At 32.1% G+C, this 72,089-nt stretch overlaps 4 protein-coding genes and 2 long non-coding RNA genes across 6 annotated transcripts; 5 read left to right on the top strand and 1 right to left on the bottom strand.

The window, feature by feature from the left end:
* Positions 1 to 20,633: 20,633 nt before the first annotated feature.
* Positions 20,634 to 21,641, top strand: LOC123208496 (disease resistance protein RPS5-like). The gene is made up of 2 exons (XM_044626034.1): positions 20,634 to 21,215; positions 21,363 to 21,641. The coding sequence occupies exons 1-2, from the start codon at positions 21,066 to 21,068 to the stop codon at positions 21,639 to 21,641; spliced, it is 429 nt and encodes a 142-aa protein (XP_044481969.1). The 5' UTR covers positions 20,634 to 21,065.
* Positions 21,642 to 22,989: 1,348 nt separating this feature from the next.
* On the top strand, positions 22,990 to 24,196 carry LOC123209698. The gene is made up of 2 exons (XR_006501109.1): positions 22,990 to 23,270; positions 23,553 to 24,196. It is a non-coding gene; the product is annotated as an uncharacterized LOC123209698 (long non-coding RNA).
* Positions 24,197 to 28,622: 4,426 nt separating this feature from the next.
* LOC123198445 lies at positions 28,623 to 29,922 on the top strand. The gene is made up of 3 exons (XR_006498031.1): positions 28,623 to 28,688; positions 29,321 to 29,371; positions 29,852 to 29,922. It is a non-coding gene; the product is annotated as an uncharacterized LOC123198445 (long non-coding RNA).
* An 11,318-nt stretch (positions 29,923 to 41,240) lies between these two features.
* LOC123208495 (putative pentatricopeptide repeat-containing protein At3g16710, mitochondrial) lies at positions 41,241 to 45,386 on the bottom strand. Its single transcript, XM_044626033.1, has 6 exons — positions 45,013 to 45,386; positions 44,695 to 44,909; positions 44,455 to 44,540; positions 43,366 to 43,416; positions 41,533 to 41,651; positions 41,241 to 41,427 (listed from the first exon to the last, which is right to left on the bottom strand). Exons 1-6 carry the CDS (start codon positions 45,384 to 45,386, stop codon positions 41,241 to 41,243), a joined length of 1,032 nt encoding a protein of 343 aa, XP_044481968.1.
* Positions 45,387 to 60,102: 14,716 nt separating this feature from the next.
* LOC123208494 (probable disease resistance protein At4g27220) lies at positions 60,103 to 62,048 on the top strand. Its single transcript, XM_044626031.1, has 2 exons — positions 60,103 to 60,362; positions 60,664 to 62,048. The coding sequence occupies exons 1-2, from the start codon at positions 60,227 to 60,229 to the stop codon at positions 62,046 to 62,048; spliced, it is 1,521 nt and encodes a 506-aa protein (XP_044481966.1). The 5' UTR covers positions 60,103 to 60,226.
* Positions 62,049 to 63,834: 1,786 nt separating this feature from the next.
* On the top strand, positions 63,835 to 65,573 carry LOC123208493. The gene is made up of 4 exons (XM_044626030.1): positions 63,835 to 63,966; positions 64,096 to 64,551; positions 65,143 to 65,450; positions 65,546 to 65,573. Exons 1-4 carry the CDS (start codon positions 63,835 to 63,837, stop codon positions 65,571 to 65,573), a joined length of 924 nt encoding a protein of 307 aa, XP_044481965.1.
* The last annotated feature ends 6,516 nt before the right edge of the window (positions 65,574 to 72,089 follow it).

Below are 72,089 nucleotides of genomic sequence, written 5' to 3'. Positions count from 1 at the left end.
CTTGCTTCCATCTAAAACTATCTATAACTCATCAGACTATACTTTTGGGACAACCCCTGAATCTTGAGCCCCAAATTCCTTTCCTTGCTTTTCTTTCTTTTTTATTTTTCTCTCCTTTCTTTCTTTTCCTTTCTTTCTTTCTTCCTTTTCTTTTTCTCCTCCTTTTCTTTCTTTCCAAAAACTGTGAAATATTGTTCACGAGCTGTTCATGTGGTAGGGCAGCCTTTTTTTTCATACAATTTAATAGTCCTAATGGCTTCTAATTCATACAAGTTATATATCGTTGGAAAGAGGATTCAAAGAGATTTCCAACAAGCTATAATAGCACTCATAATTCATTAGATAAGGCAGTCAAGACGTGAGATGAAATCAATGGCAAAAAACTGTTTTCACTGTTTATTTGGTAAAGTAATCCTTTTGGTTCAAACAATATTTAATAGTTCAAACGATCTCTAATTCATACAAGTTATATATCATTGGAAAGAGGATTCAAATAGATTTCTAAGAAACTATAATAGCACTCATGATTCATCAAATAAGATAGCCAAAACATGGGATGAAGTCAGTGGCAACAAACTGTGTTCACTATTTATTTGGTAAGACAATTGTTTTGTTCACGCCATTTAATAGTCCAAATGGTCTCTGATTCATACAAGCTATATATCATTGAAACGAGGATTCAAAGCGCTTTCCAACAAGCTATAACAACACTCATAATTCATTAGATAAGATAGCCAAAACATGGGATGAAATCAGTTGGCAAACTATAAATATTATCTAACTCTCTGTCATGAACAAAATCACACATATAGGTACCCCAAATGGCAAAACAACATTTCTCAACTTCAAAATCATCATTTATAACATAGATCCAAGAAACCAAAAGCATAAAACATGAAACATATTAAGGATAATACCCCTTACCTTATTTCGAGTTAAATATTTGCAAGTTAGCTCCCTCCTCTTTGTCTTCCTCCTCTTTGTCTTCCTCCTCTTATCACCAAAAACACCTTAAATCAATATCAAAACACATTAACATATTCATATAATATGCATCCAATATATATAAACATAGGTAAAGGGAAAAGGAAGAGATCTTTTGATTACCAAAGCTTCCAAAGTGCTTTCTCTTATTTTCCTTCCTTATTTATCTTCCAAAACCCTTCTAAATCACCCACTTTTCTTCAAAAACACAACAAAAATAGGAAGAAAGTTGCCTTCTTCTAGAAGAGACGGGAAAAGATGGAAAAGAAAGTTTAAAATGTTTCTTTTTGTCTTTTTTCTCTTTTGAGATATGGATATATATCCATATATATATATATATATATATATATATATATATATATATATATATATTTAAAACTGGAAATATCTCAAAATAGGGTCAAAAGATATAAGTGCCCCTAGAACATACCTAAGGGTATTACATTATATCTCTCGATGTTACCTAATGAGTCTTTCTTTGTTTTAAAGACCCATTTACACGCAATGGCCTTTGCCCCATTAGGTAACTTGACAAGATCTCATACTCCATTACTTTTCATAGATTCCATCTCATCTTTCATAGCATTGTACCATATAATAGATTTACTACGATCTATTGCTTGTGAAAACATAACAGGATCATCTTCGACTCCTAAATTATGGTCAATTTCTTGTAAATACAATATATAATCACTAGAAATAGCTGATTTCCTCATTTTAGTTGATCTTCTTAATGTTGTAACATTATCCTCCTGTGGAATAAAGTGTACAACTGGTGGTTCAATAGTATTTGAAAGTTGTTAAACAGTTTGATCTACTATAGTATTATCAGTAACTTATGGAACTTCATTAATTGGTTGTTCTACATCCATTTGAATTTTAGGGGTGTTATGAATAACAACCAATTTATTACTCGAAACAGATGGTTGATTATCTAAATGACCTTTCTCAAAAATTAAGTCCTGAGATTGATTGCTCCCACTGATTAAGTCATTCTTAAAAAATTTTGCATTTTGAGATTCCACAATTCTAATGTTATGTGATGGACAATCAAATTTATAACCTTTAGACTTTTCAACATATCCAATGAAATAACCACTTATAGTCCTTGGGTCTAATTTCTTCTCATGTGGATTATAAACTCTTACTTCAGGTAGGCATCCCTAAATGCATATATGTCACAAACTCGGTTTCCAACCTTTAAATAACTCAAATGGTGTTTTAGAAACAACCTTGGTTGGAACTCGGTTCAATATATACACTGTCATTTTAAGAGCTTCAACCCACAGTGATTTAGGAAGTTTGGAGTTGTTAACCATACTCCGCACCATGTCCAATAAAGTTTGGTTTCTTCTTTTCACTACACCATTTTGGTCTGGAGAACCAAACATAGTGTATTAGGCAACAATCCCATTTTCTTCAAGAAACCTTGTAAATGGACCAGATGCTTATCTATCATGAGTGTATTTATCATAATATTCTTCACCTCTATCTGATCTCACAATTTTAATTTGTTTTCCAGATTGTTTCTCTACTTCTGCCTTGAAAACCTTAAAGACATCTAATGCTTCATTCTTATTATAAAGCATGTAGAGATACATGTATCGTGAATAATCATCAATAAATAAGATGAAGTATTTTTTACCATAAATGTCCATATCAAGATAACAAATATCTGTATGTATGATTTCTAATATGTCTAAACTCCTCTTAGCACCTTTCTTTGACTTGTTGGTTTGCTTTCCTTTTATACAATCCACACAAGTATCAAAGTCAGTAAAATCTAGAGTATTTAGTACCCCATCATTCACTAAACTTTTAATTCTTTCTATGAAGATATGTCCTAATCTCCGATGCCATAATATAGAGGGATTTTCATTCATAACACTCCTTTTAATACCAACATTACTTTGAACATGTGTCAAATTAAATGAAACATTGTTTTGTAAATGAATTCGGAACAAACCATTAGACAATGTACCATTTCCTACAATTGTATATATATAAATCAAACTAAATACAGTTTCATTAAATGTAAAGAAAAATCCAAATGGTACAAGTCTTGAAACAGAAATCAAGTTTCTAGAGAAACTTGGAATATAAAAAGTTTGTTCTAAATCCAATACAAAACTAGAATCTAAAACTAATTTGTATGTTCTGACCACTTCCATATGTGAACGCATCTTATTTCCCAAATAGATGTTCTGTTCACTGGCTATCGGTTTCCTTTGGTTTAGAAAGCCCTGCAAGGTATTTGAAATATGGATTGTAGAACCAAAATCAATCCATCAAGTGTTATGACAAACATCAACCATATTAGATTCATAACATACAAGTGAGATTGGATTACCTTTCTTTTCAAGCCAAGCTTTAAACTTAATGTAATCCTTCTTCACAATTCCTTTCTTTTTACAAAAAAAACATTTGGACTCCTTCTTAAATTTGGGTTGATTGAATATTTTATCCTTTCCCTTATACTTAGCTTGGTTCTTCTTCTTCTTCCTTTGTGTAACCATATGTGCACTTTCACCCATTTCAATCAACAACCTTCCTTCCTCTTGCACACATATGGTCAGAAGTTCATTGATTGACCATTTTTTTTACGTGTGTTATAAAAGATTTTGAAAGGTCCGTATTGTTGTGGAAGATAATTCAGAATGAAATGCACAAGGAAAGATTCAAACATCTCAATCTCAAGAGCCTTAAGCTGAGCTGCAATATCCCTCATTTGCATGATGTGCTTACGCACACCTCTAACACCGGTGAGCTTCATTTATGAAAATTTTGTCATAAGAGTACTGACAAGTGTTTTATCTGAAGACTCAAACTATTCATCAATAGCCTTCAGTAATTGTCTAACATTATTACACTCAAAGATTAAACCATGAATACTAATAGATATACGTGTCCTAATGAACATCATACTCAAGCGATTAGATCGCTCCCAACGTTCATAGAGGGCAATTTTAGCTTAAGTGCTAGTTTCTGTAGTTGCAGGTGGTTCATCCTTTCTAATAGTATAATCAATGTCCATACACACTAATTGGAAAAGAATTCTCTCTTTCCAAATTTTATAATTGTCACCACTCAAAATAGAAACAACACATACATTATCAGAGAAATTCACAGGTTGAATAACTGCAAGTAAATATTAACATATACGCTTAAGTCACAAAATTTGAAGCAATCAAAATTTATATCATGTTCTACCAATGTATAAACATGCTGCAAAATATATAAACCACATAATATAAAAATTGTCTGTGGCTAAGTTTTTAATTTAAATAGGCTTATATACAAATATATAAACTGTATGATGAAACTACCAAATTATATTCCTTTTCTTAATTCCTGTGGGTAGATTAAGAAAAACAATTTGCTATTTCATCCTAATTAATCACATAAATATAATAAAAATTCTTGTGAGATAAAATTTATCATATTTATAATGATTAATTACAATTGATGTCATATAACTAAATGTGATCCCAAGATACTCAATGTATAGCTTTGACATAATCAAAGATGTTGTGGCTACTTTATGATCAATCAAAATTATACTAATTACATAACATTTAATTTTATGCATATAATCCTTAAGAAATTATTTAAAGTATAATTTCATTTAAACCAAAATTATGCACAAAATTAACCATATAAACAACATTAAATTATTTAATAAACACTAAAAATCGGATAAATGAAACTTAAATTATCCAATCAGAAAATAACTTTGGCAAATAAATATTGTAAAATATATTTTATTAAGGTCAAAATGTATAATATATTAAAAGTTAAAAATTTTATGAACACTGAAATTGAAATGTGTCCTAAATGCCCAATAAAATGAAATTGGCTTGGTGGCAAATCACTTGCCCAGAACCTTGTCTCTTATGGTCTGGGTTCAAAATAGGGCTAGATTCAAACTGAGCCGAGCTCGGTTCATATATGGGCAGCTTGAGTTCGGCTCGAGCTCGACTCGAACTCGGCTCTGCTCGGCTCAAGTTCGACTTGGGTTCGGTTAGGCTCGACTTAGCTCATTTTTCGTTATCAAAACGACATCGTTTTTAATATATATTGATCAAAACGACGTCGTTTTGTATAAAAAAATTTTAAAAAAATCTACCGAGCCAACCCGAGCCAGTTCGAGCTCGATCGAGCCGAGCCGAGCCAAGCCCGACTCGTTTCAAGCTCGACTAAGCCGAGCTCGAGCTTGAGCTCAAGCTGGCTCGACTCGAGTCCAGCCCTAGTTCAAAACGCGAGAGTAAAAGCACTTTCTTTAATTTTTATTAAAACAGATGAATGACATGTCATCCGCTGCAAATGAATGCAAATGTCATGTCGGCTGGCAGTGCAACACAAAAGAGGCAGAAATAACGCATATGACATGTCATCTACAAAAACCAAAAGTAAATGACATGTCGTTTGAAGATCGTCCCTGACCTCCAATCGGGTCAATATTCGGGTTGATCGACCTAGTTTCAGGCCCGTATACAATTTGTACTCTAAATCAGCCTATCAAACTCCAATTTTGACGTTCTATATATCAAAATTCTCAATTTTTTGTGTAGAATTCATCTAAATGAAAATTTTAAACAAAAATACCAACAGCCAATTTTCTCTTTCTCGTTGTCGTTTGCTGCAAATGAATGCAGATGGCATGTCGACTAGCAGTGCAACACAAAAGAGGCAAAAATAACACGTATGACATGTCATCTACAGAAACTAAAAGTAAATGACATGTCGTCTGAAGATCATCCCTGACCTCCAGCCAGGTCAATATTCGGGTTGATCGACCCAATTTCAGACTTGTATACAATTTGCACACTAAATCAGCCTACAAAACTCTGATTTTGGCGTTTCATATATCAAAATTCTCAGTTTTTGATGTAGAATTCATTTAAATGAAAATTTTAAACCAAAAATACCAATAGCCAATTTTCTCTTTCTAAAGAAATTCGGGATAATATAAAATTTGCATGTAATACACATCAAAGCAAGACAGAGGCATAAAATAGGCTCTGATACCAAAATATAACACATGTATATGGTCTCTATCTAAACAAATATATACTGAGTATGCAAGATAGATCCAAAACTAAAATTTGTGGAATATTAAACACTAACCTCCGACCATTGCTTGACGATTTGATGTAGAATAACCCTCTAGAAATTGCTTGTAAACTTTTGTCTTCCTGGTGATTTTTTTTCTTATAGAATGGTGTATGTGTTTTTTGGAAAAAGCTCACCTAGGGACCTTTCTTTGCAATCTTAAATAAGTATTCTCCCATCAAGAATGGAACGACAATGTATGGAGTTATGATATGGGGAGTTACAAACCATTAAGCATGGGAGTTATAAACCATCAATCAATTTTTTTTTATTTTATTTACTGCATGAAGCAGTTACTAGGAAGAAGAAACTGACAAAAAAAACAACTCAAACTCTGTTCCTTAGTAGTTGGGGTATAAAAAGACTTTGATGTTTCTTCACCAAAGTATTCCCAAATGATTTTCACACCCAAACTATAATCAAAGATAATTTTTCATGTTTTTTAATATGAAAAGTTTAATTTCTCATTAGTTAATTCCATTTATTTACACCATCTATTTATTTTTCTTCACCATCAACACATTCTCGTTTTTGTCCACCATCCATCATTGTATCGATGTCTCCATCATCTTAGTCATTTGACCTGTGGTTTTAAAAATTAGATTGGATTGACTAGTCCAATTGATTTAACCAGGAAAAAACTCAAGTTCGACCTAATCAATAGAAAAATTTTTTTTTTTTCTAAACTTTGTTCTTAGGATTTCAACCCAAGACCTGATATATTAATTTGGAGTATGTATAATATCAAATTAAATTTTTTTATATATTTAAATGATTCATATTATATATTCGATGATTAATTATATAAAAATATTTTGAATATTATTTTTAAACAGTTAACTGATTCGAGCACCGATCACACAGTTTAATCGTCGACGTCCAATCCAATTCCAAAAACACTAATTTGGTCTATGGATAGACTATCAATCTTAAAGAAAATGGAATGAAAATTATAGTGAAACTAGACTTTCAACTAATCCATCTTTTCAAATCGTTCAATTAATTATTGTTATACTTCAATTCTTAGTCATGTCAACCCTAGGTTTACTTCCTAAAATACCCTTTTAATCGCTTCAAATTTTCCATGTTGCCACTCATTCATTGATCAACGGATGTCTCTCCAAATGGTTATCAAAGAAATGTCTGAATCTATAAGGAATTAAGAATAGAATGTTGAAACTTCACCGCTGTTCATTGAAGCCCTTGTGGTTGATAGAAAATTCATTCTCAAGGCCACCTAATGGATTCTCTCCAGCCATCCCTTCATTGTTGTCACAAACCCACTGTTGAATAACCAATCTTCCTCCTAACTAATATCCGTCCGTTTCTTTGCTAAACCCACAATCACTAGGAGTGGATACAAACTAGGCTGAGCTCAAATACCGTTTGGCTTGAGCTTGGCTCAAATAGAAAATGATCCATCACGAGTTCGGCCCTTTTTTCAGATGAACTATATTTTATAGTTCAAATTCTGCTCGAGTTTATCACAAACAAACTTGAACCAAACTGCACTGAGCTGAGTAGACTTGACTCATATCCAAGCCTAACAACCGCCATTACATTGGATAAAAATGAGAATTTGAATGCTGATAAGGTTGACAAAGAGGAGGAAGAGGAATAGGAAGAGGCAGATGGTAAGAAGGAAGAAGAAGAAAAATGTTTGGTTTGGGTGTGGGTGACGTCTGTGTGGGAAAGGAATTGTAGCTGAATTCAAGACTTAAAAGAGAAAAGAAAGTACTATATTGCACTAATTTTTTAATTTTTTAAATATTTTTAACCCTTCCATGTGTATACATTGGGTTGGCTAAATTTTAATTCTTTGTAAAATGACTATCACGTCCTTCCACGTGAGAGAAAGGGTAGAAAAGTTATTTTGCATAAATTTTTTATTTTTTATTTTTATCTTATTCTTTATTTTTTCTATTTTTTATTTTTAAAACTTTAGGGTGGCTTTTAAATTATAAAAATATTAGGGTAATTAATTAAATTTTTAAAGAGGTTTTAAAAATTTTAAAAAGTTCAAAAATATTTTGAAATTTTTAAAAATTTTAATATATCTTTCTATAATTTTAAAAATAGCGTTTGCACCTAAAAAACTGAACAAAAAATGATATTTTTATATTGGTTAAAATTTTAATATTTTTTAAAAGTATAAATAATAAAATTTTAAATTATTAAAAATATATTGATTATTTGATATTTATATTTGATATTAATTATTAATAATAATTTTGTAATTCTAAAAAATATAAAATTTTAATTTTAATAAAATTTAACAAAATTTTAGTGATGTTCCAGGTTCCAGGAAAATCAGAGTTTTACTTTGAATTAATATAACCTTATTAGTGATGTTCCAGGTTCCAGGAAAATCAGAGTTTTACTTTGAATAATAGGCTTATTCCTTCCCTTATCAATATTTTGGCAACCATACTTGATCAGCAAACCTTGAAGAAATATAATATTTTGTCGTTACTTTGGACCTAACCCAGAACGTGTCCTGTCCTAATTCCTGTACCATAGATCTTTCTGATTCAAATTATAAATAATTTGAGCAACAGATTACTTGATCTGATGTTATTAATATTTTATGACCGACCAAGTTAGTTTTAAGCCAAAGTATTTAACGAAGATAACATTATCAACTTAACTATAATTAAATAGCTGATCGTCTTCAGCAGATGAAGAAACCAACTCCGTATCTGTCGAGCTGAACCCCAAGTCATATTCTTGTGAAAATAGATTAATAGATGAAAATTTAAATTTTTAAAATTTTAAAAAATGATTCATCAAACCCCTGAATGGAAAATAGTCATTTACCAATTATACTTTATCCATCACTATGTAAACAAACAGTAAAATAGTATAAAGGTGTAAAAGCCTTAATTTTTGGGATGTGTGAAGGTGGGGACGAAGGTGGCTTTTGAACTGGGGTTAGCCACGTGATTACCGTCCACTGAACTTGAAGTCCTGCTCTGTATAGAAATAATAATCCCCGTCCTTGGAAGTTCACTTAACTATTATTTTCCTGGCCTTTATGAGCACCGTTATTGTTGTCTTAGGTTGAGCGGTTGAGGCCTTCATCGCCATTATATTAATTCCTTACAGAGCTTCATCTCACCCAGTTAAAACTCTATCGTAGCCATTGAAACTCTCTCTCTTTCTCAATGGTAGCTTGTTCTCTCTCGTACGAAGGCTCGTTTGAAACTTTTAATAATTCTTTTGTTTTCATCTTAATTACATCTGAATTTCTTTTCACGGTTTACCACAAAAATGGCTACCGAAGCTCAAGTCTCGGTTAGCGTTCTACAACCAATGGATAAGTTACATGAACTTAAGAACATGAACGATAAATTGTGTTCACATTTATTAAGCTTGAACTTCTCACAGCTCCTCAACATCATGATGGTGCTTATGACTTCACGATATTATCTTAATTAAGTAGTTTATTTTTGTATCATATGTAAGTATATAATAAAATGATGTCAGTATAAATAGTGATGGATTGTAGCACCATACCCTGGATATATGCCCTCAAACGATCAATATATTGAAATGATGAGTCACCCAATTATAATTAATGAAAAAAAAAGTATATTATCAATGCAAATTAATGAAAGAACACCTTGCGATTGTTTTTGACGAAAAACGTGCCAAAAGTTATCTTTACAAAAATAAATACAAAAAACATTATCCAAAATCTCAATGTACATTAAAACAAAGAAGTCCAAGTCAAATGAATAATAAAATGTCAAGACCACAACAGTCGGGTATGCAGCTCAATGTATTGATCTACGTGTCTCCCCGCCTGCCCCACTGTTTCTCTTGCCTGAAAAACTAATAACATGTGAGTTGTAACTTTCAATAGGCATTACAATAAATTTCATTTTCTTTATGAATATCCTCGACAGAGTCTCACTTTCGTATGTGTCCCTGACATGTTCAACTGGACACCTGTCCCAGGTGTCTCCTATGCCCTCATGACCAAATAGGCATCCATCTTAGATACCTTTTACATTCATGCACATTAGATTAGACACCCATCTTAGGTGTCTCCTACATCCATAACCAAGATAGACACTCATATCAGGTGTCGCAGACCTCTCCCGTGGAAATGGTCCGAAGGGATGCCTGTCTCAAACGTCGCGTACATCATCAATGTCTATTGAGTTAATTCCACTTCCACTACTAGAGATCGAGACATCTCATCAATTTGTCTGTGTATCCTCAAGATCAAGACATCTCATCAACTAGCCTGCAACATGACTTGTAACCATCTATGTACACAATAATGGCTACATTTTCGAATCCAATTTTTTATAAACTCTTATAATCACCTAACCCGTCCCTTACGCTTGTAAATAAGGCAAACGTTACTTTTCAGGGTTTTTGACACGAATGTGACACATTCAAGTATGAGTGTGCCAAAGATTCGCAGTGCATGGGTGTGTGCTTGACTCGCACCACCGAGCACCCTGAGCACACAGGTGCACGGGTGTGCCACAAGTGGCTCAAGTGCACCATAGACTACACGACATCTAAACACATGCCCAATGTGCACACTGCACATATGTTTGGCGTGCTTATCATACAACTAGCACCAATGCGCATGCCTAGCATTCATGCTCTACATGCCTAACTCTTCATGATACTGGGCAGCGACCCTAGCCAAGGTATAGTCGTGCACCTCCCATGCACGAGTGTGCTTGGTGTTAGCTACATTGTGCTCCTATCGACTTTCGGTTCCTACACATACAACTTAATCCCAAAAAACAATCATTCCAATCCAAAATCAATTTAACAAACTTTCATGGCATAAGATTGAATCAAAAACTACCTAAGCTACAAACAACAACCCAAATCATGATTTATACAGATAATTCCCAAAATATAGTATAAAATCAAAGAGAAGGTGGAAAATGCCATCCTCTCCTCCGAAGAAGCGCAGGTCTTCACATGGCTATAGACTTTCAATGATCTCCTTCCCTTCACAGTGCTTGAAACTCTCTACTTTCTCCTTGGTTTGCTTTGTGTGTATTATATGTTATGAAAGAGCATTCGTTCTTTCTTCCAAGTGTGACTAGCCTCTTAAATAAAACACAGAGATAACACAAGGCCAACCCATGCTTATCTAATCACCAACAATTGTGGGATGACGATTTCAAATCCCATAACATCATACATAAAGATCATAATGCCCCTCTGGGCTCACTCAAGTGCATACAATCTCTATATATTGATGCACACACAATAATAACCAACCAATAGAGGAACCAATATAGCATCGATCAAAATGAAATGACCAAAATGCCCCTCACACTTACCTCTTACCTAGGGATATTACATGGATACAACAACTGTATCACAAAATCAGTCATCTTATGAAGAAAAGGTTGAGATTAGATATCTCTTTTTTAAGATCAAGCTGCTACATACCGTTAGATATTATATTATAGATTGTCTATTATTCAATTCATTCTATATTTTTAAAGATGTTTTTTTAGAATTCACTAAGGTGAGTACGATTACATGTGTTTGATTAGTAAATCGTGTAGAGCTAAGAATGAACTCGATCTTTCTTTCTCACAACAATCAAACAATACATACAACCAAACCAAAGTAAGATTGGAAAAGCAAGATAGACACCAAATTTTTACATGATTGGCTAAGATTCAACATATTCTACATGTATGGAACTAAGTCTAGGTAATCCACTAAGTATCGTCAAACACAAACTGAAATTAACATACTAGTAAATAGTGCTCCTTGTTCACTCAACTAATACTTAAACTCGATCACTATTAGAATATTCTATTCCCGCATCTAAAATGCCCCAAAATTCTCACTAGGTTGTTCAAGCTTTCCTGGAACTTTCAAGTTGAAATCCCTCCAACCTGTGGTCTTGAAATTCCTTCAAGCACTATTCACAAATTCACATTATGTAATTTAAACAAATAAGCTAACTTGCATGACAAAGAGCAAAAACTAACAAAGAAAAAAAATACATAACAAAGCTACAAAAAAAAAAAAAACAAAACCCGACCAAAAATGACATTGAAAAATCATTCTTAAGAACAAAGAAAAACCAAGTCAGTATGTAAAAAAAAAAAAAGCAAGTTCATATACCACACAATGGTGAAGCAAATTATGACACTTAAGAGAATCACAACTGTACACATGTTAATGTTATATTCCTATTAGGAAATCACAATTCTAAACCATATAAAATTGTAATTATATTATAAAAGGTTTTCCTTAAAATAAAACAAACTCAAACTTCACAAGAAAATCAAAAGAGAAAATGGGCCACAATTCTTAATAAATCTTCACCTTAATTGCTGAGTTTTCCCTTAATCGAGAAATATGATGAAGATATCACTCCACCATAAATGCATATATATAATTATTCATGAGCTTTTCCTAACACCAAATAGCATTGTCAAAACGATATCTCACCAAGATCCCTACCTAACTTTGGCCTCGAACGAGTAATGCTATGTTAGAACAGAAACTAACTCAACCAAGAAAAAAACACAGAACGCACTTAAGAGAAAACTGAAAAATTCTTCTTTTTTTTTTTAAATGAATAAAAAATATAAGTGAGGAGTTTTTATACAACAATTTTACCGCTAAGCTACTGCCAGCTATTGACAGTTGTCAATTTGAAATCTACACCATACATAGGAGAAATCATACAACGGTGACCTGACATATTTACCTGAGACAATAAAATGACAACCATGGTACTGGAATTCTTCTATCCATCAATCTATTAAATTTCACTGTTATTGTTACTGTAAAGGGTAAAATCGTTATTTAATAAAAATATTTCAAAAAATTATAAATTCATCACATTTTCCCCCTAGGTTTAAAAACTAGCAATTCCCCGTACCTTTCCCCACCCAAAATTTTAAAAATGACTATTTTTCCCTTGGGGTTTACATTTTCTCCCTTGTCGCTTCTCCAACGACTGGAGTGAGCCAACCTCCACCCTCCCATCTCTCGGACGAGGATGAATTGTCGACCAATCAAAGGTCGGTTGATGATTCGTCGATGAGGATATGTGCATTGTACAGATTGCGTCTGTTCTCGTTGAAAGAACATGCACCCTTGAGAGTCACCAAGAAGGAAGTCTGACACTAACAACAAGAATAGAAGAGGAAACATCTAAAAATGTCATCTCTTTCAATAAGGATAGACAAATGAGCGTGGTGAAACTTTGGGAGAGGAAGAGACGCATGATAAAACCGAGGAGAGGAAGAGATACATGATGATTGGAAGGGGAAAAGTCACGTTAGAAGTGTGCCGATCAGTGGAGATATCGTCATAGATGAAGGTTGGGCTGATGGGAGAGAAATCATCATAGGAAAATGTTAGAAAGCCAGAGAAATCAATAAGAATAGATGAAAGTTAGACTAAAGCTAAAGAGGGGTTTAACTAAAATTTTTTAGAAGGTTGGGAGCAACTAGAATTTGGAAAAATATGAGAGTTTGAGCTAAAACCCTAGACTTGAGGGGAAATATCAGTTTTTAAACTTGAAAAATATGAGGTTAGGGGGCAAACATAAACATTTTAAAACTTTAGGGTAATCCTAAAATATGAGTTTAAATAAAATTTCTAAATGATGATTTTATCCCTAACAGTAACAGTAAAATTTAACAGATGGGTGGATATTTGGACTTTTGATAGTTAGCGAGTGGGAAGTTAAATTTGCATCAAACCTTGAATGGAAAATAACCATTTGGCCTTATGTTATTTTGTATAAGCATCTGAATTAGTTTATGTGATTTTGATACCCATTTGATGATTATGCACAAAAGTTAAGTGTCTTAGTATTTGGAATGCTTATGCACGCACTAACGTTAAGCGTCTTAGCATTTGGAATGTTTGTGTGATATTAGGAGAAGTTCGGGGTCTTACTTCTTATATGATATGGTATCCATAGCCCAAACCCCAACCGACAAATGTATTGGGTACACCTCTTCATGATAGGCACCTAGGATATCTCATGTTTTCATCATATGTTCAAGATGTTGATATACATCGTGCAACAATAGTCATTTGAGATGGCACCACCATTGGAGATTGGGCATCGAAATTACTTAGATGGGCATCCAGAATATTGGGAAAACATCCAAGATATCACATTAGGATTTGATATGGGACACAAATTGTTACTTGTGGTTATGATTTATGTTGTGTGTTGGTGCCAAGAGGCCATCTACTTATTGAGTGTGTTTCACTCACCATGTTTTTTTGTGATTTTACAGATAGGATTATTGAGCAACGGGACAGCGGCGGGGGAACTAGTAGGTTAGCACGAGACATTGCATGAGCAAGGGGTAGTTTTGTCATTTTGAGTTTATGATGGTTATTTGTTTGTCACTATATTTGTGTGCTTTTAGTTATGCATTACAAGATTGTATGTAATTTTATTTGATTTTCAAACATGTTTTTTGAATTAAAATAATAATTAAGATGTTTCATTAATTGCACTTTTGGGATTATGGGTTTTAATTTTGAACACCATGGATATTCTATAATTATTGCATTTTTATAGGAAGTGTGAGTTAACACGTTTCTTCAGATATATTTTTCGAGTAGAGGTATGTATCTGAAGTAAGGTGTTATAACAATCCTCAATAAACTTAAGAGCTCAGGGAGGGATTTTCTTTCTCACTCATTAGGTAATTCATGATTGATGAACGCCCCATATAGGTGAGGAAAAGACTTCAAGACAAGGTCAATTGCCTAATCATTATTTATAACTAGACCTAGTGACACCAGCCTTTCAATGTAGCCAATTATCTACATGAAGGCCCACGTTGTGTCCTTAAACCATTTTGCACCTATAAAATGCTTTCAACACCTTGGATTTCTCATATATTGCACAACTTGCGAACATTTCACATAGATGAAGAAGAATGGATGGTGCATTCGTATCCTTGTGCTGCTTTTGCAACTTGGGTGTCATTAATGTTAGCATGAAGCACTAGACATCATTAGAGACATTTAGATACTCATTGTAAAAATCCATTTGCTTTTAAGTGGCATTGGAACTAGGCTCAAGAGGAATACCTCCTTCAAGAATGTACAACTTTTTCTCTCGAAGCAATAATATTCACAGATTTTGATACCAACCAAAAAAATTGTTGCCTTCAAGCCTGTAGTCCTTTTTGAAATTGATAATATATTAAAATTTGTTGACATGGTGGATTATGTGATCTACATGTGCAGAAAGATATATTAGTAATAATATTTTAATTAATGTATTTATTTAAAAAAGCCAATAGACTTATTCCCACCCAAGGTTTTATGTTTTCCAAAATTATCACCTACTAAGTTTTGAAAACTCAAAGTCTCACCTATAAGCCATTAACTTGAACAGTTTCTATTAGTAAGAAAGGCATTTAAGTAAAATCACGTATTCGTTTTAAAACGTTTCTCTTTAACCCCAAATCTGAGTAATAAGTTGCTATCAATAAAAAACCCTAACATTAGCATTAGTTTCAGCAACAGGGTAGTGAGGAAAGCTCTCTGTACGGCGCCATTTCTTTGGTTTGATTCTTGTGGCTGTCACGTTTCGCTCTCTATTGCAAATCGCCTCAGCGTTGCTTCTCATTTCTACCTTCGGTGGACTTCAATTAATCGGTTAGCTGCCGCTTCTGCTGCATCCCACGAGGAATCAGTGAGCTTGAGTTTATTGATGTTTCTGAATTCTATAGGAAAAAATAAAGAAAGAAAGATTTATTGATTACTTATTATAATTAAAGTATTTGAAAGCTTTAATTTTGAGTTACTGGTGAAACAAAAAAGAACTCAAGTTGAACTGGGTGCATTTAAAGTTTCCTTTTTTTTTTTTATTGTTTGAATGGTTGTGGATTAGAAGGCATCGCAAATTGAAATAGAGAAGCAAAGCAAGGATTTCAAAGCTTGTGTTGAAGAATCCAATGAAGCGTGGAAATAGACGTTGGAATTGTTTAAAGAACAAGCTTTAAAGATGCATAGTGTATCACGAGATACTCCAAGAAAGCTTTGATCGTATTGCAAGAAAATTCTGAGCAGTTGAAAATCCAAGCTAAAAAGACTAGACAAGGGTTTACTGTTGCGAAGGAAGTTAGTGAGGAGGGTTTTTTATTGACAACAACTCAACCGACACACTTATATTGCTCAGATTTGTAAAGAAAAACATTTTTAAAAGAATGTAAGATTTTACTTAAATCCCTTTCTTACTAATAGAAACTGTTTAAGTTAATGACTTATGGGTGAGACTTTGGGTTTTCATAACTTAGCAGATAAAAATTTAGGAAAACATCAAACCTTGGGTGGGAATAAGTCTTTCGGTCTATTTAAAATGGGTTTTGTTAATTAGATCACTCACACTATTTGTTCAAGCCAACAATCCATTTTGTTGAACTCGGGAACTCCTGTTGGACTTCCTAATGGATTGGGATCCCAATTAATCAAGTCTCTCTTTCATTTTAGTGAATATGTTCAAACTGACTCAATTAGGTAGGTTAACAACCAATCACAAAATTGTATGATCTTGAGTTCAACAATTACTTTTAAACAAATCATATGACGTCGATTTTGATTCTTGATTTTCAATAGGGTGAATACTAATATCACCGATGTAATGACACTTATATATCCTTACGCAGCCTCTAATACACTTTCACTTTTGTTTTGACAAACAAGTTAGATGTACTAATTATGTCAGACCCAATACGAATAATCGCTTGATTTTTCAACTAGTAGAAATGTATCATTCACTTTGGAGAATAAAGCTCCAACGCACAATGGCTTAATCAAGGCATTGTATTGGATGGCTATGAATTATTTTTCACTTAATATAATTAAGAGATTTAATTAATAGTCTCATCAATTCTAGTTCGCATATGAGGTGATTATTTGAAAAATAAAACCTAACATACATACTACAACTTAAATTAAATTGTATCGGTATACATCTATATCTAATGTTGAGTCCTTCAAGCCAAAAAGGTTGGTTGGTTAACCTATGCATCTCCTCTTCAAGTCTTCAAGCATTCAAGTATGTTGCCTCCTCGCTTCTTGATTGATCTTCCATATTACATCGCTTTTCCTGAAAACATTTTATTTTAGTGAAATAAAATAGAAACCTATTCCAATTTTATTTTTTGTAAAACAAAGAAACCTCAAATTATATTTGAGAGGAGTTATATAAGAAGAGAAGTACATAAAGAAGATTAAGAGAAGACAAAGCTTGCAAACCCTATTTTTATAAAATTTACGAACATACCAACTAAAAAATAATTAAACATTCATCCAAAAATTCATTAGTTGTATAAGGAGCCATATACATATCTAAACAAGTACACGTACAAACAATTAAAATTATAAATAATTACACAAAAATATATGATAAAGGATGACATAAACAATGTATAATAAAAAGTATCATATTTGATTAATTATAAATAATATTACAAATTACATAAAAAAGCATATACAACCCTCACATAAATATGGTTGTTGAAATGTGCTATTAATTTTAAGAGCACCGTCACTGTCATGTGGCTCTGCCTGGAACATGCGTTTGCTTTTGTTAGATTAATTATCTAACTACTTTTGACAATTTATCAAACAGAGTTTTGAATTGCTCAGAAATTGGGTGCAAATAGCCGCCCAAGGAAGATTGAAGGGTAAAGGAACTGTATCCAAATAAAGGGAGTATGTATTGAAAATTCATTATTCACCACTGCTGCTACATTTCTTTACATTAGCAGCTGCTGCTACTGATTCTGGGCATCCGCACGCATCAATTTCAAACCCAGTGTATGAGGCTACGAATGGTGGATGGCTCCAGTCAGTTTTCACCCGCCCAACTTGTGTAGCCCAGTCATCCGCATTCCATATTGAACTGTACACGCCCATCGGTTGATCTTTGGAAAGGGAATTCCGTTGTGTTCCAAGTTGGTGTGCACTCTAATTGGGGTCTCATCCACCATAAATCTGAAACATTTTTATATATAGATATTAGACAATTCATTTTGCAAAGACGTGGGTTAAAATGAATGAGATATATTTTTACCCCTGTACACAGAGGAGTCATTTGGGATCATAAAGAAACTGGGTGGGGTCAGACATGTATGGTATTGAAGGAGACATTGCAGAGTATACATGTTTCTCTGTAGATCTGAATGGGACCCAAAGGGCATGTATAAGTCATCCAAGATTTGTTCCCTTGGAGGGAATAAGTGTGAAAGTCCTTGGTGGGGTCGAAGCAGAGATCCATCCTCTGCTTCCTGTTGCCTACGCCATTCACATACACATTGATTTGGACAAGGTGAGGTTCACCTGTGGTGTTTCCCAGGAACCCAAAATCAAACTCATTATGATTTGGACCGTCTGATGACATCTGTGTTATGTAAAAGAAAAATCAAACTCAGAAACATGTAAAAATTAACACACAAGTATTACTTATTGATGGAGTCTGACAGTTCTGCAGCTAATAAGGATCCAAATTAAGCAGTAGAGTGGCTGGTTCTGTATGATGATGATTACTCAAACGAATGGAAGAAGAAAACATGTAGCTCGATTACAGAGCTCTAACGGGGACTGTGAGAAATAAATATGACATTAATGACGTTCACCTGGGTGACAAGTGTAGGTAGCTGGTGCTAGATGAAGTGGTACTAATTATTTGCTTGGCTAATAACACTATTTCATGAATCCAGATAGAGCCAAACTTGAGTTTTGTCAGTAAATAAAAGGGTCGGCTGAATTCCTTCAACGTTATTGAATGAGGTGCCGCCCCAAGGAGTAGATAAGCTTTGTTATTACAAAATATTTAGCAGATAAATAAAATGAGTAAGGATAAAATAATGGGCAAATGATACAAATCCCACTTTCTATTCACCAACTATTAAAAATTTAAATATTTATTTATCTATTAAATGTTATTGTTACTATCAAAAATAAAATTATCATTTAGAAATTTTATTTAAACTTAAATTTTTATTATTATCCTTAAATTTTAAATTTTTATTTTTCCCCTAACCTCAAATTTTCCAAGTTTAAAAAATGACTCCCTCCCCCCCCCCCCCACCAAAATCTAGGTTTCCGCTCTCATATTTTTCCCACACACGCTACCCTCTGTTTTTTGAAAAATCACAGTTTCACCCCTCTTCAATTTCAGTTTCAATTTCCGATCATTACAGATGTCTTTCTCCTCTATCGTAGAGTTGCTTCTTCTCTAAGATCTCACTCGATTTTGGCCCTCATTTGGTTGATGGGAGTCATCAAGGAGGAAGGTTGGCACCAGCGAAGTGGAGTACATTGGACTTGCTCAATCTTGGTGGACGGTGGCGACAGGAAACCGAGAAGGAGGGACTTGATGATGATGAAAAAGAAAAGAAAAATCGCGTCTAGAGGTCACCGGGAAAGAGCGAACTCACCAAAGACTAATACTATGTGTGACATCCGAAATGAAATAAGAGATCGGGGTGTGTGTTGGCAATATTTCAAAACCTTGGGGTGGTGAATAGAGATTAAAATATATGGGGGGTTTTGAAAATTTACCAAGGAAGCCCTAGGACCTTGGCGGAATAGTAAGTTTTGAAACCTAAAGAAAAAAGTAATATGGGGGAAAAAGGTTTTTTTTTTTAACTTAAGGGAAAATCTAAAATATGAGTTTAAATAAAATTTTTAACTGATAATTAGTTTAAATAAAATTTTAAATGGTAATTTTATTTCTTATAATAACAATGAAATTTAATATATGGATAAATATTTAAATTTTGATAGTTAATAAGTGAAAAATAGTTTGTATCAAAGCTTGGGTGGAATATAGTCATTTGGCTTAAAATAATGTTAAGTATGAGGCTAATATGAATGGGAGGATGACAATGTCTCATTCATTTTCTGTGACAACTCCTTAGACGTGGTGGAAGTTGTGCGGTCAGTGGTCAATAAGTCAATTCTACAGTTCTCTTACACTTTAATAAATATTGTGTTCATACGGTGGTGAGTTTCCATTGTCAAATCAATAGAATTTCGTAGAACTTTGAGTTGATAATGAATCATGACTAACTCATTCTTCTCCACTGAAATCTCTCTGAGTCATTCAAAACCACTAAAAAATTCCTTTACTCACAAACCTCCCTGAGCCCATATCCTTCGATTTCTTCAGTTTGCACCTTAGTTACCCTGTTACCTTCTCTCTTTTATTTTCTTTATTTCAACTTTTTCTTCCCTATTTCCGGTTTGAAAAAAAATTCCGTTTCGGTATTATCTGATTTCTTTAAAAAAAAAGAAAAAGTTGTTGCATTCGGTTATTTCTCGTTTACTATATAGACTTTTTTTTTTTTTTTTCATTTCTCTTATTTATTGTTAATTTTGACACTTGTGTTTTATCGTGTTCTGTTTAATACTTGTCTTGTGATTATATTCATCTGCTTCACTTCTTTTCTGTTTTTCAAAAAAAAAAAAAGTTGAAAAAAATGGTCGATGTTGCCGGGAGTATTGGGGGGGTGTTGAGTCCTGTCCTTGAAGTTGGCAAGTGGTTGGCTGCTCCAATTTGGCGTCAATTTAAGTACTTGTACAGGTACAGTACCAATTTCAAAAAGCTGGAAAAGGAAGTTAAATAGCTGAAGAATACAAGAGACGAAGTTCAGCATAAGTTTACTGTTGCTGAAAGAAATGTGGAAGAGATCAAACAGAATGTTAAAGACTGGCTGAAGGAAGTGGAGAAGACAATTACAGAAGCAGAGCAGTTGATTCAAGAGAAGACAAACAACCCTCCATGTTTTAAAGGATTGTGCTCCAACTACAACCAAAGCAAGAAAGCTTTCAAATTAAAGTGGGATGATATTGATCCCCTCCTCCAGCGGGAAAAGGAATTCGATCAAGTTTCCTTTCCTACTATTCAACAAGATATCTGGCTTAGATCTAGCGAAGATTATTTGACGTTCGAATCAAGAAACTCCATTATGAAGAATGTATGGGATGCTTTAAATGATGAGAATGTGTACATGGTTGGTGTTTATGGGATGGGTGGTATTGGGAAGACCACTCTTGTGCAAGAAGTTGAAAGGAAAGAGGAGCAGGATAATCTATTTGAGGACATTGCTTTTGTTGAGGTAATTTTTTTCACTTTCTTATGCTTATTTTGAGTAATAATTATTATGATTGGTATTACTTGAGTCAAATTAACGATGGTCTAACTAGTTTACAATTATTGCTCTCTGTTTGTTGTTCTTAACTGGCCATATTATTTTGTCTTATAGGTAACACAAACTTTGGATATAAAAAAGGTTCAAAGAGAAATTGCAGAGAAGTTAGGCGTAAAATTCAGTAATGACAGTGAAAGAGCAAATAAGTTATATGAGAGATTAAAGAGTGGTAAGAAGATCTTTTTAATTTTAGACAATATTTGGGAAGATGTTGATCTCAAGACTATCGGTATTCCTTCTAAAATGGATCATGGGGGTTGTAAACTAATGTTCACGGCAAGAAATTTAGATGTTTTGCAGAAAATTTCAAGATGGCATTTTAGAAGAAAATGAAGCTTCGAACCTATTCAGGAAGATGGCAGATAATCTTGTTGTAGAATTTTCACTCGTAAGTTTTCTTGGTTTGCCCACTTTTTATAATGTCCGGATATATTAATGTAGTTCTAGTCCTTACAAAAATTTCACAATTTTAATTGGTTTAACATATAAATTTTAAGTTTAATGTAGTAATGTGTTTTTTGTTTGTCATTTGACATTATAAATTGGTATTTATTTAGATACTAAATTTTATGGGTTTTTATAGGATAGAGTGAAATTAAATATTTTGAACTTTTCTTATTTTTACTTATCCACAGAATGCATGCAAATACAAATTGCAATTAGTATAATCCTCTCTCTCTTTGCAGGTGATGTTATCCAAACACGTGAATTGAATTCTCTAGTGAATGATGTATGTAAGGAATGCAAAGGACTGCCCATCGTCATTTGCACTATAGCAAAAGCATTAAAAAATAAGGGTCATCCAACTAATTGGAAATTAGCATTGCGAGAATTGAGAACACCATCACCAACATAGTTCATGGGATTCCTAGAAAAGGAATACATGAAGATGGCCTTAAGTTACAATTATTTAAGGGATGAAGAACTTAAGAAAACATTTTTAATTTCTAGTCTAATGGAAAATAATACTTCCATTTCAGACTTATTCAAACATGTTGTGTGTCTGGATATACTTGAAGGAGCTAATATGGCAATGGAAGATGCACGAAAGAGACTAGATAAATTGGTTCGTGACCTCAAAGATGCTAGTTTGTTACTTGACGGGGTTAGAAGTGAACAATTTGCTATGCATGATGTTGTTCGTGCTGTTGCTATAACAATAGCATACATTGATCATCATGTATTTACATCAAAAAATGACATTGAATGGGAATGGAAGAATAAAGATAAACTCAAGAGATGCACAAAAATCTCCCTACATGATAGTAGTACTATTGTCAGTCAACTTCAGCCTAAGGATTTGGATTGTCCAACTCTTGAATATTTCTCAATGTCAAGCTCTTATTTAAAAATCCCAGAGGACTTCTTCATAGCAATGCCAAAGCTCAAAGTTTTAAATTTGGTCCGATTGCATTGATCGTCATTGCCATCATCCCATCTTTTGAGAAACCTTCAAACACTATGTCTAGATGAAAGCACAATTAAATATGTTGCTAGTATTGGAGAGCTAAAGAAACTAAAAGTCCTTAGCTTGAACCATTCTTTTATTAAGGAGTTGCTTGAAGAAATAGGTCAATTGACTGAACTCAAGTTATTAGATTTAAGCAATTGTAAACAATTGCAAGTTATTGTGCCCAATGTCATATCAAAACTATTGCAATTGGAGGAATTTCATATGTTAGAGATAACTAGGTGCTATCTAAAAACTTATTTGCCAAAGAGCCTAAAAGGTACAAAATATCAGTAGGAGATTGTTCGTTCATAGTTCCAGAAAATTGGGAACATGAGCTTTTGAGGATATTGGAAGTTAAATTTAATTCTATCATGTCATTAGAAGAATTACATGGATTCAAGAATGTTGAACTCTTATGCTTAGTTGAATTTTCAGAAGATGACAACTATGTTGAAGATTCAAAATTTGATTTGCAGTCTAGTGAAAACATGCCTCTGTTTAATGAAAAGGTTTGATCGACTATAACTTCTTGTATTTCTCTATTATATGTTATTGTTTTCTTTTATACTTATTCACATATAGTTGTGATATTTTTTCCCCTCTTTTTGGATTTTTTTTTTTTTTTTTTGCTAGTGATTTAAAATTTCAATTCAATTTCACTATCAAGTCCTTCCCTTGAATGTAAATATAATAATGCAATTTTTGTCAAATTGAATTTGTTAAATTATTCTTTTAAGTTTCTCCACGTATAAGTATATTTATATTGGAATGACAATTAACTTTGGTTGCAGGTTATTTTTACCAATTTTAGAATGTTGGTATTGTACAATATTAGTTTGGGAAAGATTTGGGATAGCCGAATTTCAGCTCTCTCAAAATTTGAAATGATTGAAGTTGGAGAGATGTGGAAAGATAACATATGTGTTTCCATTCTCCATAGCCAAAAGCCTCAAACAACTTCAATGCTTAGAGATAATAGATTGTGAGGTTTTAGAGAAGACTGTTGTTGAAGAAGGAGCAGAAGTTGTTGTTAATCCTATCTTTCCACAGGTAACAAAATTGGTGCTCAAAAGATTACCAAAACTTACAATTTTCTATTCAGGAACACATGCTTTAGAATTACCAGTGTTAAAAAGGTTAGAGATAGAGCATTGTGAAAAATTCACTTCCAAATATTTTGGTTTGCAAGATGACAATAAGAAGGGTGAACTTCAAATTTCAGAGTCAAATTTCCTCTTCTTGGAGCATAAGGTACGAATCTCTTGTTTTAAAGATGTAATTGTTAATGTCTTTTTGCTTGAACCAAAATCTAGAAAAAAAAATGATCAATTGAATTTGGACAATTTTGTTACGAGAATAGACGAGCAAAAAATTATTGCAGTTTTGAAACAAATTATTTGTAAACGGTATCTAATAGGAGTCACACATTTTAATTGCATTATGTGATTCATGGCATCTCTTTTATTTTCATTTTTTGTTGAAGTAATACTAAGTTGTGAAAACCAAAAATATAATTTTATTTTTATTAGAAATATATTTAATAGGTGCATGGTCTGTCTTATTTTTGGAAAACTTATTGAGTTGTCTGAATTTAGAGGAAACAGGAAAAAATTAAGATTTTCCAAAAAATAAAAAGTATGTAATAACAAATAAGTCTTTAATTAAACTTTTTTTTTAATGAATATGTAGATCAACCACAATTTGGAGAATTTTGAATTAGCAGATGGAGTGAGATACATTAGATGGCAGAGTCGATATAAAGTTCTTGAAATTTGGCGTGATAACTTAGCAAATATTCCACTTGGACTCCTTCAAAGATTTCAAGGAGTGAAAAAGCTTGAACTATCTCTGTGTGAATACAAAGAAATTGAGAGTGTATCTAATCTTCCAAATCTTGAACGTCTACAAGTAATGGAATGTAACAAATTGATGAGTCTAGTGTCATCTTTAGCTTATTTCCAAAATCTTAAAGTTCTTGAAGTTGGCTTTGTAAATGGGTTAGTTGCCTTAACAACACCTTCAATGGCTAGAAGCTTGCTACAGTTAAGAGAATTGATAATATCATATTGTGGAATGCTGGTTGAAATAGTAAAGAATAAGGAAGATGTAACAACAAGTACTAAAATTGTTTTTGACAATTTGAAGTGGTTGTCACTTAGAGGTAGAGTCTTACATGTTTTTGCTCTGGGAACTACTCTTTCAATATCTTATCATTAGAAGTATTATTTATAGAAAAATGTCCCAATATGAAGACTTTCTCTCAAGGAATGTTAAGCACTCCAAAGTTGCACAAAGTCATTTATGAGGAAATGGAAGTAGAGAATAAGGGGAATGATCTTAATAAAATCATACAAGGATTGTGTGAAAAGAATGACGAGGTATGCAATCAATTAATTTGTTTTCTCTAATTACTTATTTATGCAAGTTCAGTTAGTTTAGAAAAAGAGACAAAGAATTAATGCAATTTTTAATTACTTTATATTGAAACAATCATCAACTTGTAATGTAGGAAATCTCCGTTGGTTTCAAGTACAAGACATTCCAAGATGATAATTCTATAGAAATTTTCTACGACCAATGTCCAACTTCCTTCTATCAAAATTTGACGCGTTTGATCCTTTGAAATTGTGGAAATATAAAATATGCATTTCCACATTCCATTGCCAAAACTCTCCACCAACTCCAACAACTAATGATAGGGGATTGTAAGGTTTTAAAAGAGATTGTTGCAAAAGAAGAAGGAGCAAATGTTGTTATCAATTTTCTCTTTCCAAATTTAACCTTATTGAAGCTTCAAAATCTACCAGAACTTACTGCTGTCTATCCTGAAATGCATACTTTAGAATGGCCAAAGTTGAAGGAGTTGGTGGTGAGAAATTGTGCCAAGTATATAACCTTCAAAAAAAATGAGGAGATTGAATTTAACATCTTAGATCCAAAATCTATCTTCTTGGACAATAAGGTATGAATCTTTTATTTCATTGTTTCTTGAAAAAAAATTAACATTATCTATATATATATTTTAACATTTTATTCAAAACTTTAAATATGGAATTCTTATTTCTTTAATTTTCCTTGGAACTAACTTTAGAAAACTTAATAGTTATTTGATTTGAACAATTTCCCTTTACGATTATATCAATTAAAATCATTTAAGTCCTTTTTTTTTTAATAGATGATCCATTATAATTTTAGAAATCAACAATAAATTTTTATTTTTACTTGAAAAAAATTTGCTACTTGAATGCATACTAAACAGGATGATAAATTCAAAATTAGTTTAACTGGATTAAAGTTTTGTTTTGAGAATATCAAATACTAACTTAATTTTTTTTGATGAATTTGTAGATCAACTCCCATTTGGAGGCATTTGAATTTGAGAATGCTTTAGCAAATATTAGTTGGCAAAAGCAATCTAAATCTCTTCATATCTCTAAACATGAGTCAACATATATTCCACTTGAAACCCTTCAGAGATTTCACAATCTGAAAGAGCTTCAACTATCGTTATGTAATTACAAAGAAATGAAGGGGTTATCAGATCTTCTAAGTCTTGAAGTTCTAGATGTATATTGGTGTGAAAAGTTGTTGAGTCCACTGCTATCTACACCTTCTTTCCAGAATCTTAAAGTGCTTAAAGTAAAATGTTGCAATGGGTTGGTTACCTTAACAACACCTTCAATGGCTAATAGCTTGGTGCAATTGAGAGAATTGAGAATATTAGCTTGTCAAATGCTAGTTGAAATAGTAGAAAACAAGGGAGATACAACATCGAGTAGTGAACAAGTTGTGTTTATCAATTTGAACATGTTGTCACTTCAATATTTAGGAAGCCTCTCATGTTTTTGCTTTGGCAATCACTCTTTCCATTTCCCATCTTTGGAAGAGTTAATTATAAAAGATTGCCCCAATATGAAGTCTTTTTGTCAAGGAATGTTAAGCACACCAAAGTTGCACAAAGTCAAGTATGAGGGAAAGGTGGTAGAAAATGGAGAGAATGACTTGAGTACAACTATACAACAAGCACACAAAGAAAAGGTATGCATTCAATTAATTAACTTAAATGTATTTCTGCAATTTTTAATAATAATATATTTTGAGTGCTAATTATAATAAATTTTCTTTAAAAATGTTGATCTTGATTCCACCAGAAAAAAAGTTAGTGCATATACTGAGCATTATTATTTAGCTAGTGGTCATCACACATTTTCACTACTAGGATACAACTGACTATCAATTCATTATATTTTTTTGTCCTTGGTTCTTGTTGGACATTTTTAAATTTTTTTGTATGTTTAATTTTAAATTGATTGACACATGATTTTTTCTTTAAGTTGCCTCTAATATAAAGACATTGACATTAAAGGGAAGGGATATCATGGCGATTTGGCAAGGAGAGTTTCAGGAAAACTTTTGCATAGTAGAAACTCTTGAATTGATTAAAGATGAATACATATATTCTAATTCAAATCCTTCAGAAATTTATCAATCTTGAAAACCTCATATTAAAAGTGAGTTCATACAAAGAACTATTCTCAATTGGAGAAAGTGAGGAAAATATTGGAGCATTCACAAACTTAAAACAATTAGACTTGTGGGGGCTTTTTAATTTAAAATGCATTTCAAAGCAAGACTCCCGACTGAACTCGATTCTTCAAAATCTTCATTCTTTAGATGTAAACTATTGTCACAATTTGACTGCTTTGCTACTGCCTTCATCGTCTTTTGAAAATCTAAGGACTTTGCATGTAAGACATTGCAATGGAATGCAAAACTTAATGACATCTTCAACAACTAGAAGTCTAGTGTGTCTTGAAAGCTTGTCAATAGAAGAATGTGAAATGATTGTAGAAGTATTAGCAAATGAGGGAGATATAGAGAACAGTGAAATTGTTTTTGAGAAATTGAAGAACTTGTTCTTGTTTGGTTTAGAAAGTCTCACGCACTTCTACTATGGGAATTACACCTTAAAATTCCCATTCTTGGAAGGATTATATGTGAGTGGATGCTCTAAGATGAAAACTTTCTCTAGAGGAGGCTTAAACATGCCAAGGTTACTAAAGGTGAACGAGAACAACTGTTCAAGTGACCTAAATTCAGTCACACAACAATTACAAAATGGTATGTATTAATTTATTTAACGATATATTTTTTATTAGAGTTCTTCATTCTCCTTAACTGAATTAACACTAATCAATCATGTATGGTCTTTAGTATTGAATCAAAATCCTCTAAGTGAGAAGTTACAATACTAGGATTTATGTGTTTTTCAAGTAGTGAGGTGTTTACTGACGAAATTCTTCATCTTCTGATTTAATTATCTACAGTTTGTGTTTTTAGTATTAACATCTTGTTCTCTATGATAACAGATTGTGCAAAATTATGGGAAAGATTCCCATATTAGGAAACTGCAAAGTCATCTGGTAAGTGTGTGATTTAGATGAGTTTACATTTCTTTTTGAACATAATTCATAGGAAAGTCAATTGATTAAATAGATTTTGGGTATCATATTTTAAGATATTGGAAGGTTAAGTATAATATTGATTAATGATTTAAAAGACTATAGTGATATTATCCAATCATATAAATTTTGGCATAGCTAGGCGTCTAATGTAGGGGTGTTTAAAAATATCTAATAAGGAATTGAATCAAAAATTGTATAAAAAAATAAGCTATTTGAAAAACTGATTTGAATACCAGTTAACAAATATAGAAAACTGGTTAACCAAAAAGAATTGATTTAAAAAAAATTAAATAAGAAATTAAGAAAATATTGAACTATTCTCTCTATTCGTTATCTCTGCACCTTCATCACTGATGTGGGAAATAAGCTTTTTGTAGCAATACTTTCTTTGACTTGGATTCAGAAGTGAAATTGATGCTCCTCATAGCATGGGATTCAGCAACCACTGAAGTAAGCCATGAGGTAACTCTTTCTTTAGCCTTGGTGTACTGAATTGATCAATACGTAGCTGCTACACTCTATGAGATTATTTTGTAACTTATAACTAGCATTATGGAGGTGAGGCTGGGGGGCACATTTTTTAATCACATTTAACTTTATGGAAGATTGGAATGTGCCATTTGAGCAGGGTGTAATTTTACCTCAGGTAGTTATATCATAAAAATCCTAAATTATGGCTTCTGAATTGGATCTGGTCTGGTCTTCCTCGGGTAATTGGTACACCTGGAGTACTACTCGAGGGTCATTTCTTTAAGACCAGATGTTTTGATTGAAACTTCCTGACATTTAATGCTTGGTCTTGAATACAACAGCAAGTTCTCTCATCATTGCCAGATATTTATAACGAACTCTTTAGATTTTTCTGCTCACACAGTTGAGGGGTGGCACCATCATTTCATTTTGGCTGCAATTTTGTTGAAGTGCTGCCATCAGAGAATTTCTTTTTTCAAAACAGAACAGGAATTAGGTAAATTTGGGATGCTTTCCTCCTTATTCGTAGGCTTATGTGTATATATCCATGGGAATGCATCTAAATTTTTATTTTGTTTTATTTTTCACCGATATAAGTGTGGTAACTAGTTGGCTTGATGCAGTTATTGTATTTTGATCAAGATGGGAGTTGTGGATTGAGCCTTGCACTGCAGGTATCAAGCAGCTCTCTTCTGTTGTTTTTTCAAGTGTTTATTGTTTATTGTTTTATATTTCCACTGAAGCAAGTGCACTTTCCATTTGTCTATGAAGCAGGTCTTTTCACTTCAGTTATGTTTATTGATTATTCCTTAATTATGCTTCGAAATGCAACGTTTTGATCTTAATTAGGGTCATTGCTTCTTGGCTTTAGATTTGGGAGAGTATAAACTGATTAGTTAGATTTATTTATTAAAATTTTCAGAAAATAATCTGAGATAAAGTCAAAGAAATAAAAAGAAGAAGAATATACTAATTATTACTTACCGAGCTCTGATTAGTTGCTGAGAAGTTCAATAAAAAAACGAAGAAATTAAAGTTACAAATTCTATATTGTTCGTTGTTTTTCTTTCTGAAGAGTTAAAGCTTAGATGGAATTGGTATTGATGTCTTTCTGTGCTTTTCTTGATGAGGTGTTTTACAATGATGTCTTTCAGGTGAAGGTACTGGCCTCCTAAGCCTTCATAGCACATATAGACATGATCTTAAAATTTACAGCTCTGATTGTTGTTAGTCAGAAAGAAAATCAAGCTGGACACAAGTATTTTGAGAAAACAACTCTAATCTCTTTTTTATTAAATGAGTGGCAGAGAGTACACTGAAAATTCATTAACAAGCCTTTATATAGACTTGTGACACTGGAAAATAGCAACAAATAAAATATTAACTTATCTCAATTATTTTCTCCTAAAGACAAGGACAACTCATAAGACTAGGACTAAATTGAGCAACAAACTTGCTGAATAAGTCTAAAAAAGGACACGTAATAAGCTAAGTTGTTGAATTAGTCAACATTCCCCCCTTTAATTCAAGCAAGGGAAACTACTCCAACCATACTTCGCAGCTTCTCGATTTTGCTTTCAGTCAAAGCTTTTGTTAACATGTCAGCAGGTTGATCTTCAGTTTTGCAATGATGCAAATTAATCTCTCCTTTGGTAACTAGTTCTCTGATGAAATGAAATCGGGTCTCAATGTGCTTGCTTCTTCCTTGGTGAACTGGATTTTTTGTGATATCAATGGTGGATCTGTTGTCACAAAAAATTGTTGTTGGTTGGGCTTGCTTATGCTTCAAATCTTGCAATATTCTTCTTATCCAGACTGCATGACAAGCTGTGGCTGTAGCAGCTATATATTCAGCCTCTGTGCTAGATAAGGCAGTGACTTGTTGCTTCTTTGACATCCATGAAACTGCTCCAGTCCCCAGACAAAAAATATACCCTGTTGTACTTTTCCTATCATCTAAACAACCAGCCCAATCACTATCCGTGAAAGCCAAAAGTTCATTGCTTGTACTCTGCTTATACCTGATCCCATAGCTGATTGTTCCTTGGACATACCTCATAATTCTTTTGGCTGCTCCAAGGTGATGTTTGCTTGGACTATGCATAAATCGAGAGATGAGACTTACGGCAAACATAAGATCTGGTCGTGTGTTTGTGAGATACATCAAACCACCCACCATGCTTCGAAAATACTTTTCATCTGTTTTTTCAACTCCATCATCTAAAGTCAATTTTTCATTCACATTAAGTGGAGTATTGGCAGCTTTGCAATTTGACATTCCAAATTTCTTCAAAAGATCAACGGCATACTTTTTTTGATAAAGAGATACTCCACCTGCATCTTTCACAACTTCTAAACCCAAGAAATAATGAAGTGGTCCCAAATCAGACATTTCAAAAGTCTTCATCATGGACTCCTTAAAGGCTTCCATTTTCTCAAAGGAATTTCCAGTGTAAATTATATCGTCTACATATAAGCACACTATCAAAAAATCGTCTCCACAACTCTTAACATACAAAGTGGGTTCACTAACACTTTTCTGAAAATTTTTTTTTTAGCAAAATAAGAATCAATTTTGCTATACCATGCTCGTGGCGCTTGTTTGAGCCCGTAGAGTGCTTTGTGTAATTTATACACTTTATGTTCTGCTCCTTTAACTTCAAACCCCTTGGGTTGTTCAACATATACGTCTTCAATTAAATCACCATTAAGAAAGGCTGATTTAACATCTAATTGTAAGATGGGCCAATTATGATGAGCAGCTATAGCTAAAATTAACCTCACTGTATCTAAGCGTGCAACAGGAGCAAATGTTTCTGTAAAATCTGTACCTGGAACTTGAGAATAGCCCTTCACAACCAGTCGAGCTTTATTCCTCTTTAAGGTACCATCTGGATTGAACTTTGACTTGTAGATCCATTTCAAGCCAATTGCATTTTTCTTTTCTGGCAAGTCTACCAAAGTCCATGTCTGATTTTTTTTAATAGCTGCTATCTCTTCTTCCATTGCTTTCACCCATTCTTCACTAATGACTGCATCTTCAAAGCAAGTAGGCTCTGCAGCAAAAGAGACAAATTCTGTGGAAGCATAAATGTCTGATAAACTTTTTACCTTCTTTGGAGGAGAATCTGTAATAGATTCTGTAGTAAAAGGTACATCAGAAGGAGTATTTGTAAACTCTAAATCAACATCTGAAATTTCCTTAGAAGTCTGTGGAGCATCATTTTCCCAAACCCAAGCTTCATCTTCATTGAAAATAACATCTCGACTAATAATTAATTTTTTGGTGATGGGATTAAAGAGCCTGTAGCCTTTTGTTTCTTCACTGTATCCGATGAAAATACACTTGACACTTTTCTCATCCAATTTCCTCCTTAATTCTGTTGGAACAAAAGCATAGGCAATGGATCCAAAAATCTTCAAGTGCCTCACATTTGGTCGCTTACCACACCAAGCTTCATAAGGAGTTTTTTCTTCAAGTGCTCGTGTTGGTGATCGGTTGATAACATACACTGCTGTAGCTACTGCCTCTGCCCAAAACTTCTTGGGAAGATTCTTGTCTCGTAACATACTCTTGGCTGCTTCAATGATGGTTCTATTTTTCCGCTCCGCTACACCATTTTGTTGCGGTGTGTAGCTAGCCGTTAATTGTCGTTGTATACCAACATTTCTGCAAAATAATTGAAATTCTTGGGAAGTAAATTCTCCCCCACGGTCAGTCCTTAATTTTATGATTGAGTTTCCAGATTCTTTTTCTGCGATTGCCTTGAATTGTTTGAAATAATTGAAAGCCTCTGATTTCTCGTTCAAAAAATACACCCAAGTCATTCTTGAAAAATCATCAATAAAGATGAGAAAATACTTACTTCCACTCAAGGATGGAGTTTGCATAGGACCACAAATGTCTGCATGAATAAGCATTAATGGTCTGCTAGCTCTCCAAGACTTTCCTTCTTGAAACTTATCCCGATGTTGTTTTCCAAAAATGCAAGGCTCACATTTGTTATCAATGAACTGCATCAATGGTAGGCCTGACACCATATTTTTTTTATGCAGTATATTCAACCCACCAAAGCTAAGATGTGCATATCTTCTATGCCACAGCACTGCATCATCACATGAGACTTTAAAGGCATTAAAATCAAGATGTGAAAAATTGATAGGAAACATTTTATTTGCTGACATCTTCACGGAGTACACCAACTTATTGCTTTTTTTGTCAAAGATCAAACATTCTCCGTCGTCAAATGTGGCATAATAACCATTCTTCAATAATTGACCCAAACTCAAGAGATTCTGAGCTAGACCAGGCACATACATAACATTGTGAATAAGTTTCCTGCCAGTTTTGCACTCCACAGAAATCATGCCTATACCACACACCTGTACTTGACTATTGTTGCCCAAAGTGACTTCTGAATTCCACGAGTCATCAATCTCCACAAAACAATTTTTATTCCCAGTCATGTGGTTACTGCAACCACTATCTAAGAACCAAATTTCAGAAGACAAGCCAATATTAGCAGTCAAACAAGCAACAAATAAATTATTAACATAATCATCTTCTTCCTTATTATCATTGTGGAAATTTGCCTGCTGCTTCTCCTCACAATTTCTTGCAATATGACCGTATTTATTGCAATTGTAACATTTAATAGCATGTTTATCATTGTTTTTATACCAGCAATTTTTTTCATTGTGATTAGTTTTACCACAGTGAGAACATGCTTGATTTCTCCCTTGACCATTTGATTGACCTCGACCTCTTCCACGATATGATTGACCGCGCCCACGTCCACGCTTGCTACTATTTCTACCTCTTCCTGCACCATCTGAAGATTTCTCTACATCCATCTTTATTTGAAAAGCTTGCTCGAGAGGCATCCTGGTTGATCTATTCAAACGAGATTCATGAGACTCAAGGGAGCCCATTAGTTCAACTAATGTGTATTCTGACAAATCCTTGGATTCTTCAATAGCTGCCACAACGTGATCAAATTTTGGGGGAAGACTCCTTAACACCTTCTCAACAATCTTTTGATCTGGTAATTCTTCACCAAAGGATCGGATTTGATTCACAAGAGAATCTATTTTTACTGAAAACTCTTGAACTGACTCTGTGGGTTGCATCCATAAAGTCTCAAATTCTCGTCGTAGTGACTGCAGTCTTATTGTCACAATACTCGATCCCTTATATTGTTCTTTGAGCAAGTCCCATGCCTCCTTTGAAGTATCTGCTCCCATGACTTTCGGAAATAAATTATCTGTTACACCTTGTTGAATGATGTGCAGAGCCTTAGCATCTTTTTTTTGCTTTTCCTTCAACTCATTTCGTTGGGTTGCTGACACTCTCGAAGCGTGATCAGTTTCTGCAGGTTCTTCGAATCCATTCTCAACTAAGTCCCATAGATCTAGAGACTTATAAAGAGTCCGCATCTTCGTAGCCCAAAATTGATAGTTGGTACCACTGAAAATGGGAATGTTCGGACTAGCATTATTACTGAATGCCATCAGACTTGTCAAATTCTAGTTGTTCTGTTCTGCAATTTTTTCTGCTCCTTTTGTACACTCTCTCTCTTCTGCCTTTTGAACCCTGCTCTGATACCACAATGTTGTTAGTCAGAAAGAAAATCAAGCTGGACACAAGTATTTTGAGAAAACAACTCTAATCTCTTTTTTATTAAATGAGTGGCAGAGAGTACACTGAAAATTCATTAACAAGCCTTTATATAGACTTGTGACACTGGAAAATAGCAACAAATAAAATATTAACTTATCTCAATTATTTTCTCCTAAAGACAAGGACAACTCATAAGACTAGGACTAAATTGAGCAACAAACTTGCTGAATAAGTCTAAAAAAGGACACGTAATAAGCTAAGTTGTTGAATTAGTCAACACTGATGAGGGCGGTGTACAGGTAACGTTTTAGTGATGCAGATAAGATTATAGAATTAATCTTTGTGGTCTTCATGTTAATGTACGATAAAGAAGGTATTTGTTGGCAGACGTCTGCAGCTGCATTTGCCAAAGGCCCCCTGACCTTGAAGTACAGTTACGCTAATCCTGGTCCGTACTCGTTTGATAAATTTTTATGGTTCTGTTAGCCAAATACATGCATTGTATTACTGAGTAGTATATTTTTATGAATGTATGCATATGTTTAAACATGAATAATAGACCAATGTTATGCACATTGTACACTATTGACCAATTTTAGATATGTTAACCTATTGACGGAAATCTAGTACTACCCCTAAATTTTAGATATCTTACCCGACTGTTAAAAGATTCTGGTATCCATGTGATTTTAATTGTCTTCATTCAATGGATTTTTGAGTTTCCAACTTACCTAATTTACTAGGTCTCATTATGTCTTGTAGAAAATGTGGGACTAGAAAATTTGTCTGGTAATTCCTTTGGTTTCTTTAGGATTTATGCCCAGACCATTTTCTTCTCTATCGTTTGCTTGTGACATGATGATGCCTCTGGGTATGGCTCATAATAGTTCTGTTTTTCTTACGTTGAAGCTTGGATTGGTTAAATTGTGCCCTTAAGGGCACCTATTAAGTCACTAAAAAGCAAATGTTTAATTGTAACAACGCACTCTTTTACAAGCAGGCAAACAAATCCTATACTTTTATGGTCTTAACATACATAGTTACTACACTCTTTGAGATTATTTAGTAACTTACAACTAGCATTATGAAGGTGAGGCTGGCATACAGATCTTTGAATCTCATTTAACTTTATGGAAGATTGGAATGTGCCATTTGAGCAGGGTGTAATTTTACCTCAGGTAATTATATCATAAAAATCCTAAATTATGGCTTCTGAATTGGATCTAGTCTGGTCTTCCTCGGCTAATTGGTAGACCTAGAGTACTACTTGAGGAGCATTTCTTTAAGACCAGATGTTTTGATTGAAACTTCTTGACATTTAATACTGGGTCTTGAATGCAGCGGCAAGTTCTTTCATCATTGCCAGATGGTTATAACGAACTCGTAGATTTTGCTTCTCACACAGAGGGGTGGCCATTTCAATTTGGCTGCAATTTTGTTGAAGTGCTGCCATCAGAGAATTTCATTTTTCTATACAGAACAGGAATTAGTTAAATTTGTGTGTATATCCATGGGAATGCATCTAAATTTTTATTTTGTTTTATTTTTCACTGATATAAGTGTGGTAACTGGTTGGCTTGGTGCAGTTATTGTTGCAGACATATCTAACGTACATATGCTAATTTTGCTTCTTTTGACATGCAGCTAATATAAGAGTAGTACCTCTTTTGACATCCAAATAGTGAAGAAAGTGGGGAACGTATCGACATCCAATTAACAAAGAAAGTACAACTATTTTACCACTAATGAGTGACGCTTTCTATGTCTTTTGTTTATAAGTTAGTTATAATTAGATGTGACCATAAATACATTTCTAGATATGCAATATTTTGTTATTACTTAGTTGATAATAATACATGTTTTTTAATTAGTTGAAAAAATGTTTAATATAAATTGTTGTACTTCAATGATCAACGTGACTATTATTTTTCATTTAAAATTAAAATTCTCCTTCCAATGTCGCCATACAAACAAAAATGAGATTTTTTGTCCTAAATTTACTATGCAGTCAGGGATAAAAGATTTTATCATATAATCAAGGATTAAAAAAAAATTATCCTCAAGTCATCACACAATTAAGGATGAAAATTTTTGTTTCCAATTCATCATGAAATCAAAGATAAAAAATTTTATTCTTAATTAATTTTATAATCATGGACGAAAAATTTGTCTCCAATTTATTATACAATCAAGGATCGATAAAAATTGTCTCTAATTCACTATATAATTAAGAACAAGAATTTTGTCATGTATTTACCACACAATCAATGATGAAAGATTTTGTCTCAATTCTTTGCACAAACAAGGCCGAAAAAATTTGTTTTTACATATGTTGTTTTTTTGGACGAAACACAGTTATTTGGCACAAAATAATTCATTTATGAATAAAAAATTTCGTCTCAAAATATGTATCATTTTATGAGGAAATATTATTTCATCCACAATGACTAGTTATTAAGGATGATTTTTTTTAAAATAAAAATTACCCTTTGGTAACATGTATTTTTGTATGGTTTGATCTTTTCTTCCTATTGACTTTTTGAGATGAGTTTTTGACTTTTTGGAACAAAAATTTTCGTCACCTTGATGAAATTTGCCATAGTGAGTAAATAGGTATATTCTAATTTATTTTGACAAATGGCACCAATTATTACGTGAAGTTTACTATACATATAAACCACCTTCTCCTATATTTTTAATTGATCTAAATATTATTCATTCTTCCAAATCTTATAATTTCTTCGGGCTCCTTCTATACAACGTTTTTCACTAATTCTGTTTCAATATTTTTTAACAAATCACATAGTTAGAAGTTAGATGATGATTAAAGGTTGAAATGATTTCATCTTTTTTAATCCAAAGGGAGTTTGGTTGAATGATCATGGAGAGCTTAAGTGACAAATGACTAGGATACTTGTGTTCTTCTTCATATTTTGTGTATCTTTTTGTTAATTGATGTTTAATTTTTTAGTTTATGTTTCAATGATTTGTTACTGAAAATTTTTGTTGCATTGATTAATTTGGTTATAGTGGATTTGAGATTTTTGGACTTGGTTTCATGAATATAGACTATGTTTATAGTTGAACCATGTGATAATTATTGGTCCCCTTTATGTGTAATGCTCATTTATATACATAATGTGTCATAGCCAACTTGTATCATTTACACATTTTCACTATTTTATTTTACTCCTTATAATAGATATATTTCAAATTTTCTTGTTATTACTACATACATAATTATGTTCTCTACTTAGAATGCCATCAAACATTATTAAATCACACGAACAAGTTAAACAGTCACATATAATTGACATGCATTCCTATAATTAGCAAAAATTTTCATGAAATCTAACTATTTTTAGAAAGAAAAAAATCCTAACAATGTAGAAATTTCAACAATTTATGAAGTAAGGTTGTAGAAAATGTAGACATGACAATCTAAATAGGCATCCAACATTGATCAATTGTTGTCAATTAGTCATCATAGTTGAAATAATCACCAACTGTAATCATTGTTGTCATCACTCATTAGATGTTGCCTCTATAAATTAGGATTCCAACTTCACGAAGAAAGAAGAAAGCATGAAGTGATATGAAGATGAAGAATTAGGATTAGAGATTTTACTGGAGCTATTGTCGAACTCAACTTTTCCATTACATTTTAGATATTTGGAACTTGTGTTTTTTTAAACATATATAGAAATCAAATGGTGTTGTTTCAAACTTTTATTTAGACTATTTTTTCAATTAATAATATGCAATATAGACCAGCATTCCAACTAGATTTTAATAATAAATTAGTGCCTAATTGCTAGTCCAAAGGCAAATGAAAGTAATCGAACCGCTAAAACAATTTTCTAATCAATTGTTTTTGTTTTGCATAAAGGATGACGATTCAACTAGTCAAACAGGCCAGTTTGATCCGATTTTTATAACCACAATAGGAAGAACTTCAACAATCCTTTGATAATGCATCAAATTTGTATTAGTAATATTGAAAATATTATGATAAGTAATTTCATAAAGAGTAAAATTATGTGTACTAATTATGACATTTTAGGAATGAATGATCTTGTAGTGATAAAATAATATTTAATCAAATAATAATAAAAATTAATTTGGTTTATATTTTCATTGTGGCCATTGTGTATAGGGTATTGTTTGTAATTGAGAATGCCTCCCAAGTAGGGATGGCAATGGGGAGGGGCGGGGAGGGGATGTCAATCGCCGTCCCCGCCCCGTCCCCGTTACGGGGATAAAAAAAAATCCCTGTCCCGTCCCCGCGAAGGAAAATCCCCTCCCCGTCCCCGCGGGGAAAAATCCCCTCCCCATCCCCGTCCCGTCCCCGCGGGGAAAAATCCCCTCCCCATACCCGTAAATATAAATTTTAATTCCGTTATGTATTTCAATAAATAAAATAAATTATATTCTCCAAAAATATCACTTGTTACAAGAGCTACAAAATATTCATTGTTATTTTAGTTCAAATACAAAGTTTTCATAAAATCTAACAATATGCAATAATCAATCTCTTTATTAGTAGCTCTTCATGTATGTGATTTAGGGTAATTTTATAATAACATTAAATTTAATACTTTTTATTCACTTTAATTGATTTTATCAAGTTATAATTTGTTTTTTTTTTTTGTGTAAAACCTGGTGGATTGACTAACTGAAGTTGAAATAGAATTAATTTGGTACATTTGTATTTTATGATAATGAGATTCTGGGGGTTTTTTAATATATTAGATTAATAGTTTAGAAATTAGTAAAAACTAATAATTGATAATTCAAAAATTAGTAAAATTAAAGTTATAGTTTTAATAAATCATAATGTAAAAATTTCTATAACTTAATAGTTTATAAATTATTATATTAATATATTAGATTTAGGGGGTGGGGAGGGGAGGGGAGGGGAGGGGAGGGGCAGGGTGGGGCGGGGATATATATATCCCCGTCCCCGATTACGGGGATTTTTTTCATCCCCATCCCCATCCCCATCCCCGCCCCTTTCCCCGTTTTTATCGGGGAATCCCCTCTCCGTTAGGGTCGGGGAGGGTAGGGGCTCCTAAAGTCGGGCCCAAATTATCATCTCTACTCCCAAGTTTGTGATTTTGTTTTTGTTTTGGTGTTGTTATTTGGATTTGTTTTGGGCTTTGCTGGGCTGCACCTCTAGCCTCAAAAAAATTGCACAGTGACATTTACGCGAGATTATCTAAAATCTCTATAAACGTTATTATCTTTAAGGAGTTTTAGTTAATATCACGGTTAGATGAGGTCCAATTTGGCTCTTGCTTGGCTTGGTATTAGGCTCAAATGATTCGAGGTTTAAGTATGGATAGCCTCAATTCAAGATTGGGTTAAATTAGCTTAATTCAATCAAGTAACTAACAAATTCAATGAAACAAGTTGAGTTTGATCTCATGTTACCTTTTATTTTGACTTAGATCAATTCAATTTAAATTTACCTCTAGTTAATATTAATTAATGCAACATTAATAATGGTAACTTAGGAAGTAATTTTTTACTTACTTAAAGATATGTAAGGTTATATTCGAATCAAATTAAATTTAAACTTATCTCAAAGTTATTTGAATTTAGTTCACTTGTTGAGTCAAGTTCGGCTTAAGTTCGAGCTTGAGTTGAACAAAAAATAACTAAAATAATATCATTTAGATGTGTATTAGTCAAAATGATATTATTTTTGTTAATTCATATAAAAAATTTTGAAACTTGTAAACTTAACAAGACAAACACCTCTAAAATTTAAATTCGAAAGTATTTAATTCTTGAACTTGAGCTCGAATTTGTTTCAGTTGAACTCATTTAGAGCTTGTTTGAGCCAAATTCTTTTTTAAGCTCTACTAGAATCCAACTTAATAATATGACACAAATCTAACATATTTTACTTGGATTTTAAACTTATGAAGTAACTCAATAATATTTTCAAGTAAACACCATAAAATATTTGTATTTAAAGTATGAAACTTGCTTTTTCCAAGCTTGAAAACCTTAAAACTGGCAGCAATTTAACAGAAAGAAAGGTTTCACTGCAAAAGTGAAAGCACCATCCAAACGGGGGCAAAAATAAGAAACACTTTTTTTTCTTTCAAAGTTTGCGTACAGGAGACTTCAATATAAGGAATATGGTCAAGGGACTAATGGTTTCACAAGCTCTAAGAACCATACAGCTTTCAAAGAAGTACAACAAATACAGTGGCAAACTGCTGAACTGAGGCTGCAGAGGGATGAATTTACAAATCTGTTTATTCTGAGAATACCCAAAAAAAGAAGAACAAAGACTCATTGATTCGACTCATGCTCAGGAATTCTCATCGGAAGAACTTTACAGCATTGTGCAACCTTCTCGTGACTCATCTTGATATCTTAATAGTATGATGTGATCATAGGAGAATGTGTAGCTTTCACCAGACCATTTTCTATGTTTATCTAATTACATTTGAATTGTTTTTCATAAATTTCTGTAATTTGTGTCACCTGCTTCTCCGCAAATTAGCCAAACTCATGGCACCACGAACTACATGAGAGGTAGGAAATTTTTCTGCAGAAATATGTTTCATCGAAATTTGGAAACAGCAGGATCATCCTTTCAATTGTCGATATAATCCAGAAGATGCAACAGATGATCAATTTCCTGTACCTCAAAGCCTTGCATTGTATACTCTTTGACACATCTAGAGAATTTTCAGTTGAAACTTCGTCTCTAATTGAAAATCTAGACAGTAGCCATCATGTGTAACAACCTTCATCACTAGTAAATCTAAAGAATGAGTCTTGGCACAAGAAGAATTTTGTTTTAGTAACCTTATTGCAAAAAAATCATCTATCTATATACACTTAATACCTTTCAAACTATCAAGTGGCGCCTTTCGCTTACCATGGATAGCAAGATTGAAACTTTATGAACCAGATTTAGCGCCTAATTCAGCGCTGCACTCTGCAACGGCAATGACAATTGGCTGCCATCCAGTTTGATTATGAATAATCCATTTCTTTATGGTAATTACCATATTCAAGATCTGAAGTAAGTCACCTAATGTAAACTCTGTAAAACACATATTCTTCAATATAGCACCGGCTTCATAGCTACAAACAAAAATGCAAAAGCACACAAGACAGAATAAAAAAGCAGTCCACTTACAAATCCCAGAAGCTAAGTAAGGCTAAACTAAACAAGCAAAGGAAATTTACCTGCATTGAGAAGCCATTATTGCAGATTGTCCTCCAGGAGACATCAGAAACTTTTTAATTCTTTCCCATGTCATTTCCGAGACTTGTGTAGGATTACCAACAATAGGGCTCACTACCACCTATTGATCAATAGCAATTTCCAAGGACTTTTTAATTACAATATTCCAATGCATTGGCTCCCTGTATCAAATGCAATCGACTATATTTCAGTTGGCATTATCATTTTACTTTTCAAGGAGTTTAATGCTAGGAACACAACATCTATACGGCTTTGGACATAATCAGAAGGTTTTGGACACCCTTGCATCTCCATATGACACTACTAGAAATGTTAACTGAGTTCACTAGTGATGGAAAGAACAGCCTCATATGCTCTATATGCCCATTTTGAACCTTACTTAACAATCTAGCTTCAGATTCATGCTAATAGGATCAAATTTGGTGACTTCACTGCCTTTTTGGACAGAACTACGAGATTGATTACGATTAGAGCGATTGTTTGGCATTAAAGGCTGTGGTGGATAATGATTTCGATAACCATTTTAAGCAAGGTTGAAATGAGCAAATCTATCTAAGCAAGGCCCAGAACAAAACTCTTGGGATTATAATTAGTACCAGGGCGATGATATTCTACAGGTTTCTTCATCTTCCAGCATATCAACTAGAGCACTATTACTGAATTTCTCATTAGGATTTACCGAGTAGGGAATTTGTACATGAGAAAAAGGCATATCATTAGGGACTGAAATTTGTCACCAATTTTATTTGTAAACGAAGGGGCCCCAGCCACAAGACTCATGCAGAGCCATATGTTCTTGGTCACTGCAAGGAGAAGAGTCAAGGCTTTCTGCAGCTGAGCAAGCAGAATGTTGTATCTTCTCATCCTCAATTGATAGAGAGCACTGGAGAAATCTCTATCTCCAGATATTAACATTATATTTGCAGGTTGCCCGGAACAACAGGTCCACTAGAATTTCCCTATCACTTGCATCCTTAAACCCTGCTCATTCAACAAAACTACCCGTAAATATTCATTGAAAATCCTGAAAATCTGCAACCCACAAAACACAATTCCTCAAAATATAATACAAATTAGGTAGCATATCAGATTCAAGCACGAATCCAGGAATTAATATTAGGAGAGACAAGCTAAGTCATATATATGCCCATTTGAGCAATCAAGCTAAATTACAGCTTTTTTATTAATCATTAACTATATTGTCATTTTACACCAATTTGTATCTTGAATCAATCATTTCAATTTCCATTTCCTTGGTGAGAATTTCAGCCTAAGAAAACTTGTACCAACTGTCACTCTTCAACCAAGTTACTAGTAAAAGTTTACATCAATGACTAGAACTTGATGAAAACTGCTTCTGTAGCAACCGTGGTTGGATGGAGTTCAACAACAATCTTATTGTTGAAGAATGAACTTCAGCTGCTAAATATACAACAATCTCTAGCCTGCAGGTTACAATTCCAGTCTTCCCTCGGACCTCAATCCTTTCCTGATTATAATCTATCAGCCCTCTTCATTCTACCCAAAAAATACAATTCCAAATAGTCTGATGGACAAGTTGATAACCAGTTCAAACTTATTAGGGCACTGCTTGATATCTGTGAAAGTAAAATAAGTAATGTTAAGCTTCTGCATTGGAAGGGAATTGAAAATTTTTTTCTTTCATATTTATCCAATATATAAAAACAATTCTAAATCATACAGTAAAATTGAAGCTAAATATAGGCAGAAATGTAATGGACCACAGGATCATTTTTCAGAAATTGACTTGAGTCAAATTAAATACCCTAGCACTAACTTCATTGATAGCATACCAAGTATGACTTAACAGAACAAGGAGATTTCCCGAGTGCATATTGAACATACTGCACCATAATAACAATTAAACTGACAGGAAATAATGAAAAGAGCAAAGCGCAAGTACTAAACAAAAAATACAGTGGACCAAAAAGCTTATGATGCCACAACGTTTATGGAGATTTCAACAAATAAGTTTCTTTTTGGAATTTACAATGCAGTGGCATCATGTCACAGATTATAAGATGGCTAGGTAAAGAACAACTAATCTGGCATGTTTACAATCATATGACATTATAGACTGATTTCTAATGCAACTCAACCAAAACTGCTAAATTAGATCCCAAAGAAGCTTCATCCCATCATGGCAAGTTTTCCACCAGGGCAATTTAGAAACTTTCTAATTACAGTTTCATTTCTTGCATTGAGACCAAAGACCCAACCAACGGTCCGTGAGTTGTAGCATCTGGTACCCAACCTTTTTCCAACATCAGATCCAATAATCGGTATGCCTCACATTTTAGACCCTCTTTCCAGAGGCCGTTGATAAGTATGTTATACATAGATGAATCCAAAGTATCACTATTAGAAACTAGTTTATCAATCCAGCTTAAAACCATGTGCAAGTCAGATTGGCTAGCCAAACAACACAGAAGAGTATGCATGGCACTAAACCCTCATTAACCATCAAATTGAAAAATAAAGCAGAATCCTTAGTTCAATTTTGTGCACTCATGCTTTGTATGAGGATGCAATATACTTCCACATCAATAGCACAACTGTCCACCAAAATTTGTGGGAGAATTACCATTAGTCTTTTAGCCCTTTTTAATTTTGACAATCCATGCATTATTGTCGTGTAAGTTAGAGTAGTATAAGAAGTAATAGAACTGTAAGCAAAACCCCAGAGCCTAATTGCTTTATCCACTTGTCCCATGCTACACATGCTGCCTATCAGCATATTGTAAGAAGAAGGGTTGAGGGGGCATCTGTTCTTTGACATGTAATGAAATACTTCAGCAGCCTCTAAATCTTTCCTGCCTGGCAAAGACTCTCCATAACTCCTAATAAGATATAGAATCCAGAACCCAATTTTCAATACAAACCCAATGGAACACCTGCAGAGCATCCTCATAGTTTCTCAATTGACAGTTGCCTACAACAAGAGCTGAGTATGTCGCAGAGTCAGGAACTATGGAAAATAAAATCATTCTACAAAGAAGTTCATTAGCTTTCATTATTTTCATATTCTCACAAAGCCATATGAATATAATATCCAAGAATCACAAGCAGCTACGTTTCTCTCAGCCATTTTGTCCAAGATACTTTCGCCAGAAATAATTTACCAGCATTGCAGCAACCTTCAAGCATAGCGTTGTGTGGAGAAGTTACGTAACCACATTTGTCTTCCAAGAAATTCATAGCTTCATCAAATTTTCCTATTGCACAAAGTCCGGCTACTAGATCAACAAGCACATCAACAGCAGGTGTTCTACTGTTTTCTATCATCTCTTCAAGAAGATTATTCGCATCATCTAATCTATGGTTCTCACACATACATCTAATCAACTCCGTATAAATCAACTCATCCGGCAAAAGATTTGAAGCTCTCGTCAACCTTAAAAGTTGGATTCCCTCCTCTAGTTTATTTTCCCCCACAAAACAGTGGCATTATACAGGTATAGAAAGTCAATTCCGGCTCAAATCCAGCATCAGATATCTCGCCTAAAATGATAACTGAATCATCCACTCGATTGATCAAAATAAGACCTTTTATTATCATCTCAAATTTCCTACTATTCTGACTAAACCCTTTCTTGTTCATTCTCCTAAACTGATCCAAAGCAGACTCAATGCTACTATTTGCACATAAAACCTCCAACAAATAGTTCAGAGTATCAAAATTTGGCAAAACTGCTGCTTTTACCATCTCCTCATAAATAAACACCACATCTTCAAAGCCTCTCTTCTTCTCCACAATAGCACCTAACAAAACATTAAATACATCAACTGAGGGCTTAAAACCACCCAAAATCATCCTCACAAGAACACTTATCACCTCATTCACCCTATTATGTTAACAAACAATCCTGCTAATGAAATAAGAGCTTCTTGTGCATTTAGGCACTTATCTTGCACCATATAAAGATGAAAGCTTAATGGCCATTGAAGGCGCTTATGAACAAGTTAAGACAATTTGGCATCACTCAAACCGCACCCTAAACAAAAAGAAATGAAAATTACAACCTGAAATAAGCAGTACAAGGAAGCTTAATCACTGACCTAAAAGTGACAAAGATTGAATCCGGGAATTTAGTGTATTATTTGTGGTGTTGTTTTCGTTTCTGTCGTTTGGGTCAGTTTTGGGTTAAGTAGGGGAACAGGCCTATTGGACTTTTTATGGGCTGCAGCTCTGGCCCTATAAAATTTTGTACAGTGACATTTATATCTATAATGATATTGTTATTATGATATTATTATTAATGATTTTAACTTAATATTTGGGTTATTGGATGTGATCTGAGCTAACTTTTGCTTGGCTTGGTGTTCAGCTCAAATGAGCCAAATGGTTGGAATATAGTCGTTCACCTTGTTACTTAATAATAAGAATCTTAGAGAGACTGTCACATGTAACATCACAATCTTTATCTAAGTGTTGCTGAATAACTAGACTTTTGAACCCGAGATCATAATCATTTTCATCCTTGTTGTTCATGGGGTAAGAAAGACCCAATAATTTTGCTTCTTCAAGAAGCATCTTCTTGAGTTCCTGTTAATGGTATCTAGCGTTGAGCCTTAATTAACTTCTGAAGCTCACGTTTACGACTCTCACCATTATTATTGCCAATTTCAGTTCACATTTACCACCCTCACCATTACCATCCTAAATGTCATCATCTCCACCACTTGAGTCACCAGTCCTAACTAAATCATATGCATGCAAATTCAAATTTAATATTGTCCAATGCTTAATATATATATATATATATATATATATATATATATATATATATATATATATATGCACACACAAAATTTTAGAAAAATGAATTTACAGGTTTTTACTTTTTTTATGTAATTTTTTCAATTACCAAACGTGTCTCTTCCTCACGATCAAATGTTTGTGATAATTGCTATTTCTTTGATGATAGTGGACGTATCTTATTTAAATAGTTCCATTATGCAGTATTGAAATTGGTTAAAAGCTTATCACTCAATATTTTAATTGCTTTAAAAAAATCATAAGACTGGTAATTAATTTAAGGCCAAATAACTTATTCTCATCCAAGGTTTAGTGAAATCTTAAACTCATATCTGTTAATTTTCAAAAACCTAAAGGGTGCGTTTGGTTAAAGGATTTTAAGATTACCTTGGTAATCTATCTTTTATTCCCTTGTTTGGTTTGTCAGTAATAAAAGATTACAGTAATCTTCTATTACCAATGCTGACGTGACAGGTAATATAGGTGGTAATCTGATTACCACCTTCACCTTAGGTATTTAAAGATTACTGGGGTAATCTTGAGTTTATTATAGAAAAATTATTATTTATTAATCTTTTGAGATAAAAATAAATTTATTTTTAATTAATATGACAAATAATATAAAAAATATTTAAAAATAATTATATTCAAGGGCATTTAAGTAAAATAATTTACTAGTAATCTTTTATTACCTTTAACCAAACATAATAATTATTTATACCTATCAAATTTTATCAAACATAGTAATTATTTATACCCAGTAATCTTTTAAGTAATCTATCTTCAAGGTAATCTTTCTATTTTAGTAATCAAACATTACCCAAACCAAACGCCCCCAAAGTCTCATTCATCACCTAATTTCTGTTATAATTAAGGCTAAAACCGTCATTTTATCAGTTATATCTAAAAAGTTATAATTCATCTCATTTTTTACACAGATTTTGAAAACTAACAATTTCACTTCTACCTACCTAAAACATTTACAACTTTGAAAAGTAATTATTTTCCTCTCACACCTATGTTTTTTTCTCTCCCATTTCCGGCCACCACTCTGTCTTTGGCAAATTCCTCTTCCCACCCTCACCATTGGAATCATTTGTCTTTTCATCCCACAGCTTCCCATGATAGTCAGTTGAACGATTATGATGGTGAGGGTGAGAAGAGAAGGTCATTCGAGATGGAGTGGTGGCTAGAGATGGGAGAAAAAAAAATACTAGGGGGAGGAATAATTACTTTTCAAAATTGAAAATGTTTAGACGAAAGTGAAGTTATTAATTTTCAAAACCTGTGAAAAATTTATTATTTTTAAAAATTACTAATAAAGTGACGGTTTTACTTTTAACTCTAACAGAAGTTAGGTGATGGGTGAAACTTTGAGTTTTTGAAAGTTGGTGAGTGCAAATTTGGGATTTGACTAAAACTTGGGCGGGAATTATCTTTTGGCCTTAATTTAATTATCTTGCAACTAGAAACTTATCAGATAGTCACCAAAAACATTCATGAACTATAATTTGCCATATTCATATTTATTCCTCTGCCACTTCATATTAACCTTTGTTTACATAACTCCTTGACTAAAGTTCTATTTCCTTTATGTTATCCGCAACAGGAAGTGACAGGCTCTTCATCCTCACAGGCACTGAAAGGTCATGTGAAAGCAATATTCATGCCCATTCAAAGATCGAGATTCTTGAGCTAGAATTTGGAATTGATCACTGATCACAATGATGCTTGAGAAATCCATCTTTTGAACATTGCGAAACATTCATTGGGCTGCTATTCTGAAGCTGTGTGGTTCTGTAACATTTTAAAATTAAACTTTTAACTTATTTATTATAATTGTAAGATTAGTTATTAAATATGATGTGGTCAGCCCAAGAAAAATAAGATTATATTAATTTATTCTGTGAATATGTGCAGCTTTTACAGCATTTGTTGGGATCTGGAATCCCTTTTTTGAAGGATTGCTAGGGAGACTTGTATTTTCATCAACATCATATTTCGTTAATTGTGAAGAATGAATCTGATTTCATCTTAATTATTTTCTTTCTTTAAGCCAAATAAATAATAATTACTGGATGAAATGAATGCAGATTCCTTGCATCATGTGGCTTATTGTTAAGAAACCCAAGAGATGGAGCTTTCACTGGATTGCATCCTGTGTAAGTTAATTTCTATTTCATAACATATCAATTATCATTAATATAACATGAGAAAATGCTATTGTTGTGGGCAAATTTTAACTTTACCTTGAACCAACCCAATAATGATAGCAGATAAATGATATGTTTAGTTGCCGATTATTTGATATCATCTTTTTAATGTTGTTTTATGAATTTAATTAAGATGATTAGTTTGATATACTTAATAAAAAACAATAATAATTTAGTTCTTTTAATATATAAAGTTGTTTTAATTTTAAAGGAAATTGTTAGTTTTTTAAATAAAGATAAAAATGAGATATAATTTTAATTATTTTAATATTACTAATAAATAAAATTTTATCTTTAGTTCTAATAAAAAATTTTGAGTGCATAACAATAAACTAAATTTTGAATAGATATTTGAATTTTTTTTATCAATTATAAAGATAGAACTCCATTAGTGAAAAGTTTCAAATAACTTGATATTGTCAAGTTAAGTCAAGTGACCGTACTAAAACACATACCCTCTATTTCTCTCTCTCTATTGGTGGGTCTCTACTCTCTTTTTCTCTTCAATTATTCTCTTCACACAGTGAGTTTCCCTTGTCAAATCATGAGGATGGTGAATTTGCACTTGAACATCACAACACGGCTTTGGGGAATTGGTCCGCTCAAATTGTTATAAGTTAGAATTGATCGATATAAGCCTTCTCAAGAAGATTTCCTAAACTAGCTTGAATTGAACCACTGAATAAACTATGTGACAAATGAACAGCTCCGTGCATACTAGACAAAATTTCCTTGTTGCTAGGGATTGAACCATTCAAGTTATTGAATGAGAGTTCGATCAAGTTTTTCAAGTGATAAATTTATTAGAGTTTGAAGGTACTTAAGCTTGCCAATTTCATTTGGCAAAGACCCAGGGAAAGAATTCCCATAAGAGCCCAAACTTTGTAGCCCCTGAGCTGAAGAAAAGCCATAAAGAAAGAAGAAAGCCGTATAGCTTCTATGCATATTTACTTTAAGTACATAGATAAATATACACTTATGTGTGGTATCATATAATTAAACATTATTTTATTTTTTATTCAAACTCATTTAAACGCGTATTAAGTGTATACTTATTACCTTGAGTATACAAAGCTTTATTGATAAAACAAATATGAAATATATATACCATTTTTATGTTTAAAAAATGACAAAATAAATATAAAAACAAAATTGTATATTTAATTGTTTATTAGAAAATTCTCTATATATTTGCGTGTGCCTTTTAGAAAAATATGATTTATCGTTTAATTTAATTTTAAAATTATTCAAATTATTACACAAACTAAAAATATTAGTTTAGAAATTTTTAACTTAAATTAAATTATAATTTTTAAATAATTTAATTTGATTTTATAATTTAAACTAAATCATATTCTCTCAGAGAATTCAAAAAATGATATTAAAATGAATTAACTAAGTTTAAAAAACAACAAAAGCAAAAGTTTGAGAATCACTGTAATCAAAGGATTTTATTTACAGAGAGAATAATCCTTGAGATTCAACATACTAATGTAAAATTTTTCAGGAAGAGTAATATTAGAAGAAAAAGAAAATAAAATAGATTGACCCCTACAGAGAAGAAGATGACAATAGAGAAAATGTGAACTATATTGAGAAATAAGAATTTCATTGATGAAAGGGTCCAAGCAGCTTGACATTGTCAAGTTAAGTCAAGTCAAGCGACCCTACTAAAACACATTCTCTCCCTTTCTGTCTCTATTGGTGGGTCTTATTTTTTTGGAAAATTGAAATTTTTACCACTATTTTATTCCGTGTATACAAAAATACCACCTATCCTAAAGTTTAAACATATATACCACAACAGTAACTAACTTTTCCAAAATACCCCTCTTTACTCTTTTATGCAGATATTCTCTCTCTTCTTCCCTGCAACTTTTTTCTCTCTTCTTCCTTTTCTTTTAAAGTGATAAAGGAATCACTCTCTCTTCTTCTTTATCTTCAAAAAAAAAAAAAAAAAAGGAAAATACTGAATTCTTCAGATTAAGAATTCTTCAAAGTAAGGATAACAAAAAAAAAAAGAGCAACCCAAAAAAACTCAACCACATCCACTTTATACCTTGAAAGAAATGACAATCAAAGAAGATCATTTAATAGGATTTAACTGAAAAAAATAAAAAATTAACATTTGAGGATTTAAACTAAAAAAAAAAATTTACATTTGACTAAAAAGAAAAAACGTAAAAACAGCTTGGCGCTAACTGGAAAATAAGGGTTGGCGTGTTATATTTTTTATATATATTATAATCTATAATATATTATATTATTATATTATAATATATATAATATATTATACTATATATAATATAAAATATATTATATTATAATATATTATATATTAACGCTAACCCTTATATAATATTATATATTATATAATTATAGAATCTTGGAGAAGCCTACCTGTTTATGTTGTATTATGTATTACACAGTTAATGCCAAAGGTTAGCTTATAGTCATGCCAACCCTTATTTTCCAGTTAACGCCAAGCTTTTTTTACGTTTTTTTTTTTCAATGAAATGCAAATTTTTTTTTTTCAGTTTAAATCCTCAAATGCTAATTTTTTATTTTTTTCAGTTAAATCTTATTAAATGATCTTCTTTGATTATCATTTCTTTCAAGGTATAAAGTAGATGTGGTTGAGTTTTTTTGGGTTGCTCTTTTTTTTTGTTATCCTTACTTTGAAGAATTCTTAATCTAAAGAATTCAGTATTTTCATTCCTTCTTTTGTTTTTGAAGATAAAGAAGAAGAGAGAGTGATTTCTTTATCACTTTGAAAGAAAAAGAAGAAGAGAAAAAAAAGTTACAGAGAAGAAGAGAGATAATATTTGCATGAAAGATTAAAGAGGGGTATTTTGGGAAAGTTGGTTACTGTTGTGGTATATATGTTTAAGCTTTAGGATAGGTGGCACTTTTGTATACACGGAATAAAATAGTGGTAAAAATTTTAATTTCCCTATTTTTTTTCACAAGGTAGCGAGTTTCCCTTGTTAAACAATTAAATTTCATGGAATTTTATTAATCATTTGCATTAAAATTATGAGTAATTGCCTTGAATAGGGACAATGCAAGGAATTCGAAGTATAAGAAAGTAAAAATTTATATTTTTTAATAATATTTTAAAATAAAATTTTTAATTTATTTATTATAATAATTATAAGATTGATAACTAAACTTAAACTATCATTTGCTTAGTTGTGGTAAATTTTATTTTAAAATAATAAGTCAACTCAAATAAAACTTTTTTGTTATCAAAATCATAATGGTTAGAGAGTCATTTTGAGTTTCACCTTGTGATAAATTCAATCCAATTGCAAACTAGATACATTGACATATGGTTATTGAAATGTAAACATAGGTTGACCTGATGTGCTATTATCTTTAAGAGCAGAGTCACTGTCATGTGGTTGCTGCTTGGAAAATACGTTTGTTTTTGTCAGATTAATTGTCTACCTACTTTTGACAATTTATTAAATTGTGTGTGCAATTGCAAAGAAAATAAATTACAAGCAAATAGCTGCCTAAGAAAGATTAAGCAGTAATGATGAGTGTATCCAAATGAGAGGCCTATGTATTCATAATTTATTGAAAATATAATATCAAAATTTTCACTTTTTTGGTGTAACAATGGTAGACAATCATTGGATTTAAGTTTTTCTTTTATTTGATTCGGTTCAAGTCTGATTAAATCAAAAAAGTAATCTTGTTATATGCAAAATGAATGGTTTAATTAAAGTAAATGTTTCTTCTCACCAAAAACAAATTGTATACAAATAACCTCCAAATGGTATTTTCAGTGACAAGATAGAGGGTTAGTAGGGACACTGAAACAAGAAAGCATGAGTTTGAAATTCGGTAATGATATATTAATATCAAATTTTTCACTTACCGAAGAAAGTGATTTTGCGATTGATTATTGGATTTAGGGTTTTCTCTAACTTAGTATAATCGGTTCAGATTCAATTAAATTGAATTTATAACTCTCGACTAGATGTGAGAAAGAGGTGATCTAACTCAAGTAAGAGTTATCTGCTCTCATATTTTGAAATTCCAATATATCATTATAACACAAGATCATACTGCCTGACATTCTCAAATTCATCTTTCCTAAAGCAACAACACTCTTTCCTTCCCTTCTTTCCCTTCTCAAAACCATAACCATTTTCATCCTTACCACAAACCCTTGAATAACATATACAAGAAAAACAACCCAACAAGGCAAATTCCCAATTACATGACTCACTATTATAGCAACTATAACACCCTAGCTTACTGAGCCCTCTTAATTAATTCCTTTCTCAATCTTTCCACCATCATCACCCGCATTCTCAAGCGGCTAATTGTTAGGATAAAACAAATATAAGAATGGTGAATTTGCACTTTAAGCATCAGAACACACCTTCTCAGTGATGTTTTTATTGGTAGAGATGATGATCCCATGTGTGCATCCTTATTACCTAAACAACGTTTTCACCCTCTAAATATGACAAAATATATGTAAAATTTCGTATAATTGCAATCAATGATATGGGTTTATTTGCGGTTAGGTTTAATTTAAAAATTTTTTATCAAGTTTTGTTTATTTGAGATAGTAAGTAATAGTATTGATAAAGTATAGGAGAATCTTCAAAGAACCAAGTTCCATCATCAACATCAATCTTGAGTTTTGTTTAAGGTTCACGAATTGATTATTTTTCAATTTGAGCTCAACTATTTAAGTCTTCAAGTTAAAGACTAAACTAAGTTTGAACGAGTTTGACTTGAATTCTCCCCTAGTTTAAGGTTTAAATTTATATTTAAGATTTTTAATTAAAAAAATCAAAAGATTCGTGTTATTGTAATTTAATTGGAGAGTTTTGTTGAATTTATAAGTTTTTAGTTCATTAATAGACTAATTAAATAACTAATGAAAAATTCACGATGTATTGTTAAAATAAAATATTTTAATTTAAAATTTTTGATAAAGTCTATTTAGTCAATAACGTATTCAGTCAACTATATTAAAAGAGATATTAATTAAAACAAGTATAAAATTTTGCGCCTAAATCTTTTGAGGCAAACTTTTAATGAATTTACTTTTTTAACAAATTAAATACTTATTTTAATAATACTTCTCTCGGGTAATTATCTTCCTTCAGTCGTATTTTTTTTAGTAGCATACTCCAACATCATCACATTGATTGTAAGTTTGATAACTTATAAATCGAAACATTCATAAACTTATTCGAAAATAGATTGATTTTTAGTTTTATTGTTGATATATTCATATCAAAATGAAAAGCAAAACCGATACGAGTATGAAGAGTGCAAGTACGAACTCTAAGAGTTTGAGCACGATGAGTGCAAGTGTAAGAGAAAGTGCAAGATTTCAGTATTTCAAAAATTATTTGAATTATGAATTAAAAAATTGAATAAAAATAGTTGTTTGTAATAAATATAAAAAATATGTATATAAAAATATTTATATAAATATTATATTATATTTTATATATAATATATTATAAATATATTTATATTATATAACATTCTCACACTTCTCACACTTTTCACACTCAATTTATGGATTTTATATATATATATCATATAAATATATTTATATAATAAATTAAACAATCATTCAATATGTTTGGTTTTTCTATAGTGAGAATGCATGTTACCTTTGGTGTGGTGGTTACAATAACCGTGAATGACATAAGGTGACACGTTTGCCATTAAAACAATGATTGTAGGATGCCAATATGAAATAATGGCCAAGTTTGCGAAATCACCAATGCAGTTATGGCAATAGCTCAAGAACGATGTCCATGTCTCCAATTCCTCCTTTCCCTTAGTACCAAAGGCCAATGAATAAATCTCATTATTACCATCTTTCGCAACAACAATGAAAAACTATCTGAGATACTTTCCTTTTAAATGTAAAACATCAGTACAAATTATTGGACAACTAAACTGTTAAAACCCCCGAATCGAACACCCTGATGCCATAAAGAAAAACTTATTGTCCGCATCAGTGTCAATATATGTGATTGTTCCAGGATTCTATAACTCTAGATTATGAAAATACTCGGCTAAGAGCATGAAAGACTCTTGAGGTGATCCTCGTAATGAATTTAGTGCATATGTCTTGGCATGTCATGCTTATGTGTACTATACGTCAATCTTGTACCTATCTACCATATCAGAGATAATTTCCTTTGGTTAATATATATAGTCAACCACAAACATTGATTTAAGAATTGTCCTGAGGGTCTGAACACCAATCTGTCTATGATATGACAGTATTTGATCTTGTGGACAAGTGTATTCATTGCCCATATATCGTAACACCCAAAAATCTGCATCATTATTCTTTGTTGCCCATGCTCGCCATTTACATTGCTCCACTACACATTTGATCTCCCATTGTTTTCTATCAGAATAAGGGACTTTGTATTAACAACCAGTCTCTAAAACACATCTTTCAAATAATTATTTCAATTCTACCTTAGAATTATAAAACCCATTACTTTTAAACTCATGTTAGTTCGTGTTTCAAGATTACTGATACCCCGTGTTCTTAACATCCACAACGACCTAAAGAACCTACTGAAATGAATTAGGAACATTCATATTTTTTGTATATGCTAAATGGTTAACCGAACCATGACATCTTGCACTACACTCAACCTAGTCATTAAGATCATTAGTTGGACTTCTCTCAGCATCTTCTCATGCATCGTACATTTCATGGTCTTCGATTGGTACATTGTACATCTTATCAAATTTCACAAATCTCATGAATTAATCATCATCATTACCATCAACATCCTCCCTTTGTTCATCATCAACCTATTCTTCTTGAAGATTGTCTCTTCCTTTGATACAACTCTTTGTAACATAAAGTTATGTTGATCCTAGTTTTTTTCTTGCTACCAACATCATCATCATCTCGACTCTCATATGGCTTTTCAATCAATGATGCTTCATTATGCCTAAATATGTGAACATGTGATTGATTCTCCAACGATAACAAATTTTTCAACAAATCCCTCAAAAGCAACACTTTTGTCAGTGCAAATCTCTTTTTCATCCTTACCAACATATCTCATTATATTGTCATCTCGTGTGAGCCATTGCCCTCCTAACCGAATTATAAATGTAGCTTTCTCCATTTCAAAATGAAAATATAACCTACAATTATAATATGGAAAATTAACTTGGAAAATTATAATTTTGAAATAAAATGGGAAATTACAACTGGATGCCTAGGCAGGGCGCACCTGGTCCAGTCTTACCTAGGTAGGGCACGCCTATCCTCTAGGGGAGACCTGTCAACCCTTAATTCTTCATTAGTTACTTTTTGAACGTTAATTTCACGTCGAACACATCATAAACATGCATTCCAACTAGCTAACAAATTTTTCTGATAAATATATTAATACTCTAACTAATTTAACTGACAAAAAATAATATTTATAAAAAAATCTCATTTGCCCAACAAAATTAGAGTGTTTGTGTGCTTTAAATTCTAAGATTTTCAAATGTATAATAAAATGTAGATTAAAATAAGGGTTTGGATCAATACTTACTTGAATTATGGCGAGTTTTATAAAAAAAGTTTTTGCAAAACAATTGTTATATTGTAATGAAAAGCTTTGTATTTTTAAGGTTGAAGGCAAGAGTAAACTTGATATTATAACTCACTTTGTGAATAATTGAATATACTTGTATAAACCGGAAAAAATTATGGTAAAAATGCCATAATTTCGGCGAAAAAAATTATGCATCAATTCTAAATAGAAAAGAGAGAATGTTATTAAATACAAAGACCGACAATGCCAAGCTGTTGATCAAATAAAATAATAATTAAATCTGAAAATAAAATGATATTTAATATTGCTCTAACGGCTGTAGATCAAACAAAAATAATACTTAAATGAAGAAATAACATTTACTCATGTACGACCTGAAAACATTTTTTTAAAATTAATTGGTATAAATTTGGCATGGATATGATCTAAGCTGGTTCAGTGTTGAAAGTCAATTCAGCTCAGTTTAAATTTATTTAATTAAAATTCGAATCGAATTTGAGTCAAAAGTTTAGTCTATTTTTTAATTAGAGCTAAACTTGAGATAAAGGGTGTTCGACTTAATTTAGCTCAAATTCAGCTCATTTGAAGAATATCCTGGTGTAGTTTACTGTGCAGATACCCTCGCTCTAGTTACAAGGTACTCAATTGTCACCACAATAAGAACTCCACCAAATTATCTTCAAACCTTTTTTACATTTTTATATTCTCTAGATTTCATTTTTGTCTTATCATCCTCTAAATAAGGATGTCATTTTTGGAATGTTCTAATTGGATGTAGAGATGGGATGATCTCTAATTTTCAATACAGTCTAGATATAATCCAAGCCAACTAAGTCTCGAAAGTTGATTCGATTCGATTTAGTTGATTTGACTCAATTTAGTTTGATTCAAATTCAAATCGAATTCAAGACAAAGATTTAACATATTTTTTAATGTGAACTACACTAGAGCCAATGGGTGTTTAAGCTCGGCTCGGCCTGAATCCACCCTTAGTATAAATAATATTTTTTTATTTAAGATTAAATTTTATCAAAAATATTATCAACCTTAATGTAAGATTAACACCTTATGATTGTAAAAGTGAGCTTAAGGTGTTTTCGGTTTCTTATATGTATTTCACTTATTAAAAAAATAAAATAATAATTTATCATTTATTAATTTTAATAAAAATAACTGTTTTTGATCATACCCTTAAAAATATTAAAAAATTTATAAATAAATTTTAAAAGTTTTTTAAACTCTCACATATTTTGAAATTTATTATATAACCTCAATAGTTATAATATAATATTTATACCTATTTAAATTATTGAGAGTAAACTAATATTTCAAACATTTTTAAAATACCCCAACTTTTTTGAATTTTTGATAACCCCCGAAAAAGTTTTTGAAAGACTTTTAACATTTTCAAAAATTATAGTTTATTTTTTAATATACAATTTTATGATAAAAACACTCATATTTATAAGAAAAGAAGAATAAATAGTGAATGTGAAAAGAAATAGAAATAAAAGATTTTTTATTTAATTTAAATACTTAAAAAATTATTTTTAATTTTTATTAATTTAGAATTATACGATAATTTCAAAAAAATAAAATAACAATTTTATTTTTTAATAATATTATTTCATTAATTGAATTTAAGTTTAGATTAAAAAATTATTTATACTTAATTTCAGTGAAAAGGTGTTTCCCATGCAAACTATAAGGGAAAAAGTGTTTTAAAATCAAAGCTTTGGCGAAAAAAAAAAAAAGTAAAATAGTCCGATAAGATCTGTGTACACAATAATAATTAATTATTATTGCTCGAACTCAGAAAATGTCCCATCAACCTTGCTAAGTGGGTAACAATAATAAATATTAATTTGGATAACATATTTATATATTAGCCAAACGAGGTTTTAATCTATTTTTAAAAAATATATATTTGAGATTTTAGAAATTTCAATATTTTTTAATTTTTATTAAATTTAAAGATAAAATTTTTATTTTATTTATAAATTTTAAAAATTTATATTAATTTTTAATTTAAAAAACTAACAATTTTTCAAAAATAAATTTTGAAAAATTACCATTTTTTCACTAGGGTTTGGAAAATTAATCCGGCGAACATATGACATCTTTTGATCTAATGAAAGGAGCGTTGTTTGAAAATTTGGCAAAAAAACAACATCTAAATGACAAAATGTCTTCCAAATCTAGACAATGAAGCATTGTCCCTCATTGAAGAAGATCGACGGAAGATGAAACAATTCAGAGTCAACGATTTGGTAGGGAAGATCGGACGGTGACTAGATTTTTTAGAGCCATTAGAGATAAAACCCTAGAAATAAGAAAAAAGTGAATTCTTTAAAACTTAATTTAAGGAGAAATTGTTAATTTTTTAAACTAATAGGAGAAATTGAGATATAATTTTATTTATTTTAATATTATTGGTAAAATAATGATTTTAATCTTATCCTTAATAAAAAAATTTTAAATATGCGAAAATAAATAAAACTTTGAATGAGTATTTAGGGTTTTAAAATTTTACAAGTATGTTTTTAAAAAGCCTAAGGATTATTATATCACAACTTGACCCGTAAAATCAGGTTTTTTGCTTTCAAGGTTTTATACTTTTGATGGATTTTCTGCCTTCAGTTGTTGATATTGGGTTAAAATATTTTAAATTACAATGATACATGCCTAATCTTTTGTACACATCTGATTTTGACAATAGTTTAATGCAAGTGGCATTTAATGTCTTTATCAATGGGGACAAAGTCAAGTGGCATCTTAAGATTATTATATCACAAATTGACACGTAAAGTCAGGCAAATTAACTCATTTATTTGATTCATAATGTTTATCTAGAGAAAGTTGTTCTCTCTGCACAGTTAAAAGCAGTTAATTCATTCGTGTTCATTGTAATCTCTCTTCATCATCTTGAGTTTTGTTCTCTCTCGATCATTAAGAAACCTCTCTTAAACCAGTTCCCTTGTTTTCTTGTTCACCCACAAATCTTCTTTATTTCACCTAATTTCCTTACTTTATTTGCTTTACTAAAATCTTCTTCAGTTTTCGTTTGCTTTACTTCTGTTTTTCAAACTTGAAAAAAAGTTCAAAAAAAAAAATGGTTGATGTTGCCGGGAGTATCGGGAGTGTGTTGAGTCCTGTCCTTGAAGTCGGCAAGTGGTTGGCTGCTCCTATTTGGCGTCAATTCAAGTATTTGTACAACTACAACACCAATTTCAAAAATCTGGAAAAACAAGTCAATCAGTTGAAAAATATGAGAGACGAAGTTCAGCTTAAGGTTACTGCTGCTGAAAGAAATGTGGAAGTCATCAGACAGAATGTTAAGGACTGGCAAAAGGATGTGGAGAAGACAATTACAGAAGCAGAACAGTTGATTCAAGAGAAAGCAAACAACCCTCAATGTTTCAGGGGATTGTGGTCCAACTACAAACAAAGCAAAAAAGCTTTCAAATTAAAGCAGGAGGATATTGATCCACTCCTCCGGAAAGAAAAGGAGTTCGATCAAGTTTCCTTTCCTACTATTCCACAAGATATCTGGTTGAGATCTAATGAAGATTATTTTGCATTCGAATCAAGAACCTCTATGGTGAAGAATTTATGGCATGCATTAAATGATGAGAATGTGTACATGATTGGTGTTTATGGGATGGGTGGTCTTGGGAAGACTACTCTTGTGCAGGAAGCTGGAAGGAAAGCAGAGAAGGATAAATTGTTGAGAACATTGTTTTTGTTGAGGTAAATGTTTAAGCTTTCTTATGATTATTTTGAGTGATAATTATTTATATGATTGGCATAATATTAGAGTGAAATTAATAATAAACGATTGAAAGAAAATAAAATAGCTATTAGTTTAAAATTATTCCTCTCTGTTCGTTATTCTTAAATTGGCCATATTATTCTTGTCTTATAGGTAACACAAAATTTTGATATAGAAAAAGTTCAAACAAAAATTGCAGAGAAGTTGGGCATAAAATTTAGTAACGAGACTGAAAGAGCTAATAAGTTGTATCAGAGATTGAGGAGCGGTAAGAAGATCCTTCTAATTTTAGACAATATTTGGGAAGATATTGATCTCAAGACTATCGGTATTCCTTCTAAAATGGATCGTGGAGGATGTAAACTAATGTTCACGACAAGAAACTTAGATGTATTGGAGAAGATGGGTTCCACAAATAATTTCCAGATGGGCGTTTTAGAAGAAGAAGAAGCTTGGAACCTATTCAGGAAGATGGCTGGTAATCTTGTTATAGAATTTTCACTTGAATGTTTTCTTGGTTTGCCCAATTTTTATAACATCCAGATTTATTAATTTTTATAACCTTATAGAATTTTCACAATTTTAATTGTTAAACAGACAAATTTTAAGTTTGCCGGTATATCCTATTGTTGACTTAGTAATTTGTTTTTGTTTGTTATTTGACATTAATTATAAGGTGGAATTAGTATAATCTTATTTTAAACTTTTCTTATTTATAGATATGCAGAGTATGCATGTAAATACACATGCAATTAGTATAATCCTAGCCCTATTTGCAGGTGATGTTATTCAAACACATGAATTGAATTCTTTACCGAATGATGTATGCAAGGAGTGTGCAGGGTTGCCTATCGTTATTTGTACTATAGCAAAAGCATTAAAAAACAAGAGTCATCCATCTGATTGGAAAGCAGCATTGCGAGAATTAAGAGCACCATCACCAACAAAGTTTATAGGATTCCTGGAAAAGGAATACATGAAGATGGCCTTAAGTTACAATTATTTAAGGGATGAAGAACTTAAGAAAACGTTTTTAATTTCCAGTCTAATGGAAAATAATACTTCCATTTCAGACTTATTCAAACATGTTGTGTGTTTGGATATACTTGAAGGAGCTAATTTAACAATGGAAGATGCACGAGATAGATTGAATAAATTGGTTTGTGACCTCAAAGATGCTAGTTTGTTACTTGATGGATTTAGAAGCGAACAATTTGCTATGCATGATGCTATTCGTGCTGTTGCTATAACAATAGCATACGTTGATCACCATGTATTTACATCGAAAAATGACATTGAACGAGAATGGAAGGATAAAGATAAACTCAAGAAATGCACAAAAATCTCCTTACATGGTAGTAGTACTATTATTAGTCAACTTCAACCTAAGGATTTGGATTGTCCAGCCCTTGAATATTTCTACATGTCAAGCTGTTATTTAAAAATCCCGGAGGAATTCTTTAGAGTGATGCCAAAGCTCAAAGTTTTAAATTTGGTTCAATTACACCGATCATCATTGCCATCATCCCTTCATCTTTTGAAAAACCTTCAAACACTATGTTTAGATGATAGTACAATTTATGATGTTGCTATTATCGAAAAGCTAAAGAAACTAAAAGTCCTTAGCTTGAAACATTCATTCATCAAGGAGTTGCCTGAAGAAATGGGTCAATTGACTGAACTCAAGTTATTAGATTTAAGCAATTGTAAACAATTACAAGTCATTGTGCCAAATGTGATATCAAAATTATTGCAATTGGAAGAATTTCATATAAAGGGATGCCCTATTCAGTGGAAGGTTGATATACTCAAGGAGTTAAAACTCTTGTCTAATCTCTCGAGTGTAGAATTGGATGTTAGAGATAACAAAGTGCTACCTAAAAATTTATTTTCCAAAGAGCTTAAAAGGTACAAAATATCAATAGGAGATTTTTGGAAAATATTTGGAGAATATGGCGAACTTGAGCATTATGGGGAACATGAGCTTTTGAGGATGTTGGAAGTTCAGTTTAATTCTATCAAGTCACTAGAAGAATTACATGGATTCAAGAACGTTGATCTCTTACAGTTAACTGAATTTTCAGAAGATGAGAACTATGTTGAGAATTCAAATTTTGATTTGCAGTCCAATGAAATCATGCCTTTGTTCAAAGAAAATGTTTGATTGACTATAACTTCTTGTATTTCTCTATTATATATTCTTGTTTTCTTTTATACTTATTCACATCTATTCACATATAGTTGTGATATTGTTTTTTACCTCTTTTTGCAATTCTTTTTTTTTTTTCTAGTGATTTAAATTTTCTATGCAATTTCATTACCAATTCCTTCTCTTGAATGTCCATATAATAACGCAATTTCTGTCAAACTGATTTTATTAAATTATTTGTTTAAGTTTCTTCTCATATGTATTCATACATATATTGAAACAACAATTAACTTTGGTTGTAGGTTATTTTTACCAATTTTAGGATGTTGGTTTTGTACAATATTAGTCTAGGAAAGATTTGGGACAACCGAATTTCAACTTCCCCCCAAAATTTGAAGCGACTGAAGGTCGAAAGATGTGGAAAGATGACACATGTGTTTCCATTTTCCATAGTCAAAAGCCTCAGACAACTTCAATGCCTAGAGATAATAGATTGTGAGATTTTAGAGAAGATTGTTGAAGAAGAAGGAGCTGAAGTTGTTGTTAATTCTATCTTTCCACAAGTAACTGAATTGGTGCTCAAAAGACTACCAAAACTTACAATTTTCTGTCCAGCAATACATGTTTCAGAATTCCCAATGTTAAAAAGGTTGGTGATAGAATATTGTGAAAATTTGACTTGGAGATATTTGGGCTTGCAAGATGATAACAAGAAGGGTGCGCTTCCAAAATCATAGTCAAAATTCCTCTGCTTAGAAAATAAGGTACAAATCTCTTGTTTTAAATATGTGATTCTTAATGTCTATTTTTGCTTGAACCAAAATCTAGAAAATAAAACAAGAATGATTAATTGAATTTGGACAATTTTGTTACGAGACAATTCTGTTAAGAAAAAATCAATGTAATTTTGAATCAAATTATCTATAGACACTATCTAATATGAGTCACACATTTTAATTGCATTATGTGATTCATAGCATCTCTTTTATTTTTATTTTTATTTTTATGTTTTTTTTTTTGGTTGAAGTAATCTAAGTTGTGAAAACCAAAAATAAAATTTTATTTTTTTATTAGAAATATATTTAATAGGTGCATGGTCTGTCTTATTATTGGAAAGCTTAATGAGTTAACTGATTTTTCATTACTATTGATCTTATGTACGACTAAATTCAAAGGAAACAAGGAAAAAATTAAAATTTTCCAAAAAAAAATTATTAATTAAACTTTTTTTTTAATGAATATGTAGATCAACCACAATTTGGAGAAATTTGAATTACAGGATGGTGTGAGAAAAATTAGATGGCAGAGTCAATATAAAGTTCTTACTATCTCGCTGGATAAAGCAAATATTCCATTTGGACTCCTTCAAAGATTTCAAGGTGTGAAATGGCTTGAACTAGATGTGTGTGAATACAAAGAAATTAAGAGTGTATCTAATCTTCCAAATCTTGAAGATCTATATGTGATGCATTGTATGAAATTGATGAGTCTAATGTCATCTTCAGCTTCTTTCCAGAATCTTAAAGTCCTAAATGTCTGGCATGTGCATGGGTTAGTTGCATTAACAACACCTTCAGTGGCTAGAAGTTTGGTGTAGTTAAGAGAATTGAGAATATCAAATTGTGGAATGTTGGTTGAAATAGTAGAGAATGAGGGAGATGCAACAAGTAGCAAAATTGTTTTTGACAATTTGAAGTTGTTGTCACTTGAAGTGTTAGAAAGTCTCACATACTTTTGCTCTGGGAATTACTCTTTCAATTTCTCATCACTAGAAGAATTAATTATAAGAAAATGTCCCAAAATGAAGACTTTCTCTCAAGGAATGTTAAGCACTCCAAAGTTGCACAAAGTCAATTACGAGGAAATGGAAATAGAAAATGAAGGGAATGATCTTAATAAAATCATATATGGATTGTGCAAAAAGAAGGACAAGGTATGCAATCAATTAATTTGTTTTCTGTAATTACTTATGTATGCAAGTTTAGTTAGTTTAGAAAAAGAGAAAGAATTAGTGCAATTTTTAATTACTTTATATTGAAACAATTATCAACTTGTAATGCAGGAAATCTCCATTGATTTCAAGTACAAGACATTCAAAGATGATAATTCTGCAGAAATTTGCTATAACCAACATCCAACTTCCTTCTATCAAAATTTAACACACTTGATCCTTTTGAATTGTGAAAATATAAAATATGCATTTCCACCTTCCATTGTCGGAAGTCTCCACCAACTCCAACAACTAAAGATAAGGTATTGTATGGCCTTAGAAGAGATTGTTACAAAAGAAGAAGGAGCAAATGTTGTGGTCAATTTTGTCTTTCCGAATGTAACCTTATTGACGCTTGAGAATCTGCCAAATCTTACAACTTTCTGTCCTGAAATACATACTTTAGAATGGCCAAAGTTGAAGGAATTGGTGGTGAGAAATTGTGCCAAATGTTTGAGCTTCAAAAGCATCACTGAGGAGAGTGAAATTGATAGTTTAGATCCAAAAGCTATCTTCTTGGACGATAAGGTATGAATATCTTCTTGAAAAAGAATTAATATTCTCTCTCTATATGTTTTAACACTTTATTCAAAACTTTAATTGTGGAATTCTTATCTTCTGTGATTTTCCTTTGGAACTGAAGTTTAGAAAAATTCATGGTTATTTGATTTAAAAATTTTCTCTTTAGTATTGTATCAATTAGAGTCATTTAAGTCCTATTTTTTAAAATATATTATCCATTATAATTTTAGAAATCAACAATAAAATTTTATTTTTACTTGAAAAAAAATTTGCAACTTGAATGCATACTAAACAGGATGGTAAATTCAAAATTAGTTTAACTTGATTAAAGTTTTGTTTATTTAATGGTTGTTTGATTTGAACAATTTCTCTTTAGGATTCTATCCATTAAAGTCATTGAAGTCCTATTTTTTTTAAATAGATTATTAATTATGATTTTAGAAATCAACAATAAAATTTTATTTTCACTTTGTAAAAAATGAGCAATTTTCATTCATACTAAAAAGGATGATAAATTCAAAAATTAGTGTAACTGGATTAAAGTTTTGTTTTAAGAATATCAAATACTAACTGAATTTTGTTTTGATGAATTTGTAGATCAACTCCCATTTGGAGGTATTTGAATTTCGGAATGGTTTAGCCGAAATTACTTGGCAAAATCAATCTAAAACTCTTGAAATCTCATATGATAAGTCAGCATATATTCCACTTGGACCCCTTCAGAGATTTCACCATCTGAAAAAGCTTCAACTAAATGGCTGTAATTACAAAGAAATTAAGATGCTAGCGGATCTTCCAAGTCTTGAAGTTCTAGATGTATCTTGGTGTAAAATGTTGTTGAGTCCACTGCTATCTACACCTTCTTTCCAGAATCTTAAAGTTCTTACAGTAGAAGGTTGCCATGGGTTGGTTAACTTAACAACACCTTCAATAGCTAGAAATTTGGTGCAATTGAGAGAATTGGAAATATCATCTTGTAAAATGCTGATTGAAATATTAGAAAACGAGGGCGATGCAGCGTCGAGTAGTGAACAAGTTGTTTTAAATAATTTGAACAAGCTGTCACTTAATTGTTTAGGCGATCTTTTATATTTTTGCTCTGGGAATTATTCTTTCAATTTCTCATCTTTGGAAGAGTTAATTATAGAAGATTGCCCCAATATGAAGTATTTTTGTCAAGGAATGTTAAGCACACCAATGTTATACAAAAGCCAGTATGAGAGAGAGGAGGTAGAAAATGAAGGGAATGACTTGAATTCAACTATACAGCAAGCACACAGAGAAAAGGTATGCATTCAATTAATTAGCTTAAATAGATTTCTGCAATTTTTTTAATAATGATATATTTTGGGTGTTAATGATAATAAATTTGTTTTAAAAATGTTGACCTTAATTCCACATATAAAAAATATATTAGTTTGTGTATATACTGAGCATTATTATTTAACTAGTGGTCACTACACATTTTCACACCCCTTTACTAGAATACAATTGACTATCAATTTATTATATATTTTTTTTCTCCTTGGTTCCTATTGAAAGTAATTAAATTTTTTGTATGTTTTTATGATAAAATTAATTTTAAATTGATTGACACATGATTTTTCTTTAGGTTGACTCCAATATAAAGACATTGGAATTAAATGGAAAGGATATCACGACGATTTGGCAAGGAGAGTTTCAGGAGAACTTTTGCATGGTAGAAACTCTTGAATTGATTACGGATTAATATACATATATTCCAATTCAAATCCTTCAGAAATTTGTCAGCCTTGAAAATCTTATATTGAAAGTGAGTTCATACGAAGAACTATTCTCATTTGGAGAAGGTGAAGAGGACATTGGAGTAATCACAAACTTAAAACAATTAGAATTGTGGGGGCTTTTTAATTTAAAGTGCATTTCAAAGCAAGACTCCCAACTAAACTCAATTCTTCAAAATCTTCATTCTTTATATGTAAACTATTGTCACAATTTGACTACTTTGTTGCTGCCTTCACAATCTTTTGAAAATCTAAGGACTTTGAGGGTACATCATTGTAATGGAATGCAAAACCTAATGACATCCTCAACAGCCAAAAGTCTAGTGTGTCTTGAAAGTTTGTCAATGAAAGAATGTGAAATGATGGTAGCAATATTATCAAATGAGGGGGATTTAGAGAATGGTGAAATTGTTTTTAAGAAATTGAAGGATTTGACCTTGAGTGGTATAGAAAGTCTCACACACTTCTACCATGAGAATTACACCTTAAAATTCCCATTCTTGGAAAGATTATTTGTGGATAGATGCTCCAAGATGAAAACTTTCTCTAGAGAAGGCTTAAGCATGCCAAGGTTACTAAGAGTGAACTGGAAAGACTGTTCAAGTGACCCAAATTCAATTACACAACAATTACAAAATGGTACGTATTCATTTATTTAACAATATGTTTTTTATTAGAGTTCTCCATTCTCCTTAGTTGAATTAACACTAATTAATCATGTATGGTCTTTAGTATTGAATTAAAATCCTAAGTGAGAAGCTACGGTTATTTCAAGTAGTAGTGAGGTGTTTATTGAAGAAATTCTTCATCTTTTGATTTAATTCTCTACAGTTTTGTTTTTACTATTAATGTCTTGTTCTTTATGATAACAGATTGTCCAAAGTTGTGGGAAAGATTCCCAGCATATTAGACTGCAAAGTCAAATGGTGAGTATGTGGTATTAGATGAGTTTACATTGTCTTTTTAAACATAATTCTTAAGAAGTCGATTGATTAAATAGATTTTGGGTATTACATTTTAAGATATTGGAAGGTTAAATATAATATTGATTAAGGATTTAAAGGACTATAGTGATATTATCCAATCATATAAATTTTGGCAGAGCTAAGCGTCTAATGGTAGGGGTCTTTAAAAATATCTAGTAACCCAACCGAACTGATTTTTGAATAAAAAACTAAATTGAAAAAGTTATTTGAAAAACCAGTTTTGATACCAATTCAAAAATATACAAAAACAGATTTGTCTATTTTAATAAAAGTTTAACTGAACCAAACCAGTTTTAAAAAAATTGAATAAGAAATTAATAAAATATTGAATCTTTTTTCAAAAAAATAAAAATAAGATAATTTTTCAAAATTCAGTTCAAGACCAATATATTGAAAATTCGGCTTGGTTAATTGATATTTTCGGTTCGATTCAGTTTCAGTTTATGATTTTATCCAAACCGACAATTCAATTCGGTTTGAAAATCTGTCAAACCGATTTGGTTAACCAGTTTTGAACAACCCTATTTAATGGCAATGACTCATGTCAAGTTTGCTCGAGTATCTGGCTTTTAGCTTTATTTTACCATCAATTTCAAACCATCATAATAATCACACGATAGAGTTTGATTTGGGTCAATCTAATTCAAGCTTTAATGTCAACTCAACTCAATCAAGCCCAAAATGAGCAGTCTGTGGCTTGAGTCATGGTTTTAAGAATTTGTCATGTTTGAGCTTCAACTAGATTTGGGAGGAATTTGTTTTAATACTATTTATATATCTGTGTGATGACTTGTTGATACAATGATGACTACCCCAACTTACAAAAGTGTCGTTTATTCAAACTTCAAACTCGTGTAGTCCTAATTCCTTGTCAAAGCCATTTTCTCATCTGGTTGTTCTTCATTTTGGTCAACGCTGCATTGTGGTTCAGAATGCTAGAAATGGCAATGCATTCTAGGCAGAGATTTTATACATTCAATTACAATGTACACGTGTTCAAATTTTTTTTTTTCTAGGTCTGGGTTTTGTCCTTTTTGGTGCTTTCAGTTGTAGTGGTTGTTAAATCCTTCAACCCTTTATATATCATTAAATTTTAAAGATCTTCATTAACAGCTGTAAATGACTACTGTATGAATTAGCAAAGCAGAGTTTGGCAACCCAAAAGGATTCTTGTGACGTGGGATATTCATATATAAGCAACATCTCTCGTGTTTTGTCAATGCGAAATTCCCCTAGGATGTTACACATTGGTATCACTTTATGTGGATATTCGAAGATGTTGATTTTGATAATTTCTCTGTTCCTACTATTCTATCTGTTTGTTATCTCTGCACCTTCATCACTGATGTGGGAAATACGCTTTTTGTAGCAGTCTTTTCTTTGACTTGGATATATCTTTCCACAGGTGTCTGTTAAGAAGAGAACGCTGAACTGTATTGCAGATTACATTGTTGATGAACTTGTAAACCGGCTGGACTCAGTCACAACTATGGAGCCATATTTATCGTGTAAATTGTCTTGCTAATTCTCAAAGTATATTCACTTCCATGTTTGATTCTGAAGTTTCTAGTCTCAAATCCATGTTTCCTGCCTGTTCCCATGTTCTGTTGTGTTTTCAGCCTTTTCTCTATAATTCGCTGGAGGTCTCTGGTTCTCTGTGGTTCTCCTCTGCATTGGCCTAGCTTCTTCCCGCGAGTTCTTGGGGCCTGTGGAGGCGCCGTTCTGCTGCTGGTCATTGGCTCTCTGCAGCTGCTTTGGTGCTGAAATCCTTTCATGTTCTCTTGCCTTTCTCCTTCTGTGGGTTTGCTGATTCCTGCATCCGTCTCCCCTGTTGGTTCTCTCCTGCATTGGGGTTCATTGGGTTTGTTGGCCTTTTGCTGCCTTGCTGCTGCCTAATTTGGGTTCTTGGCTGCCTGTTCTGCTGGCCTCTTCCTCCGTTTGATGGTTGCTGCTTTCTTAATCCTTTCTCTCCCAGCCTCTTTTCTTGTCTCTCCTGGAGCGTTCCAGCAGTGTTTTTGCGCAGGTGGTTCTTGGTTGTGGTTCCAGTTAAGTTGCTTCTTAGTGAAATGGTTGCACATTGGTCCGTTTCTGTGTTTGCTCCTGGTTCCTGGGATGCTGCATGCTGTATCATGTGTGTGCCGGTTGACGCATCATACTGTTGGCTGGGTTCTTCTTGCTGTCTTTGGCGTCCCGCCATGCGTGGATTGCAATTGGTTATTTTTTAATTTCAGTTGGTCGTCTCTAGTACGTTTTCTGTTCTCAAGTGGTTTGTTGTTGGTTTGCAATTGAGTGAGAGTTTTAGCCATTCTGATATTGGAGTATATATTTACTTATCCAAAAAAATTATATATTTGAGTTGGGAGTGTTTTTGCGCATTCTCATATTGGAGTCCTGTGATCTAGGATGTAAATTCTTAATTGCAAATAGGGGTGGATTTGAGTTGGTCCGGGCCGGGCCGAGCCTGAACATCCCTTGGCTCGAGTTTAGTTTGAATAGAAAATGGTCCCGTTTGAGTTTGGCTCAAGTTAAGCTCAAATGAAAAATGGTTTAGCTCAGTTCGGTTAAAGTTTCGTTTGATTTAGTAGTTTAAATCAATGGTTCAAATTCGTAGCTCGATTCGGCTCAAATTAATTGTTTAAATTGATAGTTCAAATACATGGCTTGGATTCGTGGCTCAAATTTATGGTTTATTGACAAAACGAAGTCGTTTTGCCCAAATAATATTAAAAATTTTTTATTCGAGCTATGAATTCGAATTGTCAATTCTAACTATTGAATTCGAGTTGATTTTAGCTATGAATTTTAGTCTAATCAAGCCACAAATTCGAACTATTAATTCAAGCCCTAAATTCGAGCTGAACACCTCTTGACTTGAGTTTGACTCGAATTGAAAAACGAACCAAATCTTTCAGCTAGAGTTCGGTCTGAATTTGAAACAAATTAAATCGAGCCAAATTAGTTTTCGAGACCAAGCTAGCTCGGGCTGTATCTAGGCCTAATTGCAAACCATGAATGTTTATAGTAAACAGGTTATTTTGTGTGCATTGCATGCACTTTGTAGTCATAACTCTTATACAAATATCCATCACTTGAAAAAGTTAGTTTTTTAACTACACTTGAAATACACTATACTTCCTATTTTTCTGGGACAAGTAGACAGATTTATTATAATCTATTTAGACAAGTGGCACCAAATTATGACATGAAGTTACTATATATAAACCACCTTCTCCTTCATTTTTAATTGACCTAAATATTATTCCTTCTTCCAAATCTTATAATGTTCTTCAAGCTCCTTATATACAATGTTTTTCACTAATTTTGTTTTAATATCTTTTAACAGATCACATATTTATAAGTTAGATAATGACCTAAGATTGAAGGGATTTCAATCTTTTTCAAACTAAAGAGAATTTGGTTGAATGATCAGGAGAAAATTGACCATTTTCACTTAAGTTTGATGTTTAAGTGATGAATGAGTGGGATGTTCGTGTTCTTCTACAAATCTGTGTAACTTTTTGTTAATTGATGTTTAATTTTTAAGTTTATGCTTTGATGATTGAGAATTTTGGTTGTATTGATTAATTTACTTATAGTGAATTTGAGATTTTCAAACTTAGTCTCATGGATATAAACTATGTCTATAGTTGAACCATGTGATCTTATAATCACCAAATTTTTTTATGAAATCTACCTATTTTTAGAAAGAAAAGATCCTAACAATGTAGAGATCAAAACAAGTTTTAATGTAAGCATGACAATTTAAAGAGACATTCGACTAGAATAATCACAAATACTAATTGTCATTGTTATCGGAATAATGGGCAATTCTAATTGATAATGTTGGCATATATCAATCATTGTCAATTAATCATCACAGTTAGAATAATCACTAATTGTAATAGTTGTCATCATTACTAATTAGATGTTGCCTCTACAAATCAAAATTCCAACTTCATGTAATAAATTACACGAAGAAGGAAGAAAGCATGAAGTGATATGAAGATCAAAAAGTTAGAATTAGGGATTTTACTGGAGCTATTGTTGAAATTAGATTTTTTCATTAAGTTTTAAAAATTTGGAACTCGTGTTTCATTAACATGTTGGAAATTTTATCCACGAATCCATCTAGTTGAAAATGAAATATGGTAATTTGGAGATTTTTATGATGATTTCAAAATTTAAATAAGGTTCTTGACGAATTCTAAGCCATATATATTACAATTCTGGTAAGTTAGTAAAATCTTAATTTGGTTTATGTTTTCACTGTGGCCCTTGTAAATAGGGTGTTGTTTGTAATTGAGAATGCCTCTGCGTGTTTGTGATTTTGTTTTTATTGTTGTCATTCAGATTAGTTTTGGGTTGAAGTAGAGGAATATGTCCATTGGGCTTTTTTGGATTGCATCTCTGGCCATATAAAATTTGCATAGTGACATTTACATGAGATTATATAAATCAATAAAACTATAAGTACAAATTTTTAATACACAATTTAAGCATATTGATGATATATCTTTATGTAATTTGGTGATTTTGAATTAAAGATAAAGTATTATCTAATTATATAGTGAAATATCATTTGTATATCCAAATTATACATAAAAAATATGTACTCATAGCATTGCTATATATAAAATATGATATTTATAATATTATTATCACAATGAATGATAGTTAATATTATGGTTGGATGAGATCCAGTTTGGCTCTTGTTTGGCTTGGTATTCGGCTCAAATGATTTGAGCTTAAGTAGGGAAAGCCTCAATTCAAGATCTAATCAAGTTAGCATGATTCA

The sequence above is a fragment of the Mangifera indica genome, chromosome 2, assembly GCF_011075055.1.
Source record: "Mangifera indica cultivar Alphonso chromosome 2, CATAS_Mindica_2.1, whole genome shotgun sequence".
Classification (NCBI taxonomy): Eukaryota; Viridiplantae; Streptophyta; class Magnoliopsida; order Sapindales; family Anacardiaceae; genus Mangifera; species Mangifera indica.
The sequence above is the reverse complement of the archived record's forward strand: the minus strand, read 5'-3'. Positions and strand labels throughout refer to the sequence as shown.

Bases quoted from the DNA above. Each gene is read 5' to 3' on its own strand.
- LOC123208496 (XM_044626034.1), top strand. From the start codon at position 21,066: ATGAAGAATGTATGGGATGCTTTAAATGATGAGAATGTGTACATGGTT. The intron at 21,216-21,362 runs GTAATTTTTTTC...TTTGTCTTATAG, and splicing joins AGGACATTGCTTTTGTTGAG to GTAACACAAACTTTGGATAT.
- LOC123208495 (XM_044626033.1), bottom strand. From the start codon at position 45,386: ATGATTTTGGGTGGTTTTAAGCCCTCAGTTGATGTATTTAATGTTTTG. The intron at 44,910-45,012 runs GTTTTGTGGGGG...GGAGTTGATTAG, and splicing joins TATACCTGTATAATGCCACT to ATGTATGTGTGAGAACCATA. The intron at 43,417-44,454 runs GTTTGTATTGAA...ATTATGGTGCAG, and splicing joins CTCTGCAGGTGTTCCATTGG to TATGTTCAATATGCACTCGG.
- LOC123208494 (XM_044626031.1), top strand. From the start codon at position 60,227: ATGGATCGTGGAGGATGTAAACTAATGTTCACGACAAGAAACTTAGAT. The intron at 60,363-60,663 runs GTAATCTTGTTA...CCCTATTTGCAG, and splicing joins CCTATTCAGGAAGATGGCTG to GTGATGTTATTCAAACACAT.
- LOC123208493 (XM_044626030.1), top strand. From the start codon at position 63,835: ATGAAGACTTTCTCTCAAGGAATGTTAAGCACTCCAAAGTTGCACAAA. The intron at 63,967-64,095 runs GTATGCAATCAA...CTTGTAATGCAG, and splicing joins TGTGCAAAAAGAAGGACAAG to GAAATCTCCATTGATTTCAA. The intron at 64,552-65,142 runs GTATGAATATCT...ATGAATTTGTAG, and splicing joins CTATCTTCTTGGACGATAAG to ATCAACTCCCATTTGGAGGT.